The sequence below is a fragment of the Silene latifolia genome, chromosome 1 (assembly GCF_048544455.1).
Source record: "Silene latifolia isolate original U9 population chromosome 1, ASM4854445v1, whole genome shotgun sequence".
In the NCBI taxonomy this organism is placed as follows: Eukaryota; Viridiplantae; Streptophyta; class Magnoliopsida; order Caryophyllales; family Caryophyllaceae; genus Silene; species Silene latifolia.
Window position 1 is genome coordinate 171406414 of NC_133526.1, and position 70349 is coordinate 171476762.

The window sequence follows — 70349 nt, forward strand, 5'->3', positions numbered from 1 at the left end:
CCTAAATAACAAAACACAAATAGCATGGCATGCTTAATTACTCATCTAGTTACTCATAGGAGTAACGGCGTTATGAAAAAAAGTAAACACAAGGGTATTATATGTACAAACTTAAAATTAGGGTATTATGTGTAATCTAACAAAATTCGAGGGTACCATGCAAATTTTCCGTTATAATATTGACCATTTTATCGATCTTTCTCCCACCTAAAAAAATGTTACAACTTTAAAAATTTAACATTTAATTCAAGATTATGTTTAAAGTCTCTTATATAATAAGTATACTTTGAGAGATTCAATATATTTGGGGTGATACCTAAGCTCCAAGGAAAAATCATATTTGTAATCACGGGATCACCCCACCTTATGATAATCTTATGATGTGGGACAATTCAACTACTCCGTATTTATATGTAGTATATATTTATCACACCTACATTATTTTTCAATGTGAGACGAATAACATATTTAAAAGTACACCATATTTTTTGAACCTAATTCGACATCCAACCCGATTTAATAATAAGCAAATACTATATTATCTATTAATATTCATACGTTTGTTTTTTATTTTTTATTATAATTAAAATATGTGCAAATGATATGAACCTATACTCTACTGATTTTTTTAACAAAATTCTAATTATATTATTTAAACGTAGTATATTTACCACACCTACATTACTTTCAATGTGGGACATACAAAATCCATAGGTAGAAAATATAATGATATAAACTTTTAAGAGCTCTCCAAGACAATACTTAAGAAACTCAAAAGATTTTGGGTTGATGCCTAAGTTCTAAGTATGCCTCCTATTTATAATTATGGAATCACCCACCTTATACTAATCTTTCGATGTGGGACAATTCTACTATTTATATGTAGTGTGTTCACCACACTACTTATTTTTCAATGTGGGACAAAACATACTAAAAAGTACACAATTTTTCATATTGAGAAGTACACCATCTTTAATATATGCAAATAATATGAAATTTATACTCTAATGATAGCATTTTTTACCACAAAGCTAATTATATTATTTTCATAATTTTTTTAACGATTTTTTTTTTGACAAATGAAATGTAAAAGTTTGATATAAAAATTGGAAATATCACTTGATTATAATTTAGGAAATATACATATTATAATAATTAAAAGATTCTCCACTTTATTTTTTACATCAAAAATTATACTTTCCTAAATTTATTTTTGATGATGTGGACGCTCTCATATCGCTCGAAAAAACTCTCTTTTATGTATATATATATAGATAATAAAATGGGCACGCTTATTATGTAAATATGTACGAAATTAAAATGTTACTTTGGGTCACGATCAACAATAAAGGGGTCACGGAATTCAAATAAGAGTAAATTAAAAATTACTCCCTTTTAAGTTGCACTTTTCTAAACATACTCCCTTATATGTTTTTTTTTTTTTTAAATTACTCCCTTAAGTTGATCTCAGACAAAAAGTTGCTATCAAACTAGTTCTCGGGAGAACAAAATATGTAAATGGACGAAATTACCCTTCAAAAAAATTACTCTCTTCATTCTCTTCCTCATCTCCCTGATCCACTCTGCTGCCACCAGCCACCACACCACCGCACAACCTTCACCACCGTACCACCGTCAACCCCAACGACTTCCAAACTTCTCCAACGACCTCCCTCTCATTACCTGATGTACGTCAATGGCCCACTCCACGCGCCACCATCTTTATTTGAATTTGCCACAACAAGCAGCACCTCATTTCCCCACCTAACACACCGACGATTATCTCAACCAGCCCCACCGCACAAATTCAAAAAATTAGCTAATATCTCCGGAGACGTTGTCGGCAAAATAAAACGCAAATGGGCCGAGAAAGGAGAGATAAGGGCGGCTAATGGGGTTCTCATGAGGAAGGGGAAGGGCTGGTTGTGGGGTGTTAGAGAGGAAGGAGGGGGTGGCGGTTGGTGGGGCAGTTGGGCGAGATAAGGAGGACGATTAGTGTTTTTACATAAGGTGAAGGAATCTAGGGGCATTTTCGTCCTAAATTTAGTGGAAATTCAAAAAGAGACGGAAATACTCACCAGAGTTGAAAAATGGTAACAATTTTTTGTCCGAGTCAACTTAAGGGAGTAATTTAAAAAAAAAAAAAAAAAAACTTATAAGGGAGTAAGTTTAGAAAAGTGCAACTTAAAAGAGAGTAATTTTTAATTTACTCTTCAAATAAAGGGGTACAAAAGAGTAATCTCTCAATAACGTATTGAGAGACCGTCTCTCCTAAATTTTAGTGTTAAAAACATGTCTAATATAGAAGGGTAATAACTCAATGAGATTCCAAAAATGGAATAGGTAAATAAATGGCCAAACGGATAATTGATCAATAGCATTGGTTGAATGCTTTATAACCCCTTCAAATTTTGCTAGCATTGCTACAAGAAAGGCTCCCCATGGCCTTCGCTTTCTCCTTGAGAACAAATTTCTGGGTCTTCCCTGTTGAAGTCTTTGGTAGCTTCTCGAACACAACAGTTCGAGGAACCATATATCGAGGAAGATGATCTCTACAAAACGTGATCATATCTTCAGCACTAACATGGCTATGACTGCTCTTGAGCTCGATAAATGCACAGGGCGTCTCACCCCAGTGATCATCTGGGCGGCCCACGACAGCAGCATCTACAACAGCAGGGTGATTAAATATTACAGATTCAACCTCAATTGTGCTTATATTTTCTCCCCCCGATATGATTATGTCCTTAGCACGGTCTTTTAACTCGATATATCCATCAGGATGTTTAACTCCCAAATCTCCAGTGTGAAACCATCCGCCCTGAAAAGCCTCCTTGGATGCCTTCAGATCATTCAAGTATCCACTCATGACAGTGTTGCCTCTAAACATGACCTCACCCATTGTTCTTCCATCGGAAGGCGCACTTTCCATGGTGACCGGATGCTTCACATCAACTTCCTCCATTCCGATATGGTGGAGTCCTTGTCGTGCCTTCATCTTTGCTTGCTCATGTGGAGGCAAGGCATTCCACTCAGGCTTCCATGCACAAAATGTACCTAATAGCAGCAGTAAACGAAATTCAAGAAAATGAGTTTTTTTTATCGGAACCTTTCCGATAGAGCGATTAGGTCAGTTCATGTCTTTTCGGAACCTTTACAAATTCTACGGATTTGATTAGGTCAATTTGGGTTTTCAATCATTTAGTATTATTCTGTTTTAGTCTACTTCGGGTTTCAGGTCAAGTTATTCAGGTTGTGTTAGTTTTGTCAGGTCTATCGTAAACTATAATAAGTTATTCGGGTTTCAGGTCAAGTTATTACTCTTAATTCTGAATGCAAATTCATTATTTTTCTGAAAACTTTTGGGTCATGTGTGTGTGTCTGCCATTGATACCTGGTCCATAAGTTTCGGTCAGACCATAAGCATGGATCGCCACAAGACCCATCTCTTCCATTTTAAAGAGCACCTGTGAAGGAGGCGGAGCTGCGCCAATCATAACAGCTACCTTTCCCGGAAGAGGCTTCTTCTGATCAGCCCGTGCATTTATCATCATGCTTAACACAGTGGGTGCACCTCCCATGTGCGTTACCTTGTGCTCGGCAATGTTACTGAATATTCCATTTGCAGTGACATTTCTCAGGCATATGTTTGTGCCACCTCGAGCTGCCAGGCCCCACGTCAGGCACCACCCGTTGCAGTGAAACATGGGGACGGTCCACAAATAGACAGTTATGGAACTCATCTCGTTCAGCATGACTGTAGCTAGCGAGTTCAAATACGCACCCCTGTGGCTATAAACCACCCCCTTAGGACTTGAGGTTGTCCCTGAAGTGTAATTTAAGGAAATGGGCTGTAACTCGTCTTTTGGTTTCTGAATTTCAAAGTCGGACTTTCCTGTCTGTAGAAGACTCTCATATTCCAGGCTGACTGAGGAAGGCATGGAGTATCCAACTCCAACTGACTGCTTATCGATAACTAAGATGATTCGAGGAAGGTTAGAAGTGGCTTTGGACATAATACCGATTGCTTTTTGAACTACTTCAAAGAACTGGGCATCAACAAAAATGAGTTTGGCGTTGGAATGTTTTAGCAAGACTGACACCATGGCAGCGTCATGACGAATATTAAGGGTGCATAAAACTCCGCCAGCCATGGGAACTGCAAAGTGCAGCTCATACATTGCCGGAATGTTAGGAATGAATGCAGCGACCTGTAAGTAATTCGAAGGCCATTAGTCATAAATACAGGCAAGAAAAACTGAAAAAAAAGACAGATGGAGTAAAAAACGATACCTACTTCCCTCTCCATCCCATTTATATTTTCCACTCGATTTTGTTTTGGACAGTAAGATAAAAATAACTTACAATGTGTCAATCGATACAAAGTAAGCTATTCGACTAAGTAGCACCATAAAAACTTGTGCGTGAAAGTTCTATTGCCCTCATGGTTCTACCCGTCTAGAAGCGGATTGCACCGGACAGTGCAAAAAAGAACTGAGATCCCAAAGTCAGAACCGCAACTTTACCAGCTGAGCTAGTGAGTTGATTGAATTGAAAAAAATAATAATAAAAAGGCCACCAAGAGCAAAATCTTGTGGAGCATTCTTGGCCTGAGTCCATATCTAATAGACTTCGAGCATGTTACCCTCGGGTGGCATTTCCAAATGAGATACCCAAAAAAAAAAAAAAAAAATAATAAAAAAGGGTAAAAGGGTACTCACAACATCTCCAGATGAGATACCCAAGAGAGAAAGAGCAGAAGCAAGCTGAGTACACCTTTCTAAAGTCTGTCCCCAAGTATAATGAACATTTCCATAGATGACGGACAGTCGGTCTCTATACACTAGTGCTGCTCTCTCCAGGAAGCTGATTGGAGAGAGCGGCACATAGTTCGCTGAGCAACGTACCAGTCCTTCCATCTTTGCAACCGCAACTAGAGAACCAAGTTGATGACTATAGATAAGCTATATATCCTGAACTTGGAGGAAAGTTAAGAAGTCACCCACTATATATCGCGGTTCGCGGTAATAGTGGCACAAATGTAGTTTCGTTTTCAAATGGAGACCAAGACTTGTGGCTTTTTGGTTCTTGGTTGTCGTGTAGTAATACAATTCTCGACCCAATTTTTATTATAGATCATCCGAAAGCACATCTCAAAAATATTCACACAAGGTAAGGTCGTATATTTCCGACTTCATTATCTCAAATCAAACTATAAAGGCAGCATTATGGTCTTTTGTGGAAAGTGGAGGACCCACAAGGCCACAACAGAAAAAGCACATAAATGATTTAGGGGAATATAGCAAAGTTTAACTAATTTTCCACCATGTAATTATGATAAGAGTAATTGATAAGCATTATAAACGAAAAATGCATGTGATGTCCTGAAGTTTGATATTTTGTCTAAAATACTCTAGTTTTTTTATCATCGAATTTTAAGAAGCCATAACTCGTGTTTATACGCCATAAAGTGACAAATTTTTTTTTCAAATTGATCTTTCGAAACTACGACTTGAAAAAAAAATAGGATATTTTGGAAAAATGTCAAACCCGAGGATCTGCGTCGTTTTCCAAGATTTGAAACATTGTGACCCATAAGGTCATCATCAATATTACCCCCTTGCATTATAGAAGCACAAATTCGTGTTTAAGGAAGACATATCTATCTGAAATAATATAACGGGTCAAATAGATTGAGGGAATGACAAACTCTTGTCCAAGTTTGGGTAATATTTAACCCATTTTACATTTAAGCCAGATATAGTCGTCTTATGCTCATTCCTCCTCACCCTACCACTTTGTAAACTGGTGAGGTGAAAGTTGTAATTGTATTTCCGAAACATTAAGGCAGCGTAAACTATTAGTTGAGACAGCCAAAAACAAATACCCGAACTTCCTTATTAAACCGAGGGACTTTTAGATACATTTATTAATCGTTAACAAAAAAAAAAAAAAAATCGGTCTATCACACCCTAATATTGATTATAACAACTCATACATGAGGCTTATAAGCGTCAAATACGACCGTTGTAATCGAATTTTTTGGTTAAATGGGGTTATTTGACAAATTAATTTGCCTTTTAAAGTCGGATTCAAACTATTTATGGCCAATGGGTCCACGTCATCAGCTTAATTTTTTTTTTCTGTTTTTAAGTGAAGCCGCTAGAAACAATAGCATTTTTAGTCTTTGTAAAATGGCTCAACTTTTAAGAGAAGGAAAAGGGATGAAGCCGCTAGATTTCCCAGCGCTTTTACTCTTTCTTGGTTTGCAAAACATGCCTTTAACTCTTCTACATTATAATAACACCAAAACCCATCTTCCTCCTCCCTCCTTTGCTTCCTCCTTCCTCTCCGGCACCCACATACCTCCTTCCTCCCTGCCGCCACTCCTTCCTCTCCGCCACCACCAACGCCTAAACCTCACCTCTCCTTCATGTCCCCACCAAAAGCGAGATATCAATGATCGAAGCTCACGGAAGTTGACGGGAATTTTAAAAATACTCATAACGTAGGTAGGAAGTGAATTGACTCCCGCCTTTATAAGAACTTCCTTACCAGCCCTGGACAAAGTTTTCCCACGCCAACAATTCAGCCGTTTACTAAGCTTATCACAAAGGATATCCGTCAACCTCTTCTTGGACCTTCCCACAATAGTGGGTAAACCAAAATACCTAGCTTGTTCCTCCACCTCAGTAATGAACAATCGGGTAGCTAAATTACTCCTACGCTGCAGCGGCACCCCTTTGCTAAATGAGACGGTAGTCTTGTCCAAATTAACCAACTGCCCCGAAGCTTCTTCATATCAACGCAAAATAGAATTTATCACATCAGCCTCCTCCAAAGTCGCTTTCACAAAGAAAATACTATTGTCAGCAAATAACAGATGGGAAATAAAGGGCGCACCATTTGAAATACGAATGTCGTGCAGTGAGTTAATCTCCACGGCCCTCCTCATTAAGCTAGATAGAACTTCCGCACAAAAGATAAACAAATAAGGTGAAAGAGGGTCACCTTGTCTCAAGCCTCTAGTCGGTCGAAAAATACGAGATGGGCTCCCATTAATAAGCACGGAGAAAGACACCGAAGACACACATTCCATAACACGAGCAGACCATTGTCGATTGAAACCCATCACAACTAAGACCCTCTCCAAAAAGCTCAATTCAACCCTGTCATACACCTTTGCCATATCCAATTTAAAGGCCATGAACCCCTCGGCATTTCTCGAATTTTTCATAAAATGGAAAAGTTCAAAAGCAATTAACACATTATCCGAGATAATTCTACCTGGAGTAAACACACTTTGATTTTCTGATACAATATCTCCAAGAAATTGCTTCAACCGATTCGCTAAAACCTTTGAAACCAACTTATATGCCACATTACAAAGATCGATCGGTAGGAAATCGCTAACTTTGTCCGGAGCTTTCTTCTTAGGTATTAAGACAATATTAGTCTTATTTAACTCTCTCGGTGAGGCTTCACCCCGTAAAATAACGAGAACAGTGCTCACTACAATCGAACCCACCGAGCCCCAGTAAGTCTGGTAAAATAACCAATTCATACCATGCGGGCCCGGAGCTTTTAACGGATGCATCTGATTAAGAGCCATCACCACCACTTCTTCAGTATATTCCTTAGCCAAAATGCCATTCATCTCCTCTGTCATCCGCTGGCCTAGATTGCCGAGCACCTCGAAATTAGTCGGATTCGAAGACGTAAAAAGTCGCTTGAAGTAAGACATAGCCACATTTTCAATTCCTTCCTCCCCTGAATGCACGTTCCCATCATCATCCACAAGCTTACTAATAAAATTCTTGCGCTTACGCTCACCAGCCCTAGTATGGAAAAAAGTCGTATTACGATCCCCATCTTTAAGCCATAGGGCCCGCGATCGTTGCCGCCAATACTGCTCCTCCTTACGTCTCAAGTCAGCCAGTTCCGCAACTAATTTCCGTCTTCTCCTCACATTATCCTCCGACCTCTCCCCCTCATTTAGTCTAGATAGAAGTTTATATTTCCGTCCAATATCCCGACCTATGCCCGAAATACTCATACTCTTCCACGCCCTCTTGCACATTCATTCAACACCCGCACAAGATTTGCACCACTTTTTTCTACCCCTCGATCAATCGCCTTGATAAGTGCATTTTCTATACATTTTAACCCCTTATATTAGCTTTATTTCACATGTCATTTAGCACTTATCTTAGTGTTTTATAAGCTAATATGTGTATTCTAGTATCTTTGCTTGTCTTGTCATATTTTGTAGGTACTTAAACTTTTTGGAGCTAAAATATTACAAATAAGCTACTAGAAGAAATAAGCTAAGTAAGAGCACAAGTTTGGGCTAAGTGTTGGAAGTGCATGGATTTTGTATGAAGAAAGTGTTGGATCAAAATGAAAATACAAGCAAAGTCATTGTGCAAAGTCAAGCCCAAATTCAAAGTTCAAATTATGGTGGAAACTATTGGATGCTAAGAAGAGCTTAGGATGCTAATATCACATTTAACCAAGTGAATTATGATGGAATTAGTGGCTCACTTAGTATTCCTTTGGTAATTAATCAAGCAATTAAGAGAAAATATTTGGGGTTGACTCCTTGTATTTACTCTATGTTTCACTCCTTATTTCTTATATAAAGGGTGTAGACTTCAACACACCATACACCATTCACACATATTTCTATTCCAAAATTCTCTCTAAATATTAGTAGTTTAATTTAGTTTAGTTTAGCTTGTATTAGTTTGTTACAACATTTCTATTATCAAGTTCAAGATTTATTCCAAGTTATTTCCATTTTCAATTGTTCTTCTATTTCCATTCAAGGTAATTTTATCTTTATTTTAATTATGTTATTTATCATTTCATTTAACATTAGTTTAGTTTATATTTTCACAATGTTAGAATAATTTACCTTTGTCTAGGGAATAAAGGAAGCCATGCATGATTAAGTAATTTGTAAATGTCAAAATAAGGATAAGTTAATATTGTATAATTGTTTCTATCACATGTTTGCACCATAATGTTTAATCTATGTTTAAAGGCCTTATTCATCGATTAAGTTTGTTCATTCGTTCTAAAGTCGAGAGGCACGGAATTGAATTAGACTAAGCATGTGTAGTAGGACGACCTAGTCATGGACGAGAGTTTCTCTAGGACCCGGTCTATGGTTGATACTAATGTCGTAAGGTGGGTATCTCTAAGCCTAAACATTTACCGCAAAATCAACTTCTTAACTTGACATAAACATTTACGTAATTAGCATGTGTGACCCGACCTCCCTAGACAATTTCTTTTTATTGTTGTTTTCATTTTATTTGCATAATCAACCAATCAATCAATCTACCGCATCGACTCAAGATAAACTTCGCTTCATAACAATTAATTAATAACTCCCGTCTCCTTTGGGTTCGACCTCTAAGTACTACATTAATTTGTTACCTAGGGTATAAATATTATCTTTGCATAGGTGTGCGATAGCCTATCACGCCTCACGACACCCTTCTACCCGAACCCATACCTGCTCAAATCTAAACTTTCGCTCCTTCGCTGTTTCCCCTTCCCTCCTATTCAAAAGAAGTTTAATAGGCGCATGATCCGACCACTCTTTATCAAGATAAAATAGTCTTGCAAAAGGAAATAAATCTAGCCAAGAAGCCGAGCACAACACCCTATCAAGCATACTCTGTCGATTCGCCTCTCCAGCTTGCCCATTATCCCATGAAAAATTATATCCCTCCCACGGAGCATCCCGAATACCACACTCATCAACCGCTTCCCTGAAATTGTTCATCTGCCTCTACGGCCTACTACCACCTTTCATCTCAGTCGAGAACAGTATCTCGTTGAAATCCCATATGCACACCCATGGTAATTGAGATTGTCTTCCTAGGAGCCTAAGAAGCTCACAAGAAAGATGTTTATCAGACATCGAAGGCCAGCCATAGAAACCCGTAACCCGCCATTCCCCGCCCTCTCCTCGAATCATAAAATCCATATGATGCAAAGAAGCCGACATGAAAAGACAGTCAACCTCCTTCTTCCACAAGAAAGCTAAACCACCCGATCGTCCTGCACTATCTACCTCAATTCCATAATACCCATCCAATTTCTCCTTCACCCTCCTCATTTCACGACCACAAAGTTTCGTCTCACATAAAAACAATATGGCCGGGGCCTCCCTCCGTACCAAAGCACGGAGCGCAGTAACCGTGTCGGGGTTGCCCAAGCTCCGACAGTTAATGTTTAAAATATTCATTGGGCCTGGCGGGGTTGAACTATGTCAACCTCCGCCTCAGGTACTAAAGACGCCCCCGTCTAAGAATAATTTCGACCGCTTTTGAACCTCCACCATAGGTGCCTCCTCACGCCCTCGTTCCCCCCCATGCTCCTTCACAGACTCCCTCCTCGCCTGTGACCCACCTCCCACATCCGTCCTCCACACCCGCGTCCAACTTCCTCCCCCCTCACTTCCCGCATTCCCTCCCTTCTTCCCATTTTCCTTGCTGCCCCCCGCTTACCTTCACCACCAAGTCTGCATCAAGCTCCATAAAACGAGTATCGATAATTGCCCCACCTCACTGCCCACTTCCTCACCCTGCTCCTTACCCATTAAGTCACCCTCCTGATCACCGCCCTCCTCATGTTCACTGCAACCCATCATCTCAGGCCTCCGACCTCCTGCCTTCCTCCCCCTCTATCACTTCCTCTCGTTGTTCCTCCCTATCCTCCCTTCTTTCACCATCTTCATTCAACTCCTTTAGTTTTGTCGCTTCACTTTTCTTGCTTTTAAGATCAATAGAAATGGCCTGCAACTTCTTAATCATGGTGAAATGGTTTCTCTCGTATCCACGACTCGCGGCCTCAAAGCTTGGTCGAAGGTCCCTACCGCCTTCCCCACTCCCTCTTTAAAATTTTTAATAACTTTCCAAGGCGAGACACGCAACCAGTCCCCGAACTTTAAATCCTCTTCCTCATATATAAGGACCATCTTCACAATCTTTTTCACCGTGTCCAATCAAACCACACCCATAATAAAGATATGTTGGAAGACGCTCATATTTGACCGAAAAATTAATGGTGCGTCCATCCTTCATACGAACTGGTATAGACGGCTTAAGGGGCATAGTGATATCATAATAAACTCGTACTCGAATAGCCCTATCAAGCTCGGCATTTGGTCCATGTTCGAGACCAATAAATTTCCCAAAACAATTCCCCAATTTCTCAGCATTAGCCAAATTCGTTCGACCAGAAATTGGTAAATCGTAAATCCTGGCCCAAATTGGAAATCGAGATAGCGGAACATCAGTGATTTTACTTGTTGGATTCAGCTCATTAAAGCACCACACGAATTTGTCGAAGTGCCATGGTTGTCCCTCCAAAACCCTAGCCTTGTCCCTCTCTGATCCAAAACGAAAGACAAAAGTTTTCTCCTTAGCATCAATGATATTCCCCATCAGAGACTTCGACGGATTCCACAATTTAATCATAGTATCGATTGTTGCCTTAACATTGATAGCCCTAGACGCCCATAATTTGCCTACAAAAATCAACTCGTTCGTAGCACTACTGTCACCCCCGTCATCCTCCCAATCGAATGTACTCCCCTCCTCCTCAATAGGCTCATTCCCGTCCCGATGATGGACCCTTGTTCCACTTGACATTTGACACCTGCACGAAAAAAACCAAAGCAAACGAACAAAGAAACTAATCTCACGATAAAGATCGCGAGAAAAACCTCGAGAAAGAGGAGAAATCGAAGAATTTTAGACAGAAACCCTAGGAAGCACTAGACCACCTAAGAATTTCCAATTTCCAATTTCAGATTGTATGATTTCTTATTTTAATTTAACTCTTCTACATTATAATCAAACACCAAAACCCATCTTCCTCCTTCCTCATTTGCTTCCTCCTTCCTCTCCGGCACTCACCTACCTCCTTCCTCCCTGCCGCCACCACCAACGCCTAAACCTCACCTCTCCTTCCTCTCCGCCGCCGCCACCACAACCAACAACAACAAAAATAAGTAACAACAAATCTGGGTTTTTTAATTAGGCCTAAAAAATTCTCCAAAACACCTTCTCAATTTGCAAATCAACACTCATTTTCATTAATGAAGATGGAAAAGCTTGTGAGTTTTTTATTTTTTTTCGATTTTATTTTGTTTTCATTCAATTTGGGGAGGAACAATGTAAGAATGGATGTGTTTGTATTGTATTTATAATACATTTTTGAGGAGGAACACCAAGTTAGAAAGTTTAAAATTTGGAACAAATTTGGGGTTTAGATCATACGAGAGTGATTTTAGAGATTGATTTTTATATGGTAGAAAGCTTAAATCAAGAAAAATGGTAGAATCGGGGGAATTGCATAAACAAGAACACAAAATATTCTAAGAAGACACGATGTTCTCGGCGGCATAAGAGTAATGATTAGAAAATTTTACATAAGGTCTTTTTGTGAGTAAGTGGTGAAGCCGCCGAAGAGTTTAGCGACTTTACATAAAAGTTTGAAAAAAAAATACAAGTAATGACGTGAACCCATTGACCCTAAATAGTTTGAATCCAACTCCAAAACGCAAATTAATTTGTCAAATAACTCCATTTAACCAAAAAATTCGCGGTAATCCTCATGACTAGGGATGTCATTGGGGCGGGGCGGTGGTGGATATAGGCTCCCCCGTACCCGCACCCACCAAGAAAAACTCATACTCGTACCCGTCCCCGCCCCCACCACCCGTGGCGGGTAGAAGTTTCCAAAACCATCCTCGCCCCAACGGGTGGAAATATAAAATCGTACCCGGCCCGCTTATCCATTAACCCGCTACACCATAATTTTATTTGATAAATTTTTTCGCAAATGTTGCTTTAATCATTATTAATTTCCATTTTTTTTATTTATCTTTATAAGTCTAATTTTTCACCAAAAAAGCTAGTAAAAAAACTTTAAAAATAGCTACTCCCTCCAATTCACAATAAACCTCCCTATTTCCTTTTTCGGTTATTCACAATAACCTCCCTATTTCCTTTTTTGGTAAGTGTTTGTGTGGTCTAAATTTAATTGTATGGTGGGGTAGTGTATTTGTGTGGTCCAAATTTAATTATATGGTGGGGTAGTGTGTTTCCTTAATTTTTGTGCCAAAATGAAATGGGAGGTTTATTGTGAATTGGAGAGAGTATTATTTACATTATATCTTAAAATTCTTAATTATGACTAAATAAGATTTAAAAAATTGTCATAATCGCACTAATGTTTTTTAGCAATTGGCTGGTAGGCGGGTAAGATGCAAAATCCATCCCCGCCCATTACCCATGGCGGGTACAATTTTCATACCCGCACCCGCCCCACCACCCGCCAAAGCTCTACCCATCCTCGCCCCAACTGGGTCGGGTGCTGGGCAATACCCACTTACTCGTCCCGCTGACATCCCTACTCATGACATGTTCGAAGTGGTCACTATATAGTGTCACGCCAGAATCCAGATGGAATACCATCTGGACATATGGTCCATATCTGCAGGCAACGGACAATAACCTCTTGCGCTACTAAAAAACAGAGCATAGGGTATTACATCCATTCTGATGTGATGGCCATATTAAAAAAAAATTAGTTTTTCCGTCATAATTATTTGTTTTCAAAAGTAAACCTACGATTGGGAATTGGGACGGAGGAAGCATACAAATAAGGCTCATTGAAGAGCTATCTAATCTAAATAAGGCAAAAGCGCCCACCAGTAAAAGATAGCCTTGTATTGACGGAAAGACGGTTGCGGTGTATACCCCTTTCCGTTGCAAAGGGGACTGAGATAGTTCTGCGTAGGTGATTTTGGTCTTATGTATTTTATTGTACAAATATTTGAAAGGGATTTTTTGATATGATAACTTGAGAAGAAAATAATTCAGTATTGACACGAACTTTTAAAATAGTCTTACATAATAATTTGTGTTTTTACAAGTTGCCTCGCGACAAAGTAATGTAGATTACTTGAGATAAATAATCGAATTAGTAAAGAGATTTTAAGATTTTATTATGTTTGAAAATTGGAATCAAAGTATCTTCATTGAACAATTTGGCTCCCTTAAGTTCCCCTCGTTATGACTATATTTTTGTAGTGACCGTTATTGGATGATAAGTGGATAATAACGGATGTGAAAGATCAAATTATTCATTACAAACAGCAGAGTAAGTCTTTTGATAGACGGTCTATTAATATATTTATTGGAAGACCACTTTACAATTTAAAGAAAAAATGGTACTGTAGGTTATAAAATAGATACAAATCATGATAAACTAGTTTGAATGCCCGTGCGTTGCAACGGGGTAATTAACTTATTTATAATGCAAAAAAAAAACATAAGGGTTTAATGTTTACATTCTATATCTAATAATTTGTTTACATATTATTAAAATATTTCTTTCAAAAAAAAAGATTAATAAATACGTGGGTTAGCTCTTATTTATAATCATATAATCACTCCACCTTATACTAATCTTTCGATGTGGGACAATTCTACTATTTTTTTTGGGAAAGGTTAAGTATATACAATTCTACTATTTATAACTAATATATTCACCAAACTTGGATTATTTTTCTGATGTGGGACAATTCTACTATTTATACGTAGTATATCATCAAACCTGCATTGTTTTACAATGTGGGACAAATAACATACTCAGAATTACACCATCTTTTTTGCATTTAGTTCGACATTCAACCAGATCCCGAATGCCGAATACGGTTAATTGTTACTCATTATATCTAATAGTTATATTTAAGTTTAATAATATGATCAAGTACTCTCCATTAATATTTGTCGTTATTTTTCTTCATTTTTTTTTATCATAATTGAGATACGGAAATTTCCCGTGTTACCCCTTAATTTTGTCATATTTTTCATGTTACCCCTACTTTTAAGAATCTGCTTATGGTATCCTTGAAGTTCCATTTTTTTTTCCCATGGTACCCCCTAATATAAAGGTTGTTAAATAGACGTTAAGTTTGATGGCGTGACAATAAAATAATAATTAATAAATAATACTCCCTTTATTGTTTTATTGGTACAGATATCTTTCTCTTTTAAATGAAAATTTAATTAACTATATCATTATAATATTGGAAATTTCTCATGGTAACCTTGAACTTTGATAGATTACACATGGTACCCCTAATTTTAAGTTTCTACAAATGGTACCCCTGTGTTCACCTTTTTCGTTCCCATATTACCATTTGACAACTTCCGTCATAATGTCATTGCTCCTATGACTTTTGACACCTTTTTCTTTTGTTATCTATTACACAAACACTTCATCATCTAATTCTTAAATCCATATTTTATTTAATAAACTAACATTTAATACCTAAATAACAAAACACAAATAGCATGGCATGCTTAATTACTCATCTAGTTACTCATAGGAGTAACGGCGTTATGAAAAAAGTAAACACAAAGGGTATTATATGTACAAACTTAAAATTAGGGGTATTATGTGTAATCTAACAAAATTCGAGGGTACCATGCAAATTTTCCGTTATAATATTGACCATTTTATCGATCTTTCTCCCACCTAAAAAAATGTTACAACTTTAAAAATTTAACATTTAATTCAAGATTATGTTTAAAGTCTCTTATATAATAAGTATACTTTGAGAGATTCAATATATTTGGGGTGATACCTAAGCTCCAAGGAAAAATCATATTTGTAATCACGGGATCACCCCACCTTATGATAATCTTATGATGTGGGACAATTCAACTACTCCGTATTTATATGTAGTATATATTTATCACACCTACATTATTTTTCAATGTGAGACGAATAACATATTTAAAAGTACACCATATTTTTTGAACCTAATTCGACATCCAACCCGATTTAATAATAAGCAAATACTATATTATCTATTAATATTCATACGTTTGTTTTTTATTTTTTATTATAATTAAAATATGTGCAAATGATATGAACCTATACTCTCTTGATTTTTTAACAAAATTCTAATTATATTATTTAAACGTAGTATATTTACCACACCTACATTACTTTCAATGTGGGACATACAAAATCCATAGGTAGAAAATATAATGATATAAACTTTTAAGAGCTCTCCAAGACAATACTTAAGAAACTCAAAAGATTTTGGGTTGATGCCTAAGTTCTAAGTATGCCTCCTATTTATAATTATGGAATCACCCACCTTATACTAATCTTTCGATGTGGGACAATTCTACTATTTATATGTAGTGTGTTCACCACACTACTTATTTTTCAATGTGGGACAAAACATACTAAAAAGTACACAATTTTTCATATTGAGAAGTACACCATCTTTAATATATGCAAATAATATGAAATTTATACTCTAATGATAGCATTTTTACCACAAAGCTAATTATATTATTTTCATAATTTTTTTAACGATTTTTTTTTTGACAAATGAAATGTAAAAGTTTGATATAAAAATTGGAAATATCACTTGATTATAATTTAGGAAATATACATATTATAATAATTAAAAGATTCTCCACTTTATTTTTTACATCAAAAATTATACTTTCCTAAATTTATTTTTGATGATGTGGACGCTCTCATATCGCTCGAAAAAACTCTCTTTTATGTATATATATATAGATAATAAAATGGGCACGCTTATTATGTAAATATGTACGAAATTAAAATGTTACTTTGGGTCACGATCAACAATAAAGGGGTCACGGAATTCAAATAAGAGTAAATTAAAAATTACTCCCTTTTAAGTTGCACTTTTCTAAACATACTCCCTTATATGTTTTTTTTTTTTAAATTACTCCCTTAAGTTGATCTCAGACAAAAAGTTGCTATCAAACTAGTTCTCGGGAGAACAAAATATGTAAATGGACGAAATTACCCTTCAAAAAAATTACTCTCTTCATTCTCTTCCTCATCTCCCTGATCCACTCTGCTGCCACCAGCCACCACACCACCGCACAACCTTCACCACCGTACCACCGTCAACCCCAACGACTTCCAAACTTCTCCAACGACCTCCCTCTCATTACCTGATGTACGTCAATGGCCCACTCCACGCGCCACCATCTTTATTTGAATTTGCCACAACAAGCAGCACCCTCATTTCCCCACCTAACACACCGACGATTATCTCAACCAGCCCCACCGCACAAATTCAAAAAATTAGCTAATATCTCCGGAGACGTTGTCGGCAAAATAAAACGCAAATGGGCCGAGAAAGGAGAGATAAGGGCGGCTAATGGGGTTCTCATGAGGAAGGGGAAGGGCTGGTTGTGGGGTGTTAGAGAGGAAGGAGGGGGTGGCGGTTGGTGGGGCAGTTGGGCGAGATAAGGAGGACGATTAGTGTTTTTACATAAGGTGAAGGAATCTAGGGGCATTTTCGTCCTAAATTTAGTGGAAATTCAAAAAGAGACGGAAATACTCACCAGAGTTGAAAAATGGTAACAATTTTTTGTCCGAGTCAACTTAAGGGAGTAATTTAAAAAAAAAAAAAAAAAAACTTATAAGGGAGTAAGTTTAGAAAAGTGCAACTTAAAAGAGAGTAATTTTTAATTTACTCTTCAAATAAAGGGGTACAAAAGAGTAATCTCTCAATAACGTATTGAGAGACCGTCTCTCCTAAATTTTAGTGTTAAAAACATGTCTAATATAGAAGGGTAATAACTCAATGAGATTCCAAAAATGGAATAGGTAAATAAATGACCGAAACGGATAATTGATCAATAGCATTGGTTGAATGCTTTATAACCCCTTCAAATTTTGCTAGCATTGCTACAAGAAAGGCTCCCCATGGCCTTCGCTTTCTCCTTGAGAACAAATTTCTGGGTCTTCCCTGTTGAAGTCTTTGGTAGCTTCTCGAACACAACAGTTCGAGGAACCATATATCGAGGAAGATGATCTCTACAAAACGTGATCATATCTTCAGCACTAACATGGCTATGACTGCTCTTGAGCTCGATAAATGCACAGGGCGTCTCACCCCAGTGATCATCTGGGCGGCCCACGACAGCAGCATCTACAACAGCAGGGTGATTAAATATTACAGATTCAACCTCAATTGTGCTTATATTTTCTCCCCCCGATATGATTATGTCCTTAGCACGGTCTTTTAACTCGATATATCCATCAGGATGTTTAACTCCCAAATCTCCAGTGTGAAACCATCCGCCCTGAAAAGCCTCCTTGGATGCCTTCAGATCATTCAAGTATCCACTCATGACAGTGTTGCCTCTAAACATGACCTCACCCATTGTTCTTCCATCGGAAGGCGCACTTTCCATGGTGACCGGATGCTTCACATCAACTTCCTCCATTCCGATATGGTGGACTCCTTGTCGTGCCTTCATCTTTGCTTGCTCATGTGGAGGCAAGGCATTCCACTCAGGCTTCCATGCACAAAATGTACCTAATAGCAGCAGTAAACGAAATTCAAGAAAATGAGTTTTTTTTATCGGAACCTTTCCGATAGAGCGATTAGGTCAGTTCATGTCTTTTCGGAACCTTTACAAATTCTACGGATTTGATTAGGTCAATTTGGGTTTTCAATCATTTAGTATTATTCTGTTTTAGTCTACTTCGGGTTTCAGGTCAAGTTATTCAGGTTGTGTTAGTTTTGTCAGGTCTATCGTAAACTATAATAAGTTATTCGGGTTTCAGGTCAAGTTATTACTCTTAATTCTGAATGCAAATTCATTATTTTTCTGAAAACTTTTGGGTCATGTGTGTGTCTGCCATTGATACCTGGTCCATAAGTTTCGGTCAGACCATAAGCATGGATCGCCACAAGACCCATCTCTTCCATTTTAAAGAGCACCTGTGAAGGAGGCGGAGCTGCGCCAATCATAACAGCTACCTTTCCCGGAAGAGGCTTCTTCTGATCAGCCCGTGCATTTATCATCATGCTTAACACAGTGGGTGCACCTCCCATGTGCGTTACCTTGTGCTCGGCAATGTTACTGAATATTCCATTTGCAGTGACATTTCTCAGGCATATGTTTGTGCCACCTCGAGCTGCCAGGCCCCACGTCAGGCACCACCCGTTGCAGTGAAACATGGGGACGGTCCACAAATAGACAGTTATGGAACTCATCTCGTTCAGCATGACTGTAGCTAGCGAGTTCAAATACGCACCCCTGTGGCTATAAACCACCCCCTTAGGACTTGAGGTTGTCCCTGAAGTGTAATTTAAGGAAATGGGCTGTAACTCGTCTTTTGGTTTCTGAATTTCAAAGTCGGACTTTCCTGTCTGTAGAAGACTCTCATATTCCAGGCTGACTGAGGAAGGCATGGAGTATCCAACTCCAACTGACTGCTTATCGATAACTAAGATGATTCGAGGAAGGTTAGAAGTGGCTTTGGACATAATACCGATTGCTTTTTGAACTACTTCAAAGAACTGGGCATCAACAAAAATGAGTTTGGCGTTGGAATGTTTTAGCAAGACTGACACCATGGCAGCGTCATGACGAATATTAAGGGTGCATAAAACTCCGCCAGCCATGGGAACTGCAAAGTGCAGCTCGTACATTTCTGGAATGTTAGGAATGAATGCAGCGACCTGTAGTTCGAAAGCCATTAGTCATAAATACAGCAAGAAAAACTGGAAAAAAGACTGATAAGTAAAAAAGAACTGATTTTCCCAAGTCAGAACGGCGACTTTACCAGCTGAATTGATTGAAATGAAACGGAAAAAAAAAAAAAAAAAGTTGAAAGGGAACTCACAACATCTCCAGATGAGATACCCAAGAGGGAGAGAGCAGAAGCAAGCTGAGTACACCTTTCCAAAGTCTGTCCCCAAGTATAATGAACATTTCCATAGATGACAGACGGCCGGTCTCTATACACTACTGCTGCTCTCTCCAGGAAGCTGATTGGAGAGAGCGGCACATAGTTCGCTGAGCAACGCACCACTCCTTCCGTCTTTGCAACCGAAGCTAGATTTGCAACCGAAGCTAGAGAACAAAATTGATGACTATAGAAGAGTTGTGTATCCAGAGCTTGCAGGAAAGTAGTTTTCTTTTTGAAAGGAGTCCAAGACTTGAGGCTTTTTGGTTCTGGGTTATAATGAAATACAGTAAAATAGCGTAGTAAACTCGTTTTGCTTCTTTTCATTGTCACAGAGTAAGTAGTAACAACCACTCAATACAGTTCTCGACACAAATTTCATTATAAATGATCCAAAAACACCTCTCAATAATAATCACACCAAAGTAAGGTCATATATTTCCGACTGTTCATTATAGATCATCCGAAAACACCTCTCAATAATAATCACACCAAAGTAAGTCATATATTTCCGACTTTTCATTATAAATTATCCGAAAACACCTCTCAATAATAATTACACCAAAGTAAGGTCATATATTTCCGACTTCATTTATCTCCAATCAAACTATAAAGGCTGCATTATGGTATTTTGTGGAGACCCACAAGGCCACGCCAGAAATAGCACATAAATGAATGAGGGAATATAGCAAAGTTAAATTAATTTTCCACCATGTAATTATGATAAAGAGAAATTGACAAGCATAAGCATTACATATTTGAAACACTGTGACCCATCAGCCATCATCATTATTAGTTATTACCCCCAATGCATTATAGAAACGTAAATTCTTGTTTAAAACGAACATATCCCTTTTAAATAATAAAACGGGTTAAATGGATAAATGAGACAAAAAAACAGAACGCGTAGAGAATGACAAACTCTTGTCCTATCTATATCTATATGGGGTAATATTTAACCCATTTTACATTTAAGACGGATATAGCTGTTTTAAAGGAGACAACCGGTAGAAGAAGAGGCTTCCACTCATCCTCCCTCACCCACACCACTTGTAAACTGGTGAGGTGAAAGTAGTAATTGCATTTCCGAAACATACTAAAGAGGAAGCGTAAACTATTAGTTGAGACCACCAAAAAAGGAATACATGAACTTCTTAGTATTAAACTAAACCAAGGGACTTTTCGATATCATTTACTATTAACTTGTAACAAAAAGAATCGGTCATATATCATAATACTCCGTATCAATTATAACATTCACCAGTTAGTCACCCTTAAAACAAAGGTATCCGTATTAACATTAAAACGAGTCAAAGATCATCCACTTAAGCATATAAGACAAATATGTTTTTTTTGCCTATAAATTCTGCCTAAATTTTAAAATGAATACACCCGTCTTAAATAAAAATCCGGAACACTCTCATGCCGCTTTTCGAAGTGGTCACTATGTAGTGTCACGCCAGATGGAATACCATGTCTGCAGGCAACGGACAATAATAACTTGTTGCGCAACTAGAAGACGGAGCATAGTGTATGACATCCATTCTGATGTGATAGCATGTTCAAGAAAACTACATAAATGAATTAAATTTTAATTTTGAAAAATACACAAATGAAATATTGATTAGTAAAAATGATAGGAATTTGAAATCTTTATTGAAATCTCGATAGAATTGTTATATGGTCCTCCCGATTCTTCAAGCACAATACTCGATACACCCATAAGATATTCACTTTTACAAACATAAATATTCAGCTAAACACATTATCAATATCCACATGAATATAATAGCATAATTCGCACCAAAAAAAATGAATATAATAGCATAATTAATTCCATAAAAGTTGTAACAGGAGTTCAGACACAGGCAAATCAGGAACGATTCAGTTCAGAAATGGCAACTAGAACCATGTCTAAAGTCCCTCCTGATCAGGATTATGAAGAACAAACCCTCCAGAATGCTTAATTAGACTTTAGCAACAACTTTGTTCAGGATAATGAAGGTTAATTCCAAAAGGTCAGTTAATTAAATTAGAAATCAAAACAGCAGTACAGGAAGGAGACTATTTCAGTTCAGCATGTGCATTCGGGTTTTCTTCTTTCCTGTTTCAGCCAGGCCAGAGAGGCTCAGAAACAAGGCAACTACCAGCCTTGTCCACAATTTCCAGACAAAAAGGCAACTACCACCCCTACAGGCATCTCCTTTTGGTGAATGTCACTCCCGAAGTATGGGTAACATGATCCCAAAGAACGGTATAATTTACCATCTGAATATGACAAAATGACGGCGATTTTGATCAATCTTCCTCATTCATAAAATTGTGATGCTTGTGACTCCACATCAACAGGAAATTATTCAAACGTTTCACACCAAGCAACTACGAAAAGCTATTAAAACATAAATCGTCTGGCATTTCTACACTTGAAAGACCATATTTTGTAGTTTAGAAGATGAAAATATGTCATTTCAAGGGAAATGCTCTTTTTTTATATCCTAACATTCACGGGAAATATATGCAGGAGAAAGTCTCATGCGACCAGAATCGAATATAAAAGCATTGTTCTATAATCACGCGCAATCATAATGATATATGCAAGTACGACACCCCAATTAGTGCGTAAGCCATAAACCATCCCAGAAAGTTAAGCTAGCGTACCCTTAGAGTTTGCTGACACTTTTACGAGAAAGGGATCCCATGGCCTTTGCTTTTGCCCGGAGAACAAACTTCTGTGTCTTTCCAGTTGAGGTCTTCGGCAATTCCTCAAAGACAACTGTCCGAGGAGCCATGTAATGAGGGAGGCGATCCCTACAAAACTTTATTATTTCGTCTGCAGTAATGTTATCGTACCCGTCTTTAAGTGTCACAAACGCACAAGGCGTTTCCCCCCAGTGATCATCGGGGCGGCCCACAACGGCTGCCTCTAAAATAGCTGAATGACTAAATAATACTGATTCGACTTCAATAGTGCTAATGTTTTCTCCCCCTGAAATGATAATATCTTTTGAACGGTCCTTTAACTCTATATAACCATCAGAATGCTTGACCCCCAAGTCCCCTGTATGGAACCATCCACCTTTGAATGATTCCTCTGTTGCCCTCAAGTCTTTCAAATACCCGTTCATGACGGTGTTCCCCCTAATCATGACCTCACCCATTGTCTTACCATCAGCAGGCACACTATTCATGGTGTCGGGATCTTTTACATCAACTTCCTCCAGGCCAAGATGACGCACTCCTTGGCGGGCCTTGATTTTGGATCTCACATCTGGAGGAAAGGCATCCCACTCGGGCTTCCAAACACAAAGTGTGGCGGGACCGTAAGTCTCTGTTAACCCGTATCCATGCATCACTGTGAAACCAAGCTCTTCCATTTTGAAGATTATCTGCGCACAAATACTCATATGAGACGGACTCATGAAGAAATAATTATGGGACTACCACATATTATGAGGTAAATTTTCTTTAAAAGCGCTTTAGCGTTAATGAAAACCTGTGCACGGAACTTAGTATAAGACCATCTTTCAAAGGACTCGTTACCTGCGGAGGAGGTGGAGCACCACCTGTGACCACTGTCACCTTGTTCATCAGTTGACTCATATCACTAACAGAAGCATTAACAATCATGTTTAAGACTGTCGGAGCACCACAGAAATGTGTTACTTTGTGCTCAGCAATGCTACTGAAAATACCCTTTGCAGTAACGTTTCTCAGGCAAATATTGACGCCGCCTTGAGCTGCAACTCCCCAAGCAAAGCACCAACCATTGCAATGAAACATAGGGAGAGTCCATAGATAGACAGGTGTTATGGTCATTTCATTCACAAGAACTGTAGCTAGCGAGTTCAAATAAGCGCCTCTATGGCTATATACCACTCCTTTGGGGTTCGAAGTAGTCCCAGAAGTATAATTTAAAGCAATAGGGTCACACTCATCTTTAGGTCTTCGCCATTCAAAGTTAGGGTTTCCCCTCACTAAAAGATCTTCGTACTCTAGGGTTCCAGAAGGGACCGTGACATTTGCAATTGGTGTAGTGTTTTCATCCAACACGAGGACAATTTGAGGAAGTTCAGAGCTTGTCTTGGATAGAATTCTAAGTGCTTCACCAACGACATCAGAAAACTGGTAATCTACAAAAATGACTTTTGCCTTTGAATGGTTAAGCAAGACCGCAATCATTGAGGAGTCATGACGAGTATTCAAGGCACATAGAACTGCCCCAGCCATTGGTACTCCAAAGTGCAACTCATACATTGCTGGAGTGTTAGGTACAATGGCAGCAACCTGCAATAGCAAAGTTGGGGAATATGGGAGTCAGACCAACCATTTTTGCATCTGAATTAGAGAGCAAGAAAGAACTAGAATGAAAACAAATGTAAGCATATGGATGAGAAAACCATATGGCAAGTATTTCGTAGTACCCTAGGACCTTCAATTTTTGTTAGAAGTCCATGTTCATCCACTGTACACATTTCCTTTAAAGTAAACACCGAACACTATAGTTTATAGAAAGCCACTTTGGTCCATTTCAGCTCACGTACTCAAGGTAACTACCGAGACACTCCATTTCAGCTCACGTACTCGTATAAGATATCCCTAGACATGGGTTTGACTAAACTTTAGGCCCCCAAAAACCTCATTAAAGTTTCTCCCGAAAGCCACTTTGGTCCCCAAATCTCCACCCCTTTCCTATAATGACACTTGAGTCCATGCAAGTTATATCACCATATAGGTATACGTAAGACAACAGAAAAACGCCTTTCATTTTACAACAAAAAAAAGTTTGTTCATATTCAGGTGAAAGGAAAAGGAGTGCCTTCCACAATATCTTATGTGATTCCATCTACTAGAAATCCTCCAACTAAAACCAACTAACGCAGAAAGCTCTAGCATAGCTATTAAGTAGTCAGCCATTGATATCTAGCTAACATTGCTGCCATCCCTTGCAGAAGTCAATCGACGATAAAAGAACATATATCGACTTCATTGCATCAAAGCACTGTTGCATAAATGTTCACCCAAGACAAGTTAAGCTCTGAAACAAAGAACTCATAGGAACCAAGGTATATGTCGTTAATATGGAATGGTTTGTCGTTAATATGGAATGGATTTCAAAATCTGGGTCATTATTGCCATAACCAACCCGACATTGACATCCATTTCCATATTAACGACAAACCATAAACACTCTAGATCTCTCAGATATAACAGATAAGAACTACTACTACTACTAAAATCACGGTTTTTGAAAAAAATTAGCTCATAACCTCCCTCTATTTGAGACATTCACTATTCATCCTTTCTCTATCCTACATCCAAAATGTTGTGGGCGTGTCGTAACTTCTCAAAATCCCATGAACTCTTTTCATTGCACATCCAATGGTCAAGACTCGGAAGCGTCTAGGGAACTCTACAAATGGCAAAAGTGTTCCAATTTCCAAGGGTAAACCATGAGTATAAACACCATCACCCTCACCACCCAACAAAAAAAATACTCCGTAATTAAACTTTGGTAACAAGGGTGATAAATACCAATGAATGATTACCTAAAATTTCCAATCAAAGTACTCCATAGTCCATACCCAATTTCACTCAAAAACAAAAGTACGCAATTTTACTCAAAAACAAAAGCACTCCATGCCAAATTGTATGTTTAAAAAACGCAGTTGATCTCCCATAAGACGATCATATCCATTTTAAGTTTAAAAGGATCAAATAATAACTCATATTGTTAGATAGGACAACCTTTTTGTCAATCCCAAGACATTCGGTTTTTTTGTCTCATCTCTAACTATTAGACATTTAGAGCCGATTCATCTTTAAAACAGATATGCTCGTCTTAAACACGAATTTGTTAAAAAATGCAAGCATTAGAAACAAATCAAAATAGCCCCTCAGATGTGATCCCAATTTCCAATTGATGCCAAATTTCACTTAAGATTATGAACACAAAAATACCCCAAAATCCATTCATAAAAATAACATGAACCCACAAAAATCGAACAAAAACCCAACAAAACCAATCAACCAAATCGGCAAAATTAAGCGAAAAGTCGAGAAAAAAACTCACAACATCTCCATAAGAAATACCCAATTGAGCAAGTGAAGAAGCAAGATTAGTGCATCTCTCAAGTGTTTGTTTCCAAGTGTAATGCGCATTTCCATAGACTAAAGAGGGTTTATCGGCATATACAAGGGCAGCTCTCTCCAAGAAACTGATTGGAGAAAGAGGAACATAGTTTGCTGAACATCGTACCAAACCCTCCATTGATGACATTTTTATTTTTTCCGCGAAAATTGTACTTTAATTGATTGTGTTTTGTGTACTTGGATAGTTGGATATGATGTAGAAGTGCCTTGGTGGGGGATGACCGAGAGGACAATGATTACGCAAATTCTTTTTTTAGATTGAGACGGCTAACGGATAAAATGTCATCATTTTATGCATAAAATGTAAACATTTTTTTGATTAAAAATTACCATCAATTTATCGTTAATTGTGACAATTTTAATTAAAATTTTATTATTTAATGGTCATTTTTTTATTATAAAAATGGTGACATTATTTTATCTTAAGACTTAAGGGAGACTAACTAAGGGTAAGATTATTGGTAGTTTTGAAACAAGATTTTGGTGAGTCTTAAAACAAGACTCACTCAAGACTACCAATAATCTATCATAGTCTTAAAGTCTTGACAAAGTCTTAAGTTGAGTTTTGGAAATCCAAGACTCAACTTAAGATTCTATATGTCTTGACCCCACTATTAAAAAAAGACATCAAATGAAAGAAAGGCAAGTGTTATATTATTTTTGTTCTTTTTTTCTTAAACCCCACATTTTCTCAAGTAAAGTGAAAAAGTAGAGTCTAAGGTGGGTATGACTGATAATGTATAAAGTCTGAAATGAGTCTGAAAAATAAATAAATAATAAAAGTTATTGAAAAACTGATGTGGCAGAGTCTTAGGATAAGATTATTGGTAGTCTTGAGATAAGACTTTGGCAAGTCTTAAGACAAGACTACCAATAATCATATTTCATTTTGTGACGCGTCACAAGCTTGTGACAGGCAAGACTGACTGCAAGTCATTTACTTGGCTTTAATAAAACTTCTCACAAAAATAAAAATAAAAAATGTAAACAAATAATTACGACAATTGAAATATTATTGACTTAGAGACACGTCAAGTCGTCAATTTTGATTAGATAGTATAAATAAATGTTATCCAAATACACCAAATTACCAAAAAGAATTCTTTATATAACTCTGATTTGACTATCCATTATAATACCTCTTAAATATTTGATTGCACTTTGAAGCATGAATTATTCGATGTCTCAATCAGAGACCTAAATTTCACATAGAAAAGAATGTCCCCCAAACAGACGAAAAGCTTTTACGGAATGTTCATACAAAAGGCATTGTCCAGTGTCCACCCTTCTCAAAAACTCGGACCAACTCACCCTACAACTAATCTGCTGCCATGAATGGATCTATTTCCCCGAGATCTGCAAGCATAGGCAACAAAGCTTCATCATCCTCGTCTTCTGGTGTGAAATAGGTCGGGAAAGGAACCTTTGTTAAATCTCGTGTCACGCCAAATGCGTCTTTCACAAACACAAAGTTTCCGACAGCACCGGGGACCTACAATAAGAGACCTCGTGTTCAACGAACAATTGACAGTAACAAACTTCGACATTTTCCTATGCCTCATACTTGTGGTTATTGTACTTTTTAAAAATTGTGATGTAATAAAGCAAAACACTTAATAGGCCATGCTTTTTGACATTGTTTTCATTATGGGTCACTTACAAACAACACGTCTATGTTGTTAACACAGGAGTAAAAGTACGTACGTAATGTTGTTGTCATAGCTGATGGTGGTGCTTAAATCTCACATATAAGAATCATCAAGAGAAAGATAGCACGGCGGAGGGTCAAAGAAGCATATAAAAGAAAAGGCAGAGGAACTTACTTGGCCTCTAACCCACATCAAGTTTCTCGAAGGGTCTATCTTATAGACCCAAACCTTTTTAACTGTCCGCTGAGCACCACCCATACGCCCAGGCATCTTTCTGCCCTTGAAAACCTTTCACGGCAAAAAGTGAACAATCATAAGAAGCGTAATCTAAAAATTTACAAAGTTCAATTACTACAAACGGATATAGAATGTTCAGAACTTCAGATGTTGAAAGAGGCACGTAAACAACATTAAAGCATCATAGAAAGTGACTACGTGATAACGTGAAGTTTCAGGACTTTAGATACAGTCAGTAACTAAATTTGGCTTTCAGCAATGAACTGTTAGCTAGTACTCCCTCCAAAGGTATCCCCAAAATATTAAGGTAAACAATTGACTGAGACACCCCTAAAATGGAATAGGTAAACAAATGACCGAGACGGAGGGAGTACATAAAATGCTTTAAGCACAACAACCCTAGAAAGCTTTGGTTTACAGGGCTCCATGTAACGGCATTTTTCAAAAACAAGCTAAATCACAAAAAGCTTCTGATTAAAAATGTGCATATGACATCTGACAAGGTGAAGCCTTAGAATCTCAAAACAATAAACTCTAATGTTAGGTGCTAAACAAGACAATATTCAACTATAATGATTCCAGAACTAGAAGCTTCATATGTTGCAACATTGATATTCTTGAGAAGCGTTCGAGTTTGTTTAATATTCTCCCCCTGAACTAGACCATTCGTATCCATTCGTAACAATGAACACATGACATTGAATTGCAGAAGACAAGTTTCACGTTGTGGTTTAGTTTTACCGGATCAGAGATAACAGGTTTAACTTCATAGTCTACTTCCCATGGCAAGCCAGAACAAATTGCCATGTAGGATCTCGCGTATATTACGAAAAACAATTACTTTATTTATCACCAATATCAAATTATCAACAATAGTAAGTAACACTAGCTAAGAAGTATAATTTGATTTGCTAGAGTACTTTCAACATCAGAAACCCAGCTTCACTTGTGTACAGCAGACACCCTAAAACAGCCAGCATCATTACCTCTCTTTGACAATTAGTCGCAGACGATCTCATGATGAGATCATGAGACCAACCCATACTATGGGTAGTTATTTCCTTATTTCAATTCTTAGTAATATCAAGAAGGGAAAAGCATTTCCAAAGCTAAAGAGAAAGATCAAACAGAAGCAGCTGATTCTGAGTTATACTCTAACCTAAATTGTTAAATGTCGACTAGTTCTCTTGGTTGTGTTTTCGGATGTCGTACCTAAAACGGTGGCTTCAAGACCGTCTGTACCGATTTCAATGTTTCCTCCAGGAGGTTGTTTAACCAAGTGTTTTGGTAAATTTCACTTATTGGTATTGTGTGTTCATATGATGTGTTCTGGCCTATTAGAATGGACAGATAAGTAGCGGGAAGAACCAAAGTTTTACCACCACCACCCAAAAACAATAGACAAACCTGATACAAGTAATGAAAAAAACACACAGAACAATTGCCAGAAACGCGTAAATTTGCATGTGGACTTACTTTTCCAGGATCATCCCTCTGGCCTGTTGAACCACCACCCCGATGGAATTTTGATGAACCATGGGATGCAGGCCCTCCATCGAAATTATGCCGTTTCATTACACCCTGGAATCAGAAAGAAAAGAGGTCAAATAACAGCAACATGAAACGGATCAGTGGGTACATGTTTACACTGACCGCATCGTAGGCATAAACTTCATAGTTAGCTGTATAGCGTACTAATGGCAGTACGTATAAAATCATTAGTGTCACGACTGTCACCCTCCCCCACAAAAGGACCAAACATCTCCTTTGAAACGGACGCATAAGTGATAAGTCCCACGTTGATCAAACAAATTGTTATGAAAAGGGAGTATTCATAATCTATATGTTATACACTGTGACATTATATCATGATAAAGACCACGAAAAACAGCTAGAAGATGCAAACAAATTAACCCAATCGTATCACAAGAAAGCCAAAAAAAGATCTACACCAGTAAATCAATAAAGGAGGTCGTCCACCATGACAGAAACTTCAAAGAGGGAGAAATTTGAGCAAAATCAACTTAATACAACAACAACATTACCCCAATGCCTCAATGGCCCCCGCAAATTGCGGGGTAGGGGGGGTCGGATGTACGCAGCCTTACCCTTGTGTTAGCAAAATCAACTTAATAGCAGCAAGATTTATATTCTGAGACATTAATGCATGAACACCCTTTTATTAAAAAAAATATAAAAAATAGCGACCTATGCTTAAAATTCAATTCGATTCATTAGCGTTCCTTTTCCCTCTTACTCAATACGACAAATAAATGTCTTAATGCATTGTAAGAGAAGCATAAGCATGTGGCAAATATAGTATCAGTGCTACGCAAGAATATACAGTAGCTGACCAAGAATCGATTTGTTTGGTCTTCTTTCACACTTCTACTCACCCTCTCTGTTTCACATCGAGTTCATGGAAGCTTCAGAAATCAAATAGGTTTTCTTATGACTTCAAAGTTGAGTCCATTTCTCTAGAAACATGATTGTAAATTATTTTCTTATGTATAAACCTCCAATAATATACCATGTAATGAGAATGACATTACTTTGACTCAAAGGCACAATACTACTCCTATGAGAGACACTTCATGCTGATACATCCAACATATTGACAATCTATGCAACCTGACTTAATATTGAAACACCAATGAGCTCATTGCTCAAACAACTAGCTATGCTCTTATTGCTGCCATTGGCTGATTTGGTTATGAACAAATGCGTACACCATGCCGATTGGTAAATTATGTAATATGAAATGGAGTAGTAAAAAGAATCAAAACTTAGCATGGATAAAAGCGTTTCCAGAAGGCAAATCACCTGAAATCCCTTGCCTTTTGTAATTCCAGTGACATCCACGTATTGTCCAGGAAGAAAATGTCGAACGTTAATTGTAGTACCAACAGGAAGAAGAGCATCTTCAGTCACTGGGAACTCCCTCAATTTCCTCTTCAGCGGAACTCCTTGAGCTCTAAAGTGACCCAACTCAGGTTTTGTAAGATGTTTTGGCTTCTTGTGCGAGCATCCAACCTAACTAAAACCACATCGTAAGGAACCACCCACTATTACAATTTACAAAGATCACAAATATGTAAACAGTCTTACCAAGCACTAAAAATATCCAACAACTAAGATTCATATCATGCAGGTAGGAATCATATTATGCATACAGGAATCATAGCATCGAAAAATTGAATTTCCTATCATGTGATTTATATGTAGATAGAAACCATGGGATTAACACTTACTTATTAAATCGACATTAAACAGACCATAAATTTAACATCCTGAAATACTTCTTCAATAAAATACGCTCAATATGCAAACATTCTCAGATAACCACATACCAACATCTTCCATAACAAGTGAACAGTTCAACATTTCAATCATCCTCAAATACACCACGAATTCGATATCTAAGCCAAAAATCTCAAAACACAACATTCCTCCGATATAAGGGAACACACAACAAAGGTATTAACTTTCATTACCATAATCAAAACCCCACTTCACAGAAAATCATAACAAAACATATGAAAACAACCATTTTCAACTACCCCTAAAAACTAAGAAACCCCTCAACAATTCAATCATTCTCAAATTCACTACGATTCGACATCTACCCGTAAAATCTCAAAACAATAGAAAGGTGCAAACTTTCACCACCATAATCAAACCCACTTAACAGCAAAACATATCTAAACATATAAAAACAACCCTTTTCAATATCCCACAAAAAAAACAAGATCTACACACATAAAGTTACAAAAATACATCAACAAAACACACTATAAAATCGATAAAACCCCGAAAAACAATACCTGTAGAGCAAAGATTCCTTCTTTCTCAACAGTTTTAACCTGAGAAACAACATTATCATCAAACCAAAGAACAGAAACAGGAACACGAGCACCCCATTTATCCCAAACAGCAGTCATCCCACATTTAATCGCAATTAAGCCAGTTCTTTGTGATTTTGTAGTCATAATACTAGGTTTAGGTTCAATGATTCTGGGATTGATGACTTGGGTTTCTGGGATTAAGATCTCAGAACTGAACATTCTGAACTGGGTTGTTATTGTTGTTGATGTGAGTGATTGTGGGATAATTAGGGTTCTTAGTCGGGAGAATAAAACCCCTTTTGCGATTGACATGGTGAAGCAATTAGGTGTAGAAACCCAGGAAAGGAGGAGAGAGGGAAAGAGGTGCAGCCGGTAATGGAAGAAGGGGAAGAATGAAGAGGGTTTCTGGGATTTTACTATCTAGGGGTTTTCAGTTTTGAGGTTTATCATTTTTGCTTCTTTTTTTCCACTCTCTCCTAGAGGTGTTTTTTTTTTTTTTTTTTTAAGTTTGGGCAAAAAGCTTTGTGGTTTTGACCTATACAGTTAAATTGGTGCGGGTTTGGATCACGAAAAGATTGTTTTAGTTAGTTGTGTAATAGGGCTGGACAAACATGCAGGCTATAGCTCTGTCCGACCCGTTCACCGAGTCATTTTCTTAACGGTATTGATCCGGCCCGACTCGTCAAATGCAACGGGTCAAGCATATCTTAACGACCTGGCCCAACCCAAACCACAGTATGCCCACCTCTAGCCCGCCCTCAACCCGCCTCTAGTGTGTAATGTGTTTTCTAGTAAATTGGCCGTCTCGATCTCAACAAGTCAAACTCACTCGACCGACCCGCCGATCTTTTGACCAGACTCTAGTGTGTAATGAGCTCAAAAACTTGTCTAGACTAGTAAATTCGACCACCTTTGAGATCTTTGAGATCTCCTTAGTTTTAAGGATGAAACTAATTTTGAGCTTAAAAATTTATCGACGAACTAGTAAATTATGTCTTTACAAAAATCATCCTTTAGTTAAAAATTTGTCAAATTTAATATTGGGATTTTGTCCAAGTATCTAATGATAACTCTCCAATTCACAATAAACCTCCCATTTTTTTGGCACAAAAAAAGTAAACAATATTTTTTTGAAAGCTACCCATTAGTAATTTGTTAATTAAACACAAATCATATTTAATCACATGATTAAATTTAACCACACAAACATTTAAAAAAAATCAGGGAGGTTCTTTAAAAATTTTAGAAAAAGGAAATAGGGAGGTTTATTGTGAATTGGATGATAAGTACCATGTATGTTAGTGTCAACGGTATGGTAGAATGTATTGGTTTCTCAATTTAGATGTCACAAGTTCAAGACTTGTAATAATATTATAGTTAGTAGAATAGTGAATTAATTAGTTTAGATCTGCAATGAATGCGGCGTTATTTATAATGTTTTTATTTTGTATTACTTAATCAGAGTAAATTAACACCTAATTAATTTTTCATATTTCACGTCATTATGTTTTGAAATGAGAAAAAAAAATTGAATTGAAAAATTATTCAATAAAACTGAGTAAAATTGAACTGTAAATAATAGGGGTATCTCATTAATTGTTTATTTTTTCGTTATTGTATTTTTTTCGAGAAAAATTAAAATTAAAAATTAATTCAAGAGAATTGAGTAATGTCTTTGAAATGTATTTTTTTTAAAAGTTTTTTATACCACAAAGCAAATGATTCAAGTTTATAAATTATCTCAATGTTTTTTTGTTATGAGAGTAATCATAACAATTTATAGTTTTGTTTATACATAGTATGAATAGTATGAGTCAAGTCATTCTCAAATAATAGCAACCATAAAATATTGAATAGTTTATAGTTTTATATTATTTATACTTTAATTAAAATGTTATAGTCTACTATTTAGTGAAAATTATATAATTTGATGAAAAGATTAATTTTAGTGAAAAGAATTAAATAATGAAATACATTATAATTATTAATTTCCTTATTTAATGAATAAAATTAAATTATTAATAGCTTCCTTATTTACAAAGATGGTTTTTGGAGGGAAAATTTGTAGTTCACCTATTCTTTTAGTAAATAGAGGATTAGTAGAAAAGATATTGATTTTAAATTTTGACCTATTGAGACATACATATTTTTAAAGCTTACTTGCACGCAACAGGCTGTCAATAAATACCGAACCAGGATTGTTTGCGTTGGGTTGGACTGAACTTTTTAAGTTCGTGTCAATTCGTGCTATAGTTCATTTTGTTCAAGGTCGATTTGTGTCGTGAGGATCCCACCAAAGCGCCTTCTACTTTTGATTAATTTACGGTAAAAAGATGGAAGTCTTGTTTCAAATTAGTCGTTTCCATAGTTCTGGACTAGGTCATTTTGGGACGGGACTTTTAGATGACATCAATTTTGAGTTGTACTTTACTTATTCAAGCAAGACTTGAGTCCGGTCAAGTCATGAAGGTTGTTCGGCGGATTCAATTTTGCTATGTATAGCAGTAAGCCTTTGTGACCGGAGCTTCTGCCTAGTTCATGCGCATGCCTTGCCTGAGTCGCCCATATAGAATTTCGTGATAACTCCCCAAAAAATATTTGTGCTGAAATGAAACAAATGTCGTAAGATAACATGAACAGATGACAGAAGTTTTCTTATGAAGGTTGCATCCTGCAATGCTCTTATTATACAGCTCATTGAGTTTATGTTTCTGCAGGCCCCCATGCCAAGGACATAAAACTATATATCTTGAATGAGAGACCGTCTTAACGTGAGACTGAGAACCATACGCACATCAGTCATCAGCAATGTAATCAGACTACCTCTACACATCCGACTATATGTTGGTTTCACAGTAAGAGCATCTCGTCAAATGAATGTGGGACAAAAATATACAACTGAAGACGATTTGATAAACCAAACGCACATCAACATTTTAACACAGATTTACACATTCAACTATATGTCAATTCCACGGTAAGAAGTCGTACAGGAATATCTGGGAAAAAATTTACATCCCGACCACAACTTTTTGGGTAGATGATGCAATAAGAGACTTCGATGAACAACAGTATCTACAATGCACTCAAGGAAGAAATCACACAATACAGAAACCAATTAAAATGGTGTTTCTTTCCGATCCACAGCACCAAAATGTAATTTCGGCAACCCTAAAACAGCAAAAGAAAAAAATCCCTTTAGTCCACCATTGATGGACACCAATCACCATACATGTAACACGGTTTCCACCATAGTTTTCATGAACCTCATTATCGACAACAATGACCCTAAAGAAAACACAGCTCTAACATACTACCCTTTTCAGCATATCTAATACACTCTCCTTGTTCTCGAAACAGTAGCCGTCCTCCTTGTTGTGATCTTCTCCTCGATATCCATAGGCACAGGCAATGGAGGAGGCTTCTTGACAGTACTCCTCAGTGAATACCGCGAATGTTGGATTCGATCAACATAAGCAGAACCCACAGGTTTCCTGACACTCTCAGTTTTCTTCTTGAAATCTTTCTTCATTGATGATTCAACCTTAACTCCAAGATTATAAGCAGTTTTAGGCTCATCCACCTCGTTCTCGATTAGCTTCCTCCTTAGCCTCTCGTTCCTTCTAGCAACGTATTCATCGTAGAATCGACCTCTCTCAAAAGCCGGCCCTATATTTGATGTACCAGTTGATGATGAGTAATTCTTAGCATTCATTGTACCAAGTTCATCTTGTACCATTTTCGACAGAGCCATTAATTCGAATGACATTGCTTGGTTTTCGGGTCTCATTTCTGATTCTTTCATCTGGGGTTTGGTCAATGTAGCTGTAACAAGATCAACAAACCAAAATTAACCCATTAATCTCTTAACAATTTCGCCATATTTTGACAAATTTATGGAGTTCATTGAAAGGGTATTTTACAGGTTTATTGAATTTAATCAAATCTGATTTAAGAAAATCAAAGCAGGCGTAGTTATTGTCGAAAACCCTAAAAATCTTGAATTCTTGATAATTTCAGGGTACTTTTACAAACAATTAAACTACAAAATCAATAGGAATTCATGGGCTAATTGAATTAAAATTAAATTAGATTTCACAAATATCAAAAGAAGAGTCAATTTACGCAAAAACCTTGAAAAGTACAAAATCAACAAGGGGTAATTGAATTTACAAGCAGCAAAGTAGAGTCTATTTACGGCGAAAAACCCAAAGAAAAACCTCGAAAATTATTTGTGTAAAACCGTCATACAAGAAACTACAAAAACTAGATTAAATCAGATTCCACAGGCATCAAAGTAGAGTCTTTTTCTGGTGAAAACCCTGAAAAACCTCGAAAATTACAGGGTTTTCTTAACAAAACATATACAGCATAAATAAATTTTAAAAAATGTAAAGTTATTTGATGGTGTTAAAGATGAATTACCAGAAGGAGTACGCAAAGGGGTGATGATGTTAGAAGGTTGAAGAACACGGCGATTGCGAAGGCGCATCGGAGATCGAGCAAGAGGAGGCTTTCGATCAGTCTTCATCTTGTTACTGAAACAAAGAAATGAACAAAACCCAATTTTGACACTAATTATTTTTTTATTTTACAATTTACATGGAATAAAATGAAAAACATCTAAAAAAAATGAGAGATTTTATTGAATTATACCTGTGAAATGGATAAATGAGATTATATGGTGAAGAAATGCACAAACTTGGTCTGGAAAATTGACTGATTCTTGAATTTTTAGAATATTTTTATATTTTTATATATTTTTTTGGGGTTTTGATTGTTATTGTTTGTGTGTGGTAAGAGAGTTAGAGGAGGGAAAGGGCGGCTGTTTGAAGATTTAAAGGAGTGGGAGCGTGTACCGGTCAAATTATTTGATCGGACGGCTTAGGTTTGGTAGTAACACAGAGCCTGCAAAGGTGCATTTGGGCTGAAACAAGCAAAAGGTGAGTCATTGATACGATTGAGGATAAAATCAAGGAAGCAAATTTTCATCATTTATACTAGAAAGAACTCCAATGTCAAGTTACAACACCGTGTGTGGCTGCATTTCCACATCACTTTTCTAAGCAATATAGCTTTCGAGCTACATCGTCCTCCAATGGTAAACTACAATACATTGTAGCTTACAATGCCCCACATGACAATAAATATTATATTTTAAATTAATTATTTTTTCAATTTAAATGTCAAGCCATGTAGTTTGGTAGAGCTACAATGGCTTACAAGTGGTCATATTTCGTCTCTAATGGTGAGCATGACAATTTTTAATAATTCAGTAAGTCCTAAATGTAACCATTGGAGTTGCTCTTATGGGGGAATGACAGGAAGTTGACCAAATTTCAAAAATAACTAGTGTAACACCCGTGAAAAATCACGGGGTTGTGTACATTTTTTTTCTAAAGATGACTATAAATTTTAATTATTATATAAGTAATTCTATTTATTGAACATGTGTACTTTTTAAAAATAAAAAAGAAATAATATAATATCATTATAAATATTAAAATATAAAAATGAAAATTATAACATTCAAATTTCAGAACTTTAATATATGTAAATTAATTAATAAGATAACATATGATAATGTTAATAGGATTAACCAGTAATTTGCTTTCAAATTGATCGATATTGAGCTTAATAATAATCGGGTTATAAATTTAATCGATTCCATAACGGGTCGTGTTGTGGATCGGTTTCGAGTTTGATAAAATTAAATAGATGTTGAATCTGGGTCGTGGTTAGAGCCCAAAAATTAAAAAGCCCAACATCACGTTGAATCTGGAGAGTTCATTTCACCTGAACTCATTTCTTACAATCATTTTATGAAAGTTTAGGAAATCAATAACATCCTCTTCATTATCCTTCTTCAATCGTCCATTACCTTCACTCGTCCTCAACCTTCCCGATTATCAGCATCAAAATCAAATTAATGAATTCAAACTTCGTCTATCATCAAAGTCACCACTTTACGATTGAAGATTATTCAACCAGATTCAACATTTCTTCATTAATTTACAAAATCATCGAAAAATGACAATAAAAATTGTGAAAATGGTTGATACATTAGATTATTATTGAAGATCAAGGTATGTTTATTCTGATCTACAATTTTGTGTTAATTTTTATTTATTTTTTATTTTTTTAATTCCGGTAAAGGCAAAATTGTTTTTAAATTTGTACTATAATTGTTTTTTTTTTATTGCATGTTGTTGGAAGTTGTTGCAAAGGCACTCCAGATCTTCTAAAATGATGGATCTGTTGATATTAAGATTATTATTGTAGATCAAGATTCGTTTATTCTGATATACAATTCTGCCTTTTTTTTTAATTCCAGTAAAGTAGTAGTGGACGTTTTTAAATTAAGAGGTTATTATTTTTTTTATTGCATGTTGTTGGAAGTTGTTGCAAATAGGGGTGTTCATTCGCGGTTCGGTTCACCGAACCTCTAATTTAATTCGGTTCGCACACGGTTCGGTTCGGCAAAACTCCGAACCTAAACCGCACCGTTAGAAACGGTTATAAACGGTTCGGTTAACCTCTTTAAACGGTTATTAGCGGTTCGGTTACCGGTTAACCGATAATCGTTCTATATTACTTTTTTTCGGTTTTCGTTAATTTTTTCTAATAGTTTAATTAAATTTTCATTATATATTATACCCAACAATAAAGTTAATAAGCTAAACTTTAGCATTAATCAATTTAAGAAATTTTAAATTTGGATACACTAAGAAAATTAAACGAAAGAAAGCGATTTTTATATAATATTTTAATTTTTGCTTACTATTTTGTGAAACGGTTCGGTTCGCGGTTATCTAAAATTGCGAACCTTAACCGAACCTTTTCCCTAATAAAGTTAACGGTTCGGTTCAACGAACCGCTTTGTAAACAGTTGGTTAATCGAACCTTAAAAATGGACGGTTTTTTGATTTTGCGGTTCGGTTATTGCGGTTCGGTTTATTCTGAACACCCCTAGTTGCAAAGGCACTCCAGATCTTCTAAAATGATGGATCTGTTGATATTAAGGTTATTATTGTAGATCAAGGTTCGTTTTTTCTGATATACAATAACCTTAATTTTTTTTTTTTTTAAAATTCCGGTAAGGTAGTAGTCCAAGTTTTTTAATTTTTACTATAATTGTTTTTTTTTATTGCATGTTGTTGGAAGTTGTTGAAAATCCACTCCAGATCTTCTAACATGATGGATCTGTTGATATTAAGGTTATTATTGTAGATCAAGGTGAGTTTTTCGATTAACAATTTTGCTTTTTTTTAATTCAGGTTAAGTATTAATAAATTTGTTAATTACAATGGGTTGAAATTTTCTTCATTATTTGATCAACAGGTAATGGTCATATCAGAAATTTGTACTATAGTCAGTACTATTCCAACAATTGGTAAGTTGTGCTCCTCTGCCTCTGTTTTTACTTTAAAGTTTTTATCTTTATCGCACTTTTTTCATCCGGGTTTGTTGTATTTTTACATAAAGATCGCACTTTTAAGTATATACTCCGTACTTTTTTAGTGTGTCTTGAATCTTGATAATTTATGTTTTTTTTTGGATATTGTGATGTCGAGGTTTGGGAGTATGAATGTTAGGTTTGTATTGGTGTTAATCAAAGGTTTGGGAGTCACAATTTGAGCACATGACACTTTGTGATAGTTATCCTCGATTGCCTTGAGGGTTCCTTCATAAGGCGGGGTATGGGGTTGAATTACACGACCTTTCCACTATATTAGAAAACATGTGAAGAAATCGCTTTTGAATGACGCATACTATGTTATGTGCTACGGAGCACATGTTAAGGCAAAATGACCCTTCTTGGAGATACTTTCACCAATGATTTCGGTATAGTATAGAACCATAGCTTGAAGGCTGTTGAAGGTTTTTCATGTTTCGGTGATGCGGGAAATTTATTTTTTGTACCATTTTGTCTGTTTATTAAATGATAATGTTGTTGGTGCATTGATGGTGTCTTAACTGTTGATGCATGTCATGTCCATTCTGTCAGGTTCTGTTTCTTTGGTTGTTCATATTGTGGACGCGGGCCCACGGGGGCGCTTAGGAGGAGAACAAACGTTTGCATTTGTGGAGTCGCCACCAATTTATTGTGGAAAATTGGAAACCGTTCGAATACCTCGTGTCATGTCAAGACACAAGTAGTGACATGAACACCAAGAACTCGTTACCCTTAGCATTCTATGTCTAGAATGATTCTCGTGGATGCCAATGAACACGGATGTTCACAGAGATCTGGGGTAAGGGGTGAGGGTACGTACTAGGAAGCTCTTTTGATCGAACACCTAATCCCGCCCGCCTCGATAGCGGCCTCTACTAATGATTAGGGAAATCGTCTATACTTGATATATTGTCGATTATATGCATGCAATGCAACATCCAAGTTTTAATTCTAACATGTGAGAATTAATACTAAGTCGGTTAACACGTAATTTAATCATACATTTGGGTTGCAGGTTGGGATTTAGATTCAATTACATATGAAGGCATACAAACAACGCGATAAAAGAAATACAATAATACAATAATGAAAATTACAATAATTACATCGGATTAATGATTTATGTCGAAAATACATTTAAAACGGATAATTTGAGAAAGAACAAAATAAATAAATGAACAGATTATTAACGATGATACGAATAACAATTAATTGGATATGTAAACTAATAAACTAGGTCAAGGCGTAACGGAAGTTCGAGGATGTAAATCAACTTGGAACAGGCAATTTCTGCGCCCTCTGAAAGAGGCGCGGCGATTCTTTGTCTGTTCCAAGGCTGAGTTCTGGCTGTGAAGCCGGAACTGCAAATCGTTAGTATTCGTGGGTGAATTTAATGATTGGTTACAATATCCGACTCGAATGAAAGTGATTTAATACATTAATTACATGTGAATGAGTCATAAAAAACGACAAAACATGGATGAAATGAATGTAAACGAATTAATTACATGAATGAAAGATTGATTAATGACATGGGTGAACTAATTAGGTTAAATATGACGAATTAATGAAGAACTAATGACGGATAAACAGATAGGAATATATCAAAGATCGAATTCCAGAGACTTAATATGAATGAATCGAATCTCTACAACCCGGATTGATTTTAATGACGAAAACCCGCAAATATTGGCTATAAGGGATTTAAGTCGGGATTTAATGACGAATTATATACTAACAGTGATTAATAATATGCAAAACTATTATGTGAACGAAATAAGAGCAAACAATGGCGAAAGAAATTAAAGAAACGAAACTAACAGAGGACGAAGGAAGAAGAAGAGAAGCAGAAACGGCGGCAACCTCAGGAAGAGGCGCAGCAAGTGCTGCGTCCTTTCCAAGAGGCGCAGCAGTTGCTACGTCCCTTCTCGACGTCTGTCTTCTGTTAATCCGTGAAAAAGGATTTAAACAAAGGGTTTTAGAAATCGGTTTTAAGCGTATTTTCGACATAAATCTTACATGATGATTATAAAAAGGTAAATAACAATAAATAAAAGAAGGATTTACACCCTCAGACTTACATGTTTGACGAAACGAGATGAACTAAGTTTATGTTTTAGTGATGCTCGACTCGAATGTAACAAAAGTGCCCTCGTAAGAGGAAAACGATTAAGATTAATTAAGTTGATTATGGTGTAGTTGGTCAAATTGGTCGGTCATGCAAAACGAGGCTGGTACTCAGAAAGATCCGAGCTTACGTGGTCGAAAGTTCAAGCACGTAGACGCCAAAAAGTAAGAACGTGGTCTAAAATGCAAAGGGAGAAGAGAAGGGCGGACACTCGCGTGAGAAATATAAGGAGCGAAAGCTCCTATTTATACTAATCACGTGAAGGAATTAGGGTTTTCGGAGAAACTTTGGAAGTGAATCTCGAAAAAGATATGAAAAGATACGAAAAATACGCAGAAAAGGACTTGGGAAGAGGCGCAGCAGTCACTGCGTCCCTTGGAAGAGGCGCAGCACCTGCTGCGTCTGTTCCCAAGTGGTTTCCTCCTGCGGAAGAAAGTTTTCCGTGTTTAAATTATAGAATAACGGATTAATCTTATTTTCCTAAATATTTTGTATGAATATTACGAGAAATTCTTTACCAAAGATTAAAAAGTCGTGAAATATGGAATAGAAATATCCGGAACATTCCAGAACATTCTGACTCGGGATTTAGCGGTTATTAGAAAATGAAGATGGTTTTAGGCCCGGACTCCAAATGTACTCTAATTACTGTCAAAACGACCGTATCGGCGCGTAGATGACAATTAAGAGGTAGACACCAGTGTTTGAGTAATCACTTGACGATAAACTTTAATCATGTCACAAATCGCCCGCGTACCAAACATGCGGCCCAATCATCTTAGGGTGGTTTGCGGGAGGTGCGAAATGAGGTATCTCTGAGCCCCCACTTTGGACCGAGGCTTGGACAAGGCGAAAGTCAAAGTATAACCATCAGGTCAATCGAAGATTACAACATGACGACTATGGCGACGCGAGGCGGTTCAAGGGTCTCGAACCAAGGACTGTCGTCGGGAACATTTTAGAGTCTGTCGACTATCGGGGAGGGTCGTTTAAAGTTCATTAGACTACGTAAGGAAGCTCGCCAGCCATAAGAAGAGATCATACCTGAGACTTCTTTCTCGAGATGCTTCCGGAGGTGCATAGGAGCTAAGGTTAAGCATAAGAGCTAAAGGATAAGCGCAGGAGCTAAGGGTAAGCGTAAGAGCTAAAGGATAAGCGTAGGAGCTAAAGGATAAGACCTAAAAGTTATATAAGGATTTGTGCAAGGGCGTGGGATCCTAAAGGAAAGCATCAATGGGAAGGAGGCCAAATATAATTTCAACCTAAGGGGTAACTAAGGCTTGAGTGTAAGAACTCTGCCGGTCTGGGAACTTCTGGAGAACGACACCTTTATCGCACTCCGTGGGGAAACAAGAAATATCGTGAGTAGCAGGACACAGGCAGGAATTGCTTGGAGAAATCTGCTTGGGCCGTCTTCAAACAAACTTCAGAAGAACTTGAGAAGGACGATTGTATGTCGTGAACTCTCGTTGGGGAAACCTTATCAGGAACTTATCTCCATGTCTTGAGAGGGATTGTCTATCCGCTTACTCTCGCTGGAGGAATATAATGAAGGCGTGTCGAAACACCTGTCAGAGAATACTTGCTCGTTATGACAAGCAAAGTCTTGGAAGCAGTAAATAATATATGATAGTCTGTAGTTGGCTTAGAAATGCGGGTCTGAGCGAAAAATAATCGTCAAACGGACCATAAAAGATAAGATGGCATCGGGGAAGAGGCGCACCAAAGATGGGCCCGCAAATAACGAACTCATAACGAATTTTTGAAAATTCGTATAAAGGGAAGTTGAAGAAGAGGCGCAGCAAGAGCTGTGTCTCTTGGAAGAGGCGCAGCACCTGCTGCGTCTATTCCTGGGGGTGTCTTTCATGCGTAAAAACGCGATGAAACAGGGGTTTCATTACATTATTTCGAAACACAAATCATCAATTTCTCTCTCAAATTTTAACCATTTCCGCCAAAATTTAATCCAAAAGCTTGCATTTACCATGACTAATCGAGGTATGTATATCATTTTTGCATTAAATCTTCTATAATGGACGAATTGGATCGACAAAATTTAGGGTTTTCAACCCTAAAATGTCGAAAATTTGGGGCTTTTCCCCCAAATGATTTTGCCTTGTAAAATTAACCTTTTAAATGGCTAATTGGTAGTATAAGGATCATAACCATGTATTTGTTTTGAATTTTCGCTGAGTTTTGGGCATTTGAGTGAAATTGTGACGGTTTCACAGTTAAACCGTAAATTGCTTCGAAAATGGCCTTAGGATTGCCCATTTGCGATGAAACTTGATGTTTGGAATCCTTGGACAATGGGTAAACTTCTTACCATCTCAGAATTTTGGTTTGTGACGGCTTTTTTAGGACACTTTTCTAAGGCATAATCGTAGTTATAACTAAATGTCTTTTAAATTTCGACTCGAACCCATGACTAGGTTTCAACTTAGGCTTGACTCAACCCAAATTACCACATGAGTGATCGGGTTTGTGGGAATATGGCCAAATATGGCGAGAAAAAAGCGACTTCGGGACTTCTAAAACTCGAAAATCCCCTAATCAAGGTTCGTCGTCACTTGACGCGGCCTAAAATTACTTTAACGTTGCAGGTGACGAGGCGTCTACTTCTGGGAGAGCTCCCATGGACATAGACACAACCGTTGATGCTTCTCGTGCTCTCGAGGAGGCTTTCACTGCTGTTGGGGCAACTGCTGAGGTTGCTGAGGACGAGGTCCTCGAGGAGGAGGAGGAGGAGGCCCCGAGGCGGGCCAACGTTGGGCGAGGTGGTCGTCAGCTGAGGGGAGCGCATGGTGGGCTGAGACCTGGGACAGCAGGCACTTGCTTTGGGCTGCGGAGGGTCACCTGTACTATAGGACGGTGAAGAGCTTGGTAATCTTGAATTCATTACCCATCACGCACCTTCTTTCATTTCATTTGCTCATATCTTTCCCAATTCCATTCAAACTAAAGATAGCTTTTGTTTCAAATCATAATAGGAGGCCGGGAACATCAGATCGTTCTAAGGCTACACGACGGCGATGGAGTGCTACGAGAGGCTGTCGGCGGAGGAGCGAGCCATGATAGAGCGGGGAGCATTTGGCGCCCTGGTGCAGGCTTGGAGGGATATCGCGAAGAGGAAGCTGCGGGCTAACCTTAGCCTAGTCCGCGCTTTCTTGGACCGATTCTAGGACACGACTTCCACTTTTCACATGCCTTTTGGCGAGGTGGGAGTCACGTTGGAGGACTACGGCATGATCTCTGGTCTGCCGTGTGGGACCGAGGCGATGGAGTGGCCGGAGACTGCCATGAGGGTGGACTCGGCTGAGGCTAGGAGGTTGATCGGCTGGAACTTGGCGCCGAAGGCTGCTGCAGTGCCTGGTTTGGTGCCCAGTTCTTACGTCCGAGACTACTTTGCGGGGAAGACCCCGACGCTGGTGGTGATTGACGGGAGAGAGACGGCTCCTCCTCCCTGTACAGCTGAGCAGAGGGCCTGCTTGTGGCTCTGGTGGTTCTTGTCTTCGATCTACCTCAGAGACAAGGGAGAGAGGCTGTCGACGAAGCTCCTTCCCTTTCTTTCTGACTTGAGCTCCCTAGGACGTTGGGACTGGGTCACTGCTGGTTTTGCGGTCCTCATCCGCTTCATGAGGGCCATGGTTCGTCCGGAGTTGATGGAGAAGGGGTCTTCTCTTGGTGCTGTCGGCCCTGGACTACTGTTGGAGGTATGAACCTTCATCACTTCTTTGCCTTATCGAATTACGAAAGATAATTATTGACCATCTTACTTCACAGGCGTGGGTGTACTCCTACTTTCCGAGCCTCTCGCCCAAGAGGACGGAGCCGCAGGAGAAGGCTTATCCCGTTGTGAGGGATTGGGTGATGTGTCGCACGAGGAGCAAGCGTTCCTCTCATGGTGTCTACCGGCGGGACGTGAACGCTCTTCAGCTGGACAGCGTGAGCATCTCACTTATATTCGTTTTGCTTCTTCATTACTTTTTAACCGATCATAAGAATGATTTCTTGCTTGTCTTTTCCCAGTGGGTGCCCAGGCCTTGGGCGGAGTACGCTGACGTTCCTCCTTTTGTGGCTGAGGTCCTTCGACCTAGGAGCTCGAGACGGTTGCTGTTGAGGACGTCGATGGGTCCTGTGTGGTATCTGGGCGAGCGTTTGGCTCGTCAATGCTCTCGGGACGTCTTGACGGTTCCCATCGATCCTCCTAGGACGATGTTCAGGGAGCCTTCTGAGGCTGAGAGGGAGACTGACCTGGCTGGCGTTGGTGGTGACGCCCTCCTTCTTCCTGGTGAGGACTACTCGGCGTTCCTCTACGGGAGGTTGGCGTACTGGCCGGTTGTGGTGAGCATTTACTCTCCTTATGACCATTTCGAAAGTATGATGAATGATCATCGATTTAATGGCAATCCTTTGTCTTTGCAGGAGGTTGAGGCGGCGGGCATTGAGCCCCAGAGTACCCCGAGACCCTCGAGTACACTGACGCGACCGGGAGGACGACGATCTCCGAGCTGCGTGACTTTGACGTGGCTGTGACGGATGCTGGCTTGGACGATTGGTAGCATCTGATTCGGAGGGTGAGCCTCTAATTTGTATGATTTTTGTGTAAGAACACATTTGATTGAACTTATCCAATTATTGAGAACCTCCTTTTGAAAATGCAGGTTGCGCCGTCTCGGTTTGTGGCGTTATGAAGGGTAGCCAACCGGCTGCAAGCTACTGCCGTCAAGGCAATTGTCGGCGGTCGAGGTCGTCAGGTATGAACCTTTCGTCTACTTCATTTTTAAATTTTCTAACTTTTCTTATGATTGCTTGAAATGATTGACATGAGCCAATTTTGTTATTTGTAGAGGGAGCATGAGCTGGCCCAGTCTCGGGAGGAGACAGCTCGTTTGCTGAGGGAGCTCGAGGTTCGCGACGCCGAGGTTGCTGCTCTCGAGGCGAGAGTTGCGGAGTTAGGCGGCGACCGGCAATAGTTTTGTTGTTGTTTGTTTTGTTGTTGGTTGTATCTTGCACATTTATACATTTTAGGACCAACATTTTGGACATTTTGGATTTTGCTTGGGGCTCGAGCCCCCAGTTTGTTGTACATGTCCCTCTTTTGTATATATGATGGCCTGAGTGCCTTTGCTGCTGGGTTGCGTTGCTTGTACATGCAGGTTAGCTTTGAACAGGTTTGGTAGATGACGGTTTACGCCGTCATGCTGCCGAAATTTACATAGAAATCACGTAAAACATACATTTGTATATATGGCCTAAATTAGCGCAAAACGAATGACTCAAAAGTGTAAAAAAAAATGCAAAAAATGCAAAAATGAAAAAAAATTTGCCGGAAATGACCGGACGGTAGGGAGGGTTACCCCAAAAAAAATGAAAAAATAGAAACCTATAAGTTAGAAATGTAATATAGGACGGGAGTGGAATGATTCCCCCAAAAAAAAGGAAATAACAAAAAGAAATATATAAGTTTGAAATAAATTACATTTAATTGGAGAGATGATTCCCTGAAAAAAGAAAAATAGAAAGAAATATATAAGTGTGCTAAAATGACGAAAATGCTGATATTGCCTCGAAATGCGTGCCCGCGGAATTAGGAAACACGAACTATGGTAATTTTGAAGTATTTACCGAAATAATAACCCGTATGAATAGGAAGTTATTTGCCAAGGAATTTAAGAAAGATCCAACGCGGAAAATCACAGAGACATTGCTGAGGAAGAGGCGCAGCAGGAGCTGCGTCCCTTTGAAGAGGCGCAGTAGGTGCTGCGCCTGTTCCCCGGTGTATCCGTCCTGGCGGATTTTAGGAAACAGATTTTAGTATAAATAGAAACGTCGATAGAGGTTTTATTCACACAATTCTTCCGTCTCTTCCTTCGTCTTATTACATAAAATTCTCAAAATAATCATTCATCATGAATACTTTAGAGATTCGTCTAAAAGAGTGGACAATTGAGTTTTCCAACGTGGAGAAACACGACATGGGTGCTTATAATCTTGGATCATTGTTGAGTTTGAAGCTTATCAAGGTGGTCAAACCATTCCTAGATGCTTGTCTTGATTATTGGGACCCGAATTATCACGTTTTTGCTTTCCCCGAAGGTGACATTTGCCCATTTCAAGAAATTGTCGATCGGTGGGTGGGACCCAGAACACTTGCCTTCTATTCCTTCTACTTTACAAGGGTATAAAAACAAGTTTAGAGACTTGCTTGGGTTGACAAGAATTGAGGTGGACCGTCTAGTGACCTCGAAAGGAGTGCGAATGTTGGACTTTATTGACCGATTCATTAACAAGGCCGACCCCACCATCTCTTATGTTGTTAGGCGAAGGGCATTCGGATTTTGCTTGTTACATGTATATGTCCTTCAAGGGCATGTTGATGAGGATTTGAGAGGTGATCCCCGTCTCCTGGGCCTAGTTGAGCAAATGGAACTGCGCAGGAGCCCAGCCTGTTTATGTTTAGGAGAGATCCTATTGGGTTTGGATAACAGGAAAGTCAATCGCGACCTACCTTATTTGGGAAGTCCCATTATTTTGCAGGTAAAAGAACACTTTTCTCTTTCTTCTCTTTTTTTTTCTCTTTCTTTTTTTTCGTTCGTTTTTATTTTATTTTTTTTCTTTTCTTCTTTTTTTTTTTCGTTCGTTTTTTTTTCGTTTTTTTTTTTCGTTTTTTTTTGTTTCTTTTTTTCTTGTTTCTTTTTTTTAATACCCGCTTTTGGTAGGTTTGGCTTATGGAGCGTCTTCGATTGATCGAGCCCCCAGTTCATGTTCCTTCTTATCATGCTCGTTCGATTGCAATGAGGACTAGGCTCTACATGGTGGACTTCACTGGTGCAATTATTGGGAAAACAAATTAAAGAGTGATGATGGCCCCTTGATTAGATGGATTGTACCCTGGTGGCATCTCAATTCTGTCACTGGAGTATCTTCCTTGGATCCTACCCGATCTGTGCGCATTCCTGGCTTGGAATTCATGGTATACATCTTCCCAGAGAGGCTGATGAGGCAGGTTGGACTGAAGCAGACAATCCCGAAGCTTGACACTGTCCCGCAGACTGCCGTAGCGCTTACTACCGAGAGTCGAAGGGAGTGGGCCATCAAATGGCCTCAAAGAAACGTATGGTTATTGAACTCTTCTGTTAGTGCCTTATGGGTGTCGGACTCCTATCTGCGGTGGAGGAAAGCTACTACTCCGAAGGAGCGTGAGAGATTGAGGAAGCGCGAGCCCGTTGACTACAAGGTGCGCGAGGTGGAAAAGGAGAAAGAGAAGCATCTGGACGAGGGAGAGGAAGAAGCCGGGTTTCGAGTTGTTCATCCTTCGAAGAAACCGAAGACCTCTCCTGTCGTGGACAAAGTGATTGACAAGAATGGGAAGGCTAGACCGTGAGAAAGACCGTTGGTGATTAGGTCCGAAGTGGCGCAAGAGCGTCCGGCTCGAGGTCGTGACAAGAAATATGACAAAAATGACAAGGGCAAAGGGAAAATGGAGGAATAGCCCAAGTTTTTATTATTATTTATTATTATGATTGTAATAAGAAGGTGGAGTTTTTAGAATCCTAGCCTATTTTATTCTTTTCTTTAGCGTTATTACTATTATGCAACGTACTATTATTATTATTAGAAAATGAATAAAGGAGGTTAATTGGTTATGAAACCGTTGTGATTTTCTATTTATTATTCTTGTCGAATTCCAAATGCAACTGCAAATGTCCTTCTATTTACATTTTGAAATTAATGGGTTGTATCCTGCGAAGGATTGCCTACGTATTCATTAAGAAAATGAAATCAAACCCTTGCGCGTAGTTCGAGTAAATGTAAAAGAATAATTGTTCTAGCGGGGAGCTTGTAATGAACTTAGAAGATAAGCATGAGCTTTTTACTTACTCTTAAGGTGCAATTTAGTTTATTTTACAATATGAGGATGACAATTTGTCAAAATGCAAGAGCAGGGTGACATTAGCTTATTTCAGCTTGGCCAGGGGCCGTTTATTTAGTGCCACAAGAGCGACACGTGAGGTTACGCGAGGCGCGTTTTTGTTCCTATTCTAGGCATAATACCGCTTTAGTTGGTTAAGGTTTGTCGGGTTGGCAAATTCATTCCCATCTAGGTCTGTGATTCTAACCGCACCCGCTGGAAGTATGGACTTGACTAGAAATGGCCCGGCCCAATTGGGTTTGAATTTTCCTCGTGGATCGACGGGTAAAGAGCTCTAACCCGACTTGAGTACTAAGTCTCCTTCCTTGATGTTCCTTGGCTTGACCCTTTTGCTGAAGGCTCGTTTGATACGTGCTTGATATGTTTGGACATTATGTAATGCGCGTAGCCTACATTCATCCAGGAGGATGAGTTCTTCATATCTATCCCTCTTCCAATCGGCCGAATTTGACTTTCGAGTAGGATACACAATGATGGTATTTCTAACTCGACCGGTCGTACAACTTCCATGCCGTAGGTCAAATAGAAAGGGGTGGCCCGGTGGGCCCTAACAGATGTGCGATATCCCCATAAAGTAAAGGGTATCTTACTTGGCCAATCTCGATAATTGTCAATCATTTTCTTGAGAATTGTGACAACGTTCTTGTTTGCCGCCTCTACCGCGCCATTAGTCTGTGGTCTATATGGCGAAGAGTGGTGATGCCTAATTTTGTACTTGGCTAGCAATTGCTCGGTCTCAGCTTGGAAATGTGATCCATTATCACTAATGATCTCATGTGGGCAAATTGGATGATGATGTTGTTTTGTATGAACTTTGCTACATTTTTGGCCGTGAGACTAGTGTAGGAAGCCGCTTCTACCCATTTGGTGAAATAGTCAATTGCCATTAGGTAAAACAGTGACCTCCTGTTCCGGCTGGAGTTATCTTCCCGATTATATCAATTTCCCAGGCAGAAAATGGCCAAGGAGATGTCATCGTATAGAGCAATGAAGGAGGGACATGCTGTACATTCCCGAAGATTTGGCAGTTGTGGCAATGTCTTACGTATTTGATGCAATCGGATTCCATTGTGGTCCAATAATATCCCAAACGTGTGATTTTATTTGCCATCATGGGCCCACTCATGTGAGGACCGCATTCTCCATCATGGACTTCTTCCATCACTTTTCGTGCCTGTGAATGATCAAGGCAACGAGGATTCTGACAAGAGGTGTTCTTTTGTATAACTCTCCTTGCATGAGAACGTATTGGGAAGCTAGTAGGTGTATAACACGTTGTCCCCTTTTGTCCATATCCGGTGGATAGGTACCGTTGAGCTTGAAATTTAGGATTGCTTGGAACCAAGGTTCCTCTGTGATTTCCTCTTCATCGGTGATTTGGTGGACATAAGCTGGCTCTGATCGTCGTTCGATACATAAAGGCATTTCACCATGTCATCTGACATATTAATCAGAGATGCGAGTTTTGCAAGAGCATCTGCAAATTGATTTTCTTCTCGAGGTAGGTGTAGGTAGGTCACGTGATCAAAGAATTGGGCAACTTGGTCTATTCTGGCTTGATAAGGTGCTAGCTTCGGATTTTCCAAGATCCCGTAACTTGATTGGTGATCAGGGACGAATCCCCATCCACTCGGAGGTTTTTAATGCCTAAGCTCACTGCCGCTTGTAGTCCAATGAGACAAGCTTCGTATTCTGCGGCATTATTTGTCACCTCGAAGTCGAGTTTGACAGAGATCGGTGTATGCTCGCCTTCAGGAGAAATGAGCAACACTCCTATTCCAAATCCTCTTAAGTTTGATGCTCCATCAAAGTAAAGGTCCCAGGAGTCTACATCGGTTTGGAGTATATCCCGTCAAATGGGAAATGACCAAGTATCTATTGTTTGTGCATCATTGATGGGATTTTCTGCAAAGAATTCGGTAACGGCGCGCCCTTTTATAACTTTCAGGGGCACGTATTTGAGATCGAACTCTGAGAGCATCAAGGTCCATCTTGCTAGGCGTCCGTTGAGGACGGGTTTCTCGAAGAGGTATTTGACAGGGTCCATTTTGGAGTATATTTTGACGGAGTAGCTAAGCATGTAATGACGTAGCTTCTTCGTTGCCCACACAAGAGCGAGGCATGTCTTTTCGAGTTGTGAATATTTGCACTCGTACTCCAAGAACTTATTACTAAGGTAGTAGATAGCCCTTTCTTCCTTTCCTACGGTTTGAGCTAGCATGGCGCCCATGACTGTTTCGGTTACTGTGAGATATAAACTAAGAGGTTGATCTTGTTGAGGTGGCATGAGCACTGGTGGTTTAGCTAATATCTCCTTGATCCGGTCGAATGCCTTCTGACAGTCATCATCCCACATGGTGTGATCTGTTTTCTTGAGCTTTTTGAAGATAGGTTCACAGATCATGGCGAGTTTCGATATGAATTGACTTATATATTGCACTTTTCCCAAGAATCCACTGACTTCTTTTTCCGTTTGAGGTTGTGGCATTTCGATCAGAGCTTTGATCTTGGAAGGGTCTATTTCTATACCTCGTTGGCAAACGACGTATCCCAGAGTTTGCGGATGTTACTCCGAATGCGCACTTCTGAGGATTGAGCCTCATGTTGTACTTTCGTAGCCTTGAGAAGAATTTGCGAAGGTTCGCAATATGCCCCTCTCTATCCTTGGATTTGACAATCATGTCGTCTACGTACACCTCAACTTCTTTGTGCATCATGTCATGTAGGAGTGTAGTTGCGGTGCGTTGATATGTAGCTCCGGTGTTGATTAACCCAAACGGCATGGCCGTATAGCAATAGGTTCCCCATTGAGTGACAAAGGCGGTCTTATGCATGTCTTCTATGGCCATCTTGATTTGGTTGTAACCCGCGTACCCATCCATGAAGGATAGTAACGCATGATCTGCGGTATTGTCCACCAATATGTCGATATGTGGTAGAGGAAAGTCATCTTTAGGACTTTCTTTGTTTAAGTCCCTAAAATCAACACAAACACGGATTCTCCCATCCTTTTTGGGTACGGGTACTATGTTGGCTACCCAGTCAGAGTACTCGGAAACTTTGATGAACCCGGCTTTGAATTGCTTATCGACTTCTTCTTTAATCTTGAGAGTCCATTCTGTCCTCATTCGACGAAGCTTTTGTTTCACGGGCTTGAAACCTGGCTTAATTGGGATTCTATGTTCGGCGATATCGCTGTCGATCCCTGGCATGTCTTTGTAGGACCAAGCGAAAACGTCTTTGAACTCGTGCAGGAGGTCTATGAAATTGGCCCTTTCGGTAGAGCTCAAGGTAGTCCCTATCTTAAGTTCCTGGGGTTCTAGTTCGGTTCCTATATTGATGGGTTCGGTGTTCTCTATTACTGGTCCCCCTTCTCCCTCTTATAGTATTTCCTTGGCTATGTAGGGAGGTATCTCAATTGAGTCTGGGTCTGGGTCATCCTCAGTATCATCGTAAACAGAATTGCATTCAAGATAACACAAAGAGTAAGCAGAACCTGATTTATTCATATTAAATTTTGAGAAAAGTTGAAACAAAGAAGCCATCGATCCGTGGTCGGCGGCGGTAAAGGGACGGTTGTTGGGACATTTCCCGAACTACCGTTACTATTTGAGGCTAAGCTAGGAGAAACAAAGGGAATGGGGACGACGACAGGAGGAGACTCCCTAGTGACTTCTCTAGACTCCGACTCTGACTCTGACTCGAATTCATCATCTTTTGGTTCTCCTTTGAACATCTCTCCTTCTCCAGTGGTGAGCTTGAAAAGTCTTCCTTGATTGTTGGTCCACTTGATCGATTTTCTCCATCCTTTCTGCTGGTTCGCGTTTGTTTCTGTGATTAACGCGGTAGGGTTGAAGTGATCGTCTTGAAATATCATGGTAATGATCTCATCCTGCGCGGCTCTAACAAATCGATCTTCTCCAAATAGTAGACTAATAGCATGTTCGTCTAAGCAAGGTGCTTGACGGGCCTTGACGGTAGGAACCGTTTCTGGAGGAATGAAGTAGCAATCGTGAAAGATCTCGATTCCGGCTAGCTTCCTTCCGAGGTAGTGCCAAGGTTCGGGAAATCCGTGAAAGAGTGCTTGACTTCCTTCCCTATTTAGGGTAGGGAAATATGGTCCCATTTGGACTCCTACGTGCTTACAGCTTTGAACTTGAGCGAGCATCTCGAGAACTTCCTCTTTAGTGGGTTTGTATCCTAGTCCAAGTGGTATTCTTTTTGAGTTGCCTTCCTTGTAGGGTGCGAAAGTGTTTCTTCGGGCAGGGTTCAAAGGCATTCCCGGGAAGTATCCCTGGGATTTGAGCATGTGGTTGACCACCAAGTTGGAGTAGGGGTCGTAGTATAGGGGTGCCAACTCACTTTCTATGACACTTATGCTTTGAAAGCCTCCAAGTTCATATACTGGATCCGCAAGGACTTGATTATTTGACTTCTTTTCGATTATTGCCTTGATGGGCGACGAAGTGATCGTCACCACTTTGCCATTTAGTGGGATTTTGATCTTTTGGTGAAGGGTGGACGTTACGCTTCGGGAAGCGTGAATCAAGGAAGCTTCAATGTCCACTATTTGGAAGTTAACCTTTCTCTTAATTGGACCTGTGGCTATGGTTAGGTTAATGAGTCCTACTACCTTTCGTCGCGTACCATCATATGCGCGGACACCTTGATTGGTAGGGGTCCAATCCGACTCTTTCATGCCTAGTTTGTATGCCGTTTTCAAGGGTATGACGTTGACCGCGGAGCCATCATCCACCAAGGTCATTGGCACATTCTTCTTTAAGCAAACGACAGTGATGTAAAGAGCCAAGTTGTGACTAGCGCCAAAGGGCGGCAAATCTTCATCTGAGAAAGTAATAGGATTACTTAGCTTCGGTGATTCTTGGAAGACCAAGTTGACTACATCGTCGGGTGTGGAGTTATGTGCTACGTTTAGTTTGGCCAAAGCTTGCAGTAAAGCTTGGCGATGTGGGAATAAGCTTGCTACTAGTTGCCAGACTGAAAGATCTGCCAAGTTGGTTGGACCATTTTGAGTAGTATTTTGATATGGACGCCCCGAACGAGTTAGGTGGTCTACATCTTGGTCTTCACCATTTTGGACTATTTCCTTGACTAGGGAGTGTTCAATGAGATACTCGTCTTCATCATCATCGGCCCATACTCCATTGACTGTAGCTAGTTCCCTCATTCTCATGATCTCGTCCTCTAATTGTGTAATTTGGTCGATTAGTTTATCAACCACGGCGACTATTTCTTGCATAGTAGTATTTTGGGAGAAAATTAGTGGCGCATGTTCTTTAGATGTTGTATTGGGGTCATATAAAGTTGTCACCACATTTTCCAATTCCGAAACTTGACTATCCACACTCGTTGCCCATGCGATGAAGTCGGTAATGGTAGGGGAAATGGTAGAGTAAAACCCTTCATTCTCGATCGCGTGGATCTCATCTTCGACTGGAGAAATGAGGTGTGAACAATCTAAGGTAGATTCTTCACTTGTGATCACTACAATTCCAAGAGGATTCTCAGTGTTGTTGGGCTTACCTCCCGGCGGTATTGGTAGTCGACCATCCTCAATCATGTCTTGAAGCACATTCTTCAATTTGTAGCATTTTTCTGTGTCATGTCCCTTGCCCCTATGATATTCGCAGTATGAGTTCTCGTCCCAGAACTTGGATTTCTTTTCTGGTTCGGTCGTAGGGCCTATGGGTTGGAGTTTGCCTTGTTTTATTAACCTTTTTAGAGCATTGGAGTAAGTGTCCCCAAGATTTGTAAATTTCCTCGGTGGGATACTCTTCTTGGATGGCTCGAGGAGGTTAACTTCATCGGTTTTGCTAGTGGAGCCGTAAGAACGACTTGTTGAGCCTTGATATCCTCGGCCTGCCGTTTTGGACAAGAGCCCTTTACGGATGTCATCTTCGATCCTTGTTCCTAGTACGGTTAAATCTTTGAAAGTCTTGATGTTTTGATACCTCAAATGATTTGCATAGATGGGCTTTAGGTTGTCCACGAATTTCTCCACAAGGGTAGCCTCATCCGGGCGTTCAACAAGTTGAGTACTAGTCTTCCTCCACCTACTTAGGATGTCGGTGAAACCTTCTTTGTCATTTTGGGTAAGAACCTCTAAAGTGCGCATGTTAACTTGGATCTCAGCATTATCCGCATATTGCTTAGCAAACTCGATCGCGGCGTCTTCCCAAGTAGCGATTTTCTTGTGATCTAGCGAATAGAACCATTGCTTTGGGATGGTGTCAAGAGATGAAGGAAAGATCCTTAAGAACATCTCGGGTTTGATGCCTTTGATAGACATGTAATCCATGAAGGCACGGATGTGGTTCAAAGGGTTTTCACGCCCCTTGAATTTAGGGATATCCGTCATGTTGAAGTTGGTTGGCAACTTGGAACTCACGGCCTTATACTTGCGGTTATTCTCCCTATAAATGTCATCCCCTTTAAGATACATCAATTGCTTCTCTAAGTATTGGAGTCGTTTCTCAGCTGCAGTCATACCCATGGGAGGGTTTTCGTCCCCGAAGTCATTCACGGAGTCATCAACGATTTCACTTACTCGAGGAGGCATCCTCGTTTCTACGGCATATATTCGGCCCTCGATGGTGTCAAGGCAATCATACACTTGGTCTTCAGTAACTTGGAGACGAGCTAGCGCGGTTAGGATTTGATCATTACTATCCTGGAGTTGATTGAAGTTCACGTCGCTTGTTCCAGGCATCTTGGAAACTGAATAAGAGATCGGCGATGAATCAAAACACGATCGACCACTCTAGCACACTTACTTGAAAAGAAATGTTTTGACTCGTGAAATGGGAGTGTGCCACTTGTGTTAGTGAACTTTTGAGGAAATGACAAAATTTGAAAAATGTTGGTCCTAGTCAACTTTAGTGTAGTTGTAGGAGTGGACTCGAAGTGAGGTTTTGAAATGGGTTTTGAGGCCCGAAATTTGACTCGACAGAGGACAAAGTTTTGACTCGGTTTTGCGCTAATCATTGGCTTTTTTCGAAATTTACATCTTAAAGGGATTTTGATTTTACAAAAATCGTCATGGTTTCGTTTAGAAATGGTGATCACGTAAGATACAAACATTTATACAAGCATTATAACGGGATGCCGAGTGCATTTAAAAGGGTTTTGGTTTAAAGGGTGGGTTGCCATACCGAACAATCAAACCCGAAGTCTGTGGAGAGGCTCGTACCAAACAAGAGTAAGGCCGATTCCTAGTCCATTTCCTCAAGTAGTGAAAGTCCTTGATACAAACAAGAGTAAGTACCATGGTATGGATGACGTAAATCGTTATCCATCCTTAGGCCCAAATAAGAATTAGGACCGTTTAGACGGGACGATTGGTCGAATGGGTTGGGTTGGGCCTAGGAAGGCTGAATAAACGATCTAGGAAGACCGAGTTATGAAAACCGACAATTGTCTTGTACAAACTATTTCCTAACCTTGTTCAAGTTTCACCCTTGGCTACACGTAAGTGTGTTATCCCCAGCGGAGTCGCCAAACTGTGGATGCGGGCCCACGGGGGCGCTTGGGAGGAGAACAAGCGTTTGCATTTGTGGAGTCGCCACCAATTTATTGTGTAAAATTGGAAACCGTTCGAATACCTCGTGTCATGTCAAGACACAAAGTAGTGACATGAACACCAAGAACTCATTACCCTTAGCATTCTATGTCTAGAATGACTCTCGTGGATGCCAATGAACACGTATGTTCACAAAGATCTGGAGTAAGGGGTAAAAGGAAGCTCTTTTGATCGAACACCTAATCCCGCCCGCCTCGATAGCGGCCTCTACTAATGATTAGGGAAAATCGTCTATACTTGATATATTGTCGATTATATGCATGCAATGCAACATCCAAGTTTTAATCCTAACATGTGAGAATTAATACTAAGTCGGTTAACACGTAATTTAATCATACATTTGGGTCGCAGGTTGGGATTTAGATTCAATTACATATGAAGGCATACAAACAACGCGATAAAAGAAATACAATAATACAATAATGAAAATTACAATAATTACATCGGATTAATGATTTATGTCGAAAATACATTTAAAACGGATAATTTGAGAAAGAACAAAATAAATAAATGAACAGATTATTAACGATGATACGAATAACAATTAATTGGATACGTAAACTAATAAACTAGGTCAAGGCAGAACGGAAGTTCAGAGACAGAAATCAACCTAGAACAGGCACAGCTCTGGAAGAGGCGCAGTAGTTGCTGCGTCTGTTCCAAGGCTGAGTTCTGGCTGTGAAGCCGGAACTGCAAATCGTTAGTATTCGTGGGTGAATTTAATGATTGATTGCGATATTCGACTCGGATGAAAGTGATTTAATACATTAATTACATGTGAATGAGTCATAAAAACGATAAAACATGGATGAAACGAATGTAAACGAATTAATTACATGAATGAAAGATTGATTAATGACATGGGTGAACTAATTAGGTTAAATATGATGAATTAATGAAGAACTAATTACGGATAAACAGATGGGAATATATCAAAGATCGAATTTCAGAGACTTAATATGAATGAATCGAATCTCTACAACCCGGATTGATTTTAATGACGAAAACCAGCAAATATTGGCTATAAGGGATTTAAGTCGGGATTTAATGACGAATTATATATTAATAGTGATTAATAATATGAAAAACTATTATGTGAACGAAATAAGAGCAAACAATGGCGAAAGAAATTAAAGAAACGAAACTAACAGAAGACGAAGGAAGAAGAAGAGAAGCAGGAACGGCGGCAAGCTCAGGAAGAGGCGCAGCAAGTGTTGCGTCCTTTCCAAGAGGCGCAGCAGTTGCTGCGTCCCTTCTCGACGTCTGTCTTCTGTTAATCCGTGAAAAAGGATTTAAACAAAGTGTTTTAGAAATCGGTTTTAAGCGTATTTTCGACATAAATCTTACATGATGATTATAAAAAGGTAAATAACAATAAATAAAAGAAGGATTTATACCCTCAGACTTACATGTTTGACGAAACGAGATGAACTAAGTTTATGTTTTAGTGATGCTCGACTCGAATGTAACAAAAGTGCCCTCGTAAGAGGAAAACGATTAAGATTAATTAAGTTGATTATGGTGTAGTTGGTCAAATTGGTCGGTCATGCAAAACGAGGTTGGTACTCAGAAAGATCCGAGCTTACGTGGTCGAAAGTTCAAGCATGTAGACGCCAAAAAGTAAGAACGTGGTCTAGAATGCAAATGGAGAAGAGAAGGGCGGACACTCGCGTGAGAAATATGAGGAGCGAAGGCTCCTATTTATACTAATCACGTGAAGGAGTTAGGGTTTTCAGAGAAACTTTGGAAGTGAATCTCGAAAAAGATATGAAAAGATACGAAAAATACTTAAAAGGACTTGGGAAGAGGCGCAGCGATCATCGCGTCCTTTGGAAGAGGCGCAACACATGTCGCGTCTTTCCCAAGTGGTTTCCTCCCTGCGGAAGAAAGATTTCCGTGTTTAATTTATGGAATAATTGATTAATCTTATTTTCCTTAATATTTTGTATGAATATTACGGGAAATTCTTTACCAAAGATTAAAAAGTCGTGAAATATGGAATAGAAATATCCGGAACATTCCAGAACATTCTGACTCGGGATTTAGCGGTTATCAGAAAATGAAGACGGTTTTAGGGCTGGACTCCAAATGTACTCTAATTACTGTCAAAACGACCGTGTCGGCGCGTAGATGACAATTAAGAGGTAGACACCAGTGTTTGAGCAATCACTTGACGATAAACTTACGAACTGTCACAAATCGTTCCGCGTACCAAACATGCGGCCCAATCATCACCGGGTGGTTTGCGGGAGGTGCAGAAATGAGGTATCTACACATATTTATGAACTGCAGTTTTGTACTTGGGCGGCAACTAATTTTTCATGTTTGCAGAAAAAAGGCAAGCAAAAAAAGTCTCAGTATCGGGAGAAGTATCCTGAGAGAATACCTGTATGGCTACTCTTAGCCGCTAATTCTTTATGAATTACTTCTATGATTTGTTAATTTACCGGTGTCTTTGTGTATGTGTTGACTGAGAAATCCTCACCCAGTTGGAAAATATATGCAAGTGATTGTAGAGAAAATTTGAAAGGAGCGACATACCCGACATTGATAAGAAAAAGTCCGTTTTTTTTTTCATGCTTCTTCTCTTATTTGATACTTCAACATTTGTTAGTTACTTTGAATGCAAAAATCTCTAGCTGATCTTGTTTACAACTTTAATTTCATTTCCAGTTAAGTCAAATATTCGTTATATTTTCCCTTTTTTGGTGTAACCACAAAGGCCACCGATTTCGAACGATTTTGAAACCAGTTCTTGAGCACATCCACTCAATGGAGTTACCAACTACCAACTAAGACATTCAATTTATTTAGTGTAAAGGAATACAGCAAGCTGGCCAACCACACCGTGTGCGCTTCTGAAAGAGTGATATTAGTAATGTGATCGTTTGGAAATTGTCTCTTAATATTTTCAGCCTAGTGGGAAAGTTGAGCGCATCTAAGCACCCCTCTCCTTTTACTCGCCATAGGCAAGGGCCTCTAAGGCACTGGGGTGATGTTGTTGTAATGTGTTCGTACTTCTGAGTTTCTTGACGTATGCACATCTTCAATAAATGCGGTCTCCATGAGCCTGATTCGTCTGTGTGTTTTTGTTTTCATTAAATGCGGTTTCCATGAACCTGATTCGTCTGTGCGTTTTTGTTTTCAATAAATGCGGTTTCCATGAGCCTGATTCGACTGTGTGTTTCTGTGAAAATATTAAATAATTCAGGTACCTTGTACCAGCTGAATTGACAGTAGAACAATTTGTCTATGTGGTGAGAAAGCGAGTGAATATAGTCCAGAGAAGGTGATCTTTGTGTTCGTAAAAAACATTTTACCTCCAACTGGTAAGTCAAAATCTCCTTTTTTGACCATCATTGATTTATATGCTCTGATTGCAGTAAATTTTAATCTTATGTTGAAATGTTTGTGTTGACCCCATTGTTGATATTGCCAACAGCTGCCTTAGGAATAAGATAGTGTGCACTTGAAATTCTTCGAATTCATCTTTGATGGGATTCTGGCTGTTCAATCAGGGTTTCAGTAGAGTTTTTTTTTGTGTGGTAAACTGGTAAAATTAGGCGACTTGGATTAGCAGGTTGAACTATATTTGGGTTTCTTATCAAGCTCTCATATTTTGGTTATGTTATGGATTTTAATGGGTGGTTGATATTGGCAATAAGTCAAGGCTAGTTATCTTTTTTATTCTCTAATAATCATGCTATAGCTTTTAGTTGCATCAAATTATTATATTTATAAGACGAATGAGAAAGGAAAATGAAAGAACAAATTAATTAAAATAAAAGATAAATTACTTTAAATAAGTTTCCAATACATACAAAAATAGAATAGTGTATCAAATTAGGAAAATCTAAGACAAATTTATAGTTTGTCGAAAATCTCCTTGTAAACAACATTAGATGTTTTATTAGTCACTCCTTTGTCTTCATCTAGAAGAAGGACTTTTAGACCTTTCTTACTTGTAACCCTAGATAAGGCAACGTACAATTGCCAATGGGTGAAGACTGGTCTAGGAAGATAAAGTCCAACACGGGATAGAGATTGCCCTTAACTTTTGTTAATAGTCATGGCAAAGCAAACCGCTAAAAGAAATTGTCTCCTTTCGAACTTAACTGGGAACATTGTAGTGTCGGAAGGTGTCAACGTGATCCGGGGAATAGACTTTGCTACCAACATGACTTCCTAAAATAATGATTGCACTTATTACTCGATTTCCTAGATGATTTACCTCCATTCGGGTGCCATTGCACAATCCATTTGCTTGGTCGATGTTTCTAAGAAGCATGACTATAGCTCCAACTTTCGTTTTAAGTCGTGATTAGGTAAACCGAACATCCGATAGAGTTGAGAAACTCGGTGAGAGTAAAGTTCGAACCCCACAATTGGTCTTTTCCTTGCTGATTTCATCAGAGCTTAAGTAAACTTTCTCCTCCTTTTGAATTTGATCCAAGACATAATCGTTTACCACTTCGACGACATCATGAGTAGGTGCTAGTACAACTCTTTCAGTGAAGTACCAAGGGTCGCCTAGGTGATGTTTTAAAGATAGGTATGTGCTCTCTACAATGGTAGCTATTGGATCTAATCCAGGCTGTATTAGTATATCCTCGGGTAATTCAATGTTAGCTACACCATCATTTGGGCCACCAGCTAAACCACCACCGACTTCGAGAATCCACTCTGAAAATTGTCTGATTTCATCAACGTCTGACTCTGCACTTCCGACTTGGGAGTCTCATATTTTTCGTGAGCTTCAAAACCTTAAATTTAATAATTAAATAAGAAGGTCAGAATTGAATTACTAAGTAAATGTAATTATCTTAGCATTATAGTAGATTTTTTAGGTAAAATAAAATAGACATTATGTTCTAACCTTGCAATATCTCCATAAAGGAGAAGAATTGATAGCAGCACCAACAATATCTTGCCTGCTTCCTTAAGGTATAACAGGCAAGATTTGTCGAAAATCACCGCCAAAGACCACAACTTTTCCTCCAAATGGTTTTTCAGGGTCTCATTTCGGTGAAGTTCTCATGATATCTCTCAAGCTTATATCAAGAGCTTCAAAACAATAACGATTAACCATAGGTGCCTCGTCCCATATGATAAGCTTTGCCCTTTTTAGTAGCTCTGCCAAATCGGTTCCTAGTCGTATTCCATGACACGTGGAGTTTTCATCGACATTAATAGGTATGCTTAGTCGGGCGTGGGCTGTCCGCCCTCCTGGAAGAAGGATAACTGCAATGCCACTTGAAGCGACAGCTATAACGATTTCACCTTTCGACCTTATTCCAGCGCATAAGCTTTTCCAGAGGAAAGTCTTACCGGTTTCCCCATACCCATAAACAAAGTATACACCACCTTGACCATTTTCAACGGAGTACATAATTTTTCTATAAATTGACTTCTGTTCATCTGTCATTGAACAAGTAAGCACTTCATGTTCCTTCTTCAAAGCATCTTTATCGTAAGATAACTCATCAGCCAAGAGCCTATTGGAGCACGTAGCAAGAATATCAACGTCCGGATATGGCATGCTGTCAAAGTTACGCAGGGAACTACCATTTCTTTGAAACCAAGATTCAATCTCAGATAGTGCGTAAGTCTGCAACTGCTCGTCTGTGAGTTGCAGATCTGTAATCACGAAAAATACAAAAATTTAGGTTAATGGAAGAGAACGTTAGTATATTGAAATAATGAATAACGTAAATTATGGATCCAAGTACCTGGGTTACGTAGTTCCGTTCGTCTTCTGTGTAAGATATCATCTGATAATAACTTCCACGTCTTCTCCCACACTAATTCCGGCTTCACTAAGCTATTTGTGAGCAAAAGGGTGGAGAAAAGATTCCTAAGATAAAACCCCGTCCCCCAATAACTCGCTTCCTCAATGGCATCAATGTACTCTTTATCATCACCAAGTAAGCCTAAAGCGTAGCATGCCTCTTTGAAAGTTGTGTGAGGGACTCCATTTACAGTTCGAATATCTTTATATGATTTGGGTCCTTTTACAAAGTTCAGAAGAGTTCTCAAATAGTACCTCTCACCACTATTTGGAGACATATGATACATTCTGCCAAGAGTAAATCTTTTTTCCCTCGGTTTCCATACCCTTTCCTTTTTTTCCATACAAATTTTTGTGGAAACTCGCAATAGGTTAGATCTCTACCATCAGATTTCAAATTGTTATATTCCATCCAAGCTGTGAATTTTGTCCTACCTCCTGAAGACCTTTCTACCACTTCGTCAATTAGATCGTCATCATGGAAAATAACGTTTTGCTCATTAGGTAGATGATAATCCAACCTTAAAACAGGGGGGGGGGTCATATAGTGAATAGGAAAGGCAAAAATATTCCAAATTGCTTCACATGGTGAAATGTAACGGCAGTCATAGTATTCTTGTATTTGATCAATTTGATTTGGGTCTTGACTACCTATTTAAATAAAAAAAAGGCATCATAAGACATTTAAGTGTAGATTTTTATGACCAAAAATATGAAATAGAAAAGAAATGAATAAAATTGAGTACCATTATTGCTGCGAGTTGCACTAACAGTGACACGGTCATATCCTTTATTAATTTACTTGAATAAGTACTTGATGGATCTTGCTTGGTTGCACCATTCAACGTTAATGTGAGCACGATATTTCAACAATAAATCAGCATTGTATGGAACAACATATCTGTTATGAATGGTTTTACCATTTTTCTCAATTGTTGTTCCATTCTCCCTTCTCTTATAAACTGGATAACCATCACCGTCAACAGTAGTTCTTTCATTAAACCTCTTTGGAAACTTTTTAGAGCAAATTCCATCAATCATGCATGGCGCATCTTGGTTTAGTTCTCCACATGGACCATGAATCATACAATCTTTCAACTTTGCATAAAGGGCTGGGTTTTCTAAGGGGTCTGGAATTTCAGCACTTATAACACGGTCAACATCGACGGCTTCTGGGAACTTGTCATCCCTTTGTAAAAATAGCAAAATATGAGCATGAGGGAGGCCACGTTTTTGGAATTCACTAGTGTAAACAACTGGAAAAAAAATTAGTTAATTCAATGGAGTTAATTATCAAAATTATTCTAGCTAAATATTATAAAAGATATGTTTAAAAAGTAAACTAAATAAAATGATAAATTCACCTGCCCTTGTTCGTCCAAACATATGTCGTTCTTTAAGGTCCCGCATGAGCTCGTCGAGTTTCAACTTAAATACTCGAGTAAGTATATCAGTCTATCCTCCGCCGCATGATCCTCTTTTTTGAACAAACCTAGTAATTTCAGGCCATTTTGGGTTGCATGTGAAGGTAATAAACAAATCAGGATACCCACAGTCCCACACCACCTGCAAATGGTCATTGTATCTTAATATGTTTCTCTCATGAAACCCTTACTCCCTTTAAAAGATGAGGGGACAATGAAACGAACACCAGCGGAGGATGGGTTCGTTTGTCCTATAGCGGCTGCATTTTCTATATTCTTGAAGTTCTCCGACCGCAACTTTGGTTGGTTGAAACAGATGTACTTTAAGCGGTCAGATTCTATCATCGTGCAACCGTCAGCAACGAATTGTTGAAATAGTTTTCCTGACAAATAAATAAAGTTAGAACATTTTTTTTAAAGAAGCCATATATTTAAACACTAAATTAATTGAAGGTTAAAATAATAGAAAACTAAAATAAAAAAGGAAAAAATTAATAAGGACAAAAAAATTAATTAGGTCCAAAAGAATATACCTGCCATCAAAATAGTTGGAAATTCTTTGGTTGATGATCTGTCTTGAATGCGAAAAGCAAACCACTCCCTCAAGGTTAACTTATCCCTAGCGTTCTCATTGCTACTTGAAGATGATATAGAATGTTGACTATGAGGGATACCAAGTCTATGACCATCCTCTCCACGCGGAAAGAGAATAGGGTACTGCAAGGCTAAATAAGAAGCATGTAGCTCTAATATACGTTGTAGTCTACCAGAGCGTTCCTCAACCACAATGTCCCTACTATCAACTGTGTTCTCCATATCTCCCACAATAAGGGCAGCCACCTCTGAGACAGTAGGTAAATTATATGTCCTCCCATCTGTATTACGTGATCTCATGAGCCTTAACCTCACCTCACCATCAGCACCTTGGTGTAGCCGATCTCTAGCCATTCTAAATGATTTTGCCAAAACATTGTAACGATCAACCATTTCTTTTAAATCCTTCATTAGACCATCGTCAAACTGAATACCATTAGTAGAGCTGCATATATAATTGTTAAAGATTAAAATATTAAACTGAAGAAAAATTGACTAAAACTTTAGAAAACTTTGAAATAGAAAAATAAAAAAGGCTAACCTTAGAGCGTTCTTCCTGTGCTTCAACTCCTCTTCAGTGTCGTAAATATAAAGTTGACAAAATTTGGGTGGTGCGTCATTATTAGGTAATAAGCTTCCAATTAAATGTGTATTTTCCCCACCTATTCTAAATGTGTAAGGACCCCTACCTCGGTTCCTTTGAATGATCTATTTTGCCACCCATAGATGTAAATGAAAACATATTATTGTAACTACGTATGTTCTCAATGAAATGTTTACTTTGGGGGTGTTTTCGCATCAAGAGATCACATAACAACTTTGGAGGTTTTTTATATAAACAGAAGTTCTACTATTCCATTTTTACAACACATAGTAAAAGAGGGCACCACGGGCTTCGTATCCATACGATCCCTTTCACCGTACCACATCTGAGCTCCACATTTAGTGCAAGTGTAAATAGGGTCCCCGATATCATCGTATCCTTCAAGATCTGTTAGTAAAGAGAAATGTCAATAGAAAAGAATGAAAAATTATAAAAGTTCACTACTACAAATACAGGCAACCACAACGGCCCTTTAACAACGATTATTCACGAAAATCACAATAGACGTTGTAGAATGTGTGGCGCGAATTTTACTAAAATCAATTACAACGGGTATGGTTATAAAACCGTTGTTATTAGTTTTAACAACGGGTCACACATGCACACCCGTTGTTAATAATTTGGCGCAAAATTGGCGCAAAGTTAGTGAAAAGTAATCACAACGGTTATTTTTGAAACCCGTTGTTAAAACTTATTTAACAACAGGTGTATTTTACAACCGTTGTTAAAACATATTTCACAACGGTTGTTGTTTAATAACCGTTGTCAATACCTTCCATACTATAAACCACACAAAAAAGTCTGCTCATTGACCACAAAACACAACCCTTAATACACAAACACAAACACAAACAGAGCAGACAAACAAACACAAAACACACACTCTCTTTCTCTCTTTCTCTCTTTCTCTCTTTCTCTCTTTCTCACTTTCTCATCGTCGATTTATCTTCTCGCCGTCACTGTTGATTTCATCGTCTATTACGTTCTCGTATTTATCGGTAAATCTCGCCGTCCTTTGTTAGTTTCATCGTCATTATTTTCTTTTTCTATTTATTTCTTTTGCATGTATGTGTTTTTATCGATCATTATGTTATTTGAATCTAGTTAGTTAGTAAAACAATGAAGAAGCAAGATGAAGAAGCAAGATAAACATAATTAATATATATATATATATATATATATATATATATATATATATATATATATATATATATATATATATATTTATTTATAAATACATAAATTAAAAAAAAAAATTACATATATAAAAATGCAATTCTTATATTTTCATAGAGGATCTTATTCTGCTCTATCGTATCCGTCCTCTCCTCCTTGGCTATTTGGAGGTTCCGTTCGTGATTGCTATATCGTCATATAGCCGCAATCTTTGCTCCGTCAAGCCATCTTCTTTGGCGTGCTTCGGTGCGGATCGAGCATCCGCAAGGTAGCTCCTGAAACTTTCCTCAATATGGAGGAACCGGCGGATGAAGCCGTTGTTGTTCTCGATCATGGTAAGAGTCTTAAGGATGAAATCATTCATTTTGTTGGAGTTTTTGGAGTTTGTTTTGAAAAATTAAGTAGAGTTTGTTTTAGCTTGATTAGGGTTTGGAGATGAATATATTGAGATAATGGAAATGTTAGTTGAGATAATGCAATGTATTTATACTAAGCAATGTGTAGGTTGAGTTGTTTTTTAATTAATATATATGTTAGGAAGTTGTGCCATAATCATCATCATCTCTCTCAATAATGTTGCTTCAAATCTTATTACTAACCCTTCTCATTCCATATTATCCGTTCATATGTACAAAGTGATGTCGGTAATAATGCATGCATCGAATTCTAACGGGCCGTAATTATGCATGCATCTAGTAATATTTAATTTAATTTTTTTATTTTTTAAGAACAAACAACAACGGTTATTTACAAACAACCCGTTGTCTTTAGTTATAACAACGGTTTTGTATATTAAAACCCGTTGTTATAACTTTCCCCCCAAAATTGAGTCACACTTTCCACAACGGGTTTTTATACTTAAAACCGTTGTTAATATTTTTCACAACGGTTTCCTTAAGAAAACCAACCGTTGTTAAAACCTTTTACAACGGACGCTTTAACAACGTCCGCTTTTTTATACAACAACGGTTTTTAACCGTTGTTATAGCCTGTATTTGTAGTAGTGGTTGTGCTTGAAATATGAAAATAATATGACCTTGAAGGTCATCATCTTCCATTCTTAAACGATTATTAGCTTCATAAGATTCATATGCTGATGAAAGATCCCTTGCTATATCTCGGATCATGTTTTGCCTTTAAAAATGCCGCTGTAGTGAAGTGTTATCGGTGATCTCATTTTCATTCCCTGAAAGTTGCTGTTCAATATTATCTGTACAAATGTATAAATTTTGTAAATGTTAATTTTTTTCCTTTATTTGAATAAAGTGCAAGGTTTTGATGAAAAGTACCAAATGTGATGGTGTTGGATGGAGTTGTGCGTCTTGAGCTAGAAGAATGTTTAGCAATCCTTCTTTGACATAAGATAAGCTTCCTCTTTTCCCTCGCTAACTTTGCTGCCCGTTGTTGTTGGGTTAAATAGATATTATGGCCCGTAGAAACTAACAAATTTGCATTGGATCTTTTCATGGACAATTTTTATTTCCGTTGTTTCCTTGAGGTTTGTGCAAGTAGGTAGTCGTTTACACCTTTTCCCAACTCATAATCTATGAGACAAAATTAAGGTACACGTTTGGGTTATTAAAAAAGCAAATAGTTATAAGTTGATTTTTTCTGAAAGAGGTAGTAAGTAGATTACCATTCCAAAAGTTGCTTATAGAGGCTGCCATTAGTTTATTTTTCGTCCTATCTGGTGATTTTTAAAACAACAAAAATTGTTGAGTACATTATTCAGATAACGAAAAACAATAATTTTTCATGTTCAAAGCTATTCTTTATTTAAAAACAAATTCACAAAGTGATAGACATACCAGTTTGAGATTGATACAATGGTGATTTACCCTTATGTGGCTGAATTGACAACTGACTTTGAATATTTGGATGCGGTTGAAGTGCTTGAGTAAAATTAGTCAATTTAAGATAATGAGGAAAAAATAAATAAATAAGTTAGTAACATAAAAATCAGTGTGATTGGTACGTACTTGTTTTTATAGAAATCCTTAAACTGAGAAACATACCATTTTCGGTGTTATACAACAGTGCTTTACCCTTACTTTGTTGAATTGATGTTTGCCGTTGGATATGTGGAGGTGTTTGAAATACTTGCGTGAAATCAAACACTATAACATCATGTGTGGTGGGAAATTATATAAGTAACCATGTAACTGTGAAAATGGTTTTATTTTTTGCAAATGTATATGTAAGAAATATTTATATAAAAATAATTAAAATTCATTAAATTGAGAGACATACCATTCTGAGATTGAAACATTGGTGCTTTACCATGATTTGGTTGAATTGATGATTGCCTTTGTCCTTGTTTGTTTGTTTGTTATGTCACGTAGCGGCAACAAAGACGTACCTTACATTATTTTTAAATTAAATATAAATAATTACAAAATAAATTAGTAATTCACTTTGTTATATAAAAATCAATGATCCATCTCATTTTCACACAGTACAGTATTTTTTTTTCTCTTTTGCACGTTATCTTTTTTCTCTACAAAAAATTAATACAACATCAGTTCCCTCTCTAATACAACATGAGTTACCTCTCTAATACAACGGAGTTTAAGTTATCTACGGAGTACTGGTATAAATGATTTTATATTTTTTTGTATAAATAAATAAAATTTATTAAAATGAAAGACGTACCATTCTGAGATTGAACCATTGGTGCTTTACCAGGATTTGGTTGAATTGATGCTTGCCTTTGTCCTTGTTTGTTTGTTATGTCACGTAGTGGTAACAAAGAAGTACATTATATTATTTTTAAATCAAATATAAAATACGAATTTGAGTATAGTAATACGCTTTGTTATATAAGAAAACAAATGTGAATTTAGATGACATACCTTGGTAAATTAGAGTACTGAACATGTTTATATTAAATTGGTCAATTGATATATGACTGGATAACTGTGAATGAGTGTTACTGGACATTGACGTTGTTTTCTGTGTGGGTCTAATATTCTCAAGGTCAGCTGCAAAAATAGTGAAAATAAAAATTTACTATGTAGCTAATACATGAAGAATTCGTAAAGGGTATCTAAACTGAAATTGCATTTAGTAAATTAATTAATAAAAAAGTAAATACATGAGGTATTTCCATAAAGTGGTGCTTTACTCTTTCTTTGTTGTGTAGTTGTTTCTCTTCGCCCATGAGTGTTTGTTATTTCACGAAGCTCTAAAAATGGACTATCTAGAAGATATAAAAAATAATCAGAAAAGGAAAAAAAAAAAAAAGAACGAACTTCACCATCAACCTGAAATATTAGAATGCATCCGGGAATGATTGAATATGTTGCAATTGCTTCATCAAACTGTAATAGGTAATACATCACATTCAACTTGATATTGAATCTGTCCATGAGCCTTCATTATTATTCTTACTTTGATTCAATTATTTTTTGTTTTTTTTTGTTTTTAATCCGGCCAAGTCACTCATAAGTTTGCATTTGCACCATTATTCTTTTTATTTTTGTAATGCACTTTTACCAAACTTTCACATTGTTTACCTATTTATGATATATGGCCTTTATAAGTTTGCTTTGTTGTTTTAATGAGGGTTGGAACTTGGAAGAATGTCCATTTACAATGAAGCCAACAGATTAAGTCTCTATGGCTTTGAAGTATAATTTATAAAATAAGATGGCTCGTCAAACTATAAATTTATTCTTTTCTGTAAAGTTGCAGATAGCAAATATTTAAAAAGAAAAAAACTGTTTAAATGAAGCCATCTGAATGTTTTTGTTGCCTCTCTGTTAAGAGTTAAGACACGTCAGGTTACTTGTAGGTTCTTTATAAATTGTGGGACTGTGTGTGCTCATTATAAATTGTTATACAGTAGCAGTGTAAGTTTCAATCATGAACAGTTACTTGTAGGTTCTTTATTTGAGTGAAAATCAATTCTGTAAAAATCGACAAAAAACAACTTCTACAAAAGATATCAAAATCGACAAAATACA

General features: G+C 38.2%; 8 protein-coding genes across 9 annotated transcripts in view; all 8 read right to left on the reverse strand.

Moving 5' to 3' along the window:
* Window positions 1-2364: 2364 nt before the first annotated feature.
* LOC141611662 (butanoate--CoA ligase AAE1-like) lies at window positions 2365-5103 on the reverse strand. Its single transcript, XM_074430251.1, has 3 exons — window positions 4722-5103; window positions 3395-4211; window positions 2365-3057 (listed from the first exon to the last, which is right to left on the reverse strand). The coding sequence occupies exons 1-3, from the start codon at window positions 4917-4919 to the stop codon at window positions 2405-2407; spliced, it is 1668 nt and encodes a 555-aa protein (XP_074286352.1). The 5' UTR covers window positions 4920-5103; the 3' UTR covers window positions 2365-2404.
* Window positions 5104-10976: 5873 nt separating this feature from the next.
* Window positions 10977-17116, reverse strand: LOC141587534 (uncharacterized). Its single transcript, XM_074409010.1, has 2 exons — window positions 17043-17116; window positions 10977-11676 (listed from the first exon to the last, which is right to left on the reverse strand). Exons 1-2 carry the CDS (start codon window positions 17114-17116, stop codon window positions 10977-10979), a joined length of 774 nt encoding a protein of 257 aa, XP_074265111.1.
* Window positions 17117-17544: 428 nt separating this feature from the next.
* On the reverse strand, window positions 17545-20304 carry LOC141611644 (butanoate--CoA ligase AAE1-like). Of its 2 annotated transcripts, none has more exons than XM_074430233.1 (3): window positions 19735-20304; window positions 18754-19570; window positions 17545-18418 (listed from the first exon to the last, which is right to left on the reverse strand). In XM_074430233.1, exons 1-3 carry the CDS (start codon window positions 20122-20124, stop codon window positions 17766-17768), a joined length of 1860 nt encoding a protein of 619 aa, XP_074286334.1. In that variant the 5' UTR covers window positions 20125-20304; the 3' UTR covers window positions 17545-17765. The 2 variants fall into 2 exon arrangements, with proteins under 2 accessions (XP_074286334.1, XP_074286341.1); XM_074430240.1 differs by having other exon boundaries at window positions 18754-19231; window positions 19735-20297.
* A 1762-nt stretch (window positions 20305-22066) lies between these two features.
* LOC141611672 (butanoate--CoA ligase AAE1-like) lies at window positions 22067-26189 on the reverse strand. The gene is made up of 3 exons (XM_074430262.1): window positions 25868-26189; window positions 23338-24081; window positions 22067-23183 (listed from the first exon to the last, which is right to left on the reverse strand). The coding sequence occupies exons 1-3, from the start codon at window positions 26072-26074 to the stop codon at window positions 22458-22460; spliced, it is 1677 nt and encodes a 558-aa protein (XP_074286363.1). The 5' UTR covers window positions 26075-26189; the 3' UTR covers window positions 22067-22457.
* A 787-nt stretch (window positions 26190-26976) lies between these two features.
* Window positions 26977-32169, reverse strand: LOC141611680 (large ribosomal subunit protein uL3m-like). The gene is made up of 5 exons (XM_074430270.1): window positions 31658-32169; window positions 30657-30866; window positions 29310-29414; window positions 27771-27884; window positions 26977-27439 (listed from the first exon to the last, which is right to left on the reverse strand). The coding sequence occupies exons 1-5, from the start codon at window positions 31988-31990 to the stop codon at window positions 27266-27268; spliced, it is 936 nt and encodes a 311-aa protein (XP_074286371.1). The 5' UTR covers window positions 31991-32169; the 3' UTR covers window positions 26977-27265.
* A 2571-nt stretch (window positions 32170-34740) lies between these two features.
* On the reverse strand, window positions 34741-36487 carry LOC141611686 (uncharacterized). Its single transcript, XM_074430279.1, has 3 exons — window positions 36335-36487; window positions 36104-36216; window positions 34741-35503 (listed from the first exon to the last, which is right to left on the reverse strand). Exons 2-3 carry the CDS (start codon window positions 36207-36209, stop codon window positions 35010-35012), a joined length of 600 nt encoding a protein of 199 aa, XP_074286380.1. The 5' UTR covers window positions 36210-36216; window positions 36335-36487; the 3' UTR covers window positions 34741-35009.
* Window positions 36488-61815: 25328 nt separating this feature from the next.
* On the reverse strand, window positions 61816-62873 carry LOC141587539 (uncharacterized). Its single transcript, XM_074409013.1, has 2 exons — window positions 62528-62873; window positions 61816-62435 (listed from the first exon to the last, which is right to left on the reverse strand). Exons 1-2 carry the CDS (start codon window positions 62871-62873, stop codon window positions 61816-61818), a joined length of 966 nt encoding a protein of 321 aa, XP_074265114.1.
* Window positions 62874-63384: 511 nt separating this feature from the next.
* The window catches only part of LOC141587544 (uncharacterized), a 7109-nt gene continuing 144 nt past the window's right edge, over window positions 63385-70349 (reverse strand). Inside the window, exons 2-9 of the mRNA XM_074409021.1 lie at window positions 69479-69583; window positions 69237-69365; window positions 65492-65595; window positions 65146-65312; window positions 64544-65049; window positions 64236-64393; window positions 64079-64152; window positions 63385-63829 (exon numbers count right to left, since the gene is read on the reverse strand). Of these exons, the coding sequence (XP_074265122.1) occupies window positions 63385-63829; window positions 64079-64152; window positions 64236-64393; window positions 64544-65049; window positions 65146-65312; window positions 65492-65595; window positions 69237-69365; window positions 69479-69583 (1688 nt within the window). The remainder of the gene's footprint in view (window positions 63830-64078; window positions 64153-64235; window positions 64394-64543; window positions 65050-65145; window positions 65313-65491; window positions 65596-69236; window positions 69366-69478; window positions 69584-70349) is intronic.

What these genes read in the sequence shown, in the direction of transcription:
- LOC141611686 (XM_074430279.1), bottom strand. Translation starts at nt 36,209, where the DNA reads ATGAAGACTGATCGAAAGCCTCCTCTTGCTCGATCTCCGATGCGCCTT. An exon ending in CCCTTTGCGTACTCCTTCTG is followed by an intron (nt 35,504 to 36,103) that starts GTAATTCATCTT and finishes ATCTTGTTACAG; the next exon opens with CTACATTGACCAAACCCCAG.
- LOC141611662 (XM_074430251.1), bottom strand. Translation starts at nt 4,919, where the DNA reads ATGGAAGGACTGGTACGTTGCTCAGCGAACTATGTGCCGCTCTCTCCA. An exon ending in GTATCTCATCTGGAGATGTT is followed by an intron (nt 4,212 to 4,721) that starts GTGAGTACCCTT and finishes AATTACTTACAG; the next exon opens with GTCGCTGCATTCATTCCTAA. An exon ending in GACCGAAACTTATGGACCAG is followed by an intron (nt 3,058 to 3,394) that starts GTATCAATGGCA and finishes TGCTGCTATTAG; the next exon opens with GTACATTTTGTGCATGGAAG.
- LOC141587539 (XM_074409013.1), bottom strand. Translation starts at nt 62,873, where the DNA reads ATGTATCATATGTCTCCAAATAGTGGTGAGAGGTACTATTTGAGAACT. An exon ending in AACGGAACTACGTAACCCAG is followed by an intron (nt 62,436 to 62,527) that starts GTACTTGGATCC and finishes TCGTGATTACAG; the next exon opens with ATCTGCAACTCACAGACGAG.
- LOC141611672 (XM_074430262.1), bottom strand. Translation starts at nt 26,074, where the DNA reads ATGTCATCAATGGAGGGTTTGGTACGATGTTCAGCAAACTATGTTCCT. An exon ending in GTATTTCTTATGGAGATGTT is followed by an intron (nt 24,082 to 25,867) that starts GTGAGTTTTTTT and finishes TTGCTATTGCAG; the next exon opens with GTTGCTGCCATTGTACCTAA. An exon ending in GTGCTCCACCTCCTCCGCAG is followed by an intron (nt 23,184 to 23,337) that starts GTAACGAGTCCT and finishes ATTTGTGCGCAG; the next exon opens with ATAATCTTCAAAATGGAAGA.
- LOC141611644 (XM_074430233.1), bottom strand. Translation starts at nt 20,124, where the DNA reads ATGAAAAGAAGCAAAACGAGTTTACTACGCTATTTTACTGTATTTCAT. An exon ending in GTATCTCATCTGGAGATGTT is followed by an intron (nt 19,571 to 19,734) that starts GTGAGTTCCCTT and finishes TTCGAACTACAG; the next exon opens with GTCGCTGCATTCATTCCTAA. An exon ending in GACCGAAACTTATGGACCAG is followed by an intron (nt 18,419 to 18,753) that starts GTATCAATGGCA and finishes TGCTGCTATTAG; the next exon opens with GTACATTTTGTGCATGGAAG.
- LOC141587534 (XM_074409010.1), bottom strand. Translation starts at nt 17,116, where the DNA reads ATGAGGGTGCTGCTTGTTGTGGCAAATTCAAATAAAGATGGTGGCGCG. An exon ending in GGGCCATTGACGTACATCAG is followed by an intron (nt 11,677 to 17,042) that starts GTAATGAGAGGG and finishes TTTTTCGTGCAG; the next exon opens with GTGTCAAATGTCAAGTGGAA.
- LOC141611680 (XM_074430270.1), bottom strand. Translation starts at nt 31,990, where the DNA reads ATGTCAATCGCAAAAGGGGTTTTATTCTCCCGACTAAGAACCCTAATT. An exon ending in CAAAAGGCAAGGGATTTCAG is followed by an intron (nt 29,415 to 30,656) that starts GTGATTTGCCTT and finishes TTCTGATTCCAG; the next exon opens with GGTGTAATGAAACGGCATAA. An exon ending in TGATGTGGGTTAGAGGCCAA is followed by an intron (nt 27,440 to 27,770) that starts GTAAGTTCCTCT and finishes CTCTTATTGTAG; the next exon opens with GTCCCCGGTGCTGTCGGAAA.